The sequence below is a fragment of the Rutidosis leptorrhynchoides genome, chromosome 2 (assembly GCF_046630445.1).
Source record: "Rutidosis leptorrhynchoides isolate AG116_Rl617_1_P2 chromosome 2, CSIRO_AGI_Rlap_v1, whole genome shotgun sequence".
NCBI lineage: Eukaryota > Viridiplantae > Streptophyta > Magnoliopsida > Asterales > Asteraceae > Rutidosis > Rutidosis leptorrhynchoides.
In genome coordinates, this window is record NC_092334.1 from 414311008 (window position 1) to 414383096 (window position 72089).

Genomic DNA, 72089 nt, shown 5'->3' on the forward strand with positions numbered 1-72089 from the left:
AATTTCGCAACTCACAACGCAATTCCGATAAATCGGCTGAAGTTCGGAACTCCTCGAAGAATTCCTCCTTAAATTCGTCCCATGATAATGCCATAAACGTCTCACCACCGACAAGATCAATCTTGCCATCCAACCAATCCTTCGACCTACCCCGCAACAAACTAGTAGCGAGTCTCGTCTTTTTCTCGGGAGGGCATTCCATAGTACGAAAACACCCTTCGACATCCGAAACCCAAGTCGTACTCACCAAAGGATCCGGTTTCCCATCATACATCGGGGGTCTAGTCCTCATGAAGCTCTTAAGACAACGCTCCATTTCACCCCTATTTTGGAATTCGGAATACTTCCCATCCATTTCTTCTCGAAACGCTCTCATTTGCTCCGCAACGGCGGCCGCAACACTAGCGTTAAATTCCGTGTCATTCGTCTCGGTCTCGTTTCGGGTCGTCATTCTAAAGAATGCAAAACGATTAGTCCACGCACGTATAAAACGACACGCACAACACCACCCCATCTTGCTAAACACTCGTCGTACATCACTTGTTAGACACGATTTGCACCCGTAATAAGGTCTGCAAGTTCTTATTACGCACGCACGCCGCATCGACTCGTTAGTACAACGACCGCCTCGCTCGATGCTATAAACAAACACAAACAAAATTCTACGCGACATAAGCACACGCGAGATTTACACCACAACACAAATAATATATTAATGATATCCGCATTACTAATATAAACGTTAGTCGACCTATAAACAAGGCACTAACTACACCCGTTCCTGACCCGTAATCCTACAAGTCCCGCAATAAATTACGCGCACACAAAAGTCTAAGTCTAGGCACCTATCTCAAGTCACCTAAATCCCTTAGACCAGGCTCTGATACCACTTGTAACAACCCAAACCATACCGCGTATAAAACCCCGTTAAATTTCATGACAAAAAAAAAAAAATTTTGCTGACTGACCCATTTGCGCGGCGCGCCGACAGGTTGCGCGGCGCGCAGAACCTGTCTGGCAGCCCGCTGTCCCGTTTTACTTAAAATGCCAAAATGTTTGACCCGTTCCCGACGTTTTTAGCCAAAACGCTTTTAACCATGAATTCATACATATAAAACTAACACGTTTAATTAATAAAATTAAGTTTACGAAGCGGGTCCCACATCGACCCATTTTACCACCTTAAGTACCAAAATACAATTTTCGACTTTAAGACTTTAAAACAACACAAAGCCGAGCATGGCGATCGGGGATATGCTACCCAATCCTAAACGATCCAAAAGCAAGTCTCTAAAGCAAGCTATGAAAGTCTTCTAGTCCTCGCACTTACCCGAGCCACCGTCCGCATGAAATCTATAAAAATAATCAACAACGAGAGGGTAAGCTAGTGCTTAGTGAATGATAATATACTACATACATATATATGTATAAAATGAATACGCCACACAAAACAAATACCGCATACCGAAGCATCCAAGTATAAAGCGTCTACACTAAGCATACCGTACGATCTAAGCAACGAGCTAAAGATACAACACAAAAGATAGTCCACCAACGACAAAGTAAACATCGCCAAATAGCTACACCCGGAGGGTTAGCTACAACACAACAACACATTAATATATATATAACAATATAAACGAACAAGGTTAACCCCTTAACCTCAAACACACGAACATTGGCCGAACAACCCGAGCCTTGTGAATTCGCACAACCCGAAATTCACTTCTCAACCATAAGATGACCGAACAACCCGAGTCATCATGAATCCGCACTACCCGAGATTCATTACCTCCAATAAGGTGACCGAACAACCCGAGTCACCATGAATCCGCACTACCCGAGATTCATTTCACAATACTAAAACCCACGGTCACGGGATTATAAAATCCACCACACAACCATATCAACCCTTCGCCATTAGGGTTATAACAACCAAATCACAACCAAGTGTGATAACGTGCACACAAACGTGTACTTCGCCAAAGATGGTCAACCAAGACGCACAAACGTGCCAATTGGACTCATACACAAGTCCTTCAAATCCACCTATATGTGAAGTGAGCTCTATAACCGAGAATCACCTCACCCGACCCGCACCCATCCTACACATACATATGCATATAGGATATTATCACTCACCTTGAAGTCTTGATGAAAGCTTCCAAATAATCTGCAACTCGCCAATGGAAAATACCTATTCCATTATCATAATTACAACAATACACTTAGAATGGATTCACAAATCAACCCAAATTGACACTTAGTGCAAATTTGACCCAAATGCACTTCCAAGTACAAAACGCGCCCAAAATTAACCAATAATCACTAACACAAGTGAGAATGGTCATAATATGCCAATTAAACCCGAACTCAAGTGTTAAACACGTGTCATACCCATTTTGACACTTAAACCCTAATTTTGACCCATAAAGGCCAAAATCTCATCCTTTACAAGTTTTGACACCAAAACACATTTAACTCGGTTCTATACTTCAACTTAATCCATTTTAAGTTTATAAACCTCATTAAATCGCCAATCGGGTCATAGTCACCACCAAACCCTAATTTGACCCAAAGTCAAAGTTAGTCAACCAAACAACCTCCAATGGGTTCCAATACTTCCATAATCGCTAACTAAAGTGATTAAACTAAATTTCAAGTTCTAAACATGGCCAATTTGTTCACCAACCCAAAATCCACCAACAATTAACAATAAACCCGATTACTAGCATCACTAAACCCATTTCATCACCTAAAAGGGTATTACAACAAATTAACTCAAAACCCTAACTTGAATATCAAATTAAATAAATGAAATTCGGAGTTTGAGCTTACCAATACTATCACCGCGTAGCCGAGAACGAAAGGAACAACTTTAAAACCCGAGACTTTGATCGATTCGAGCTTCTTCTTCCCCAAAACCTCAAATCTCTCTCTAGACCTCTCTCTCTCTCTAAGAATGGATGAGGATGATGAATGGATGTGAAATGATCCAAAGTTGGATCTAAACCAACTGATAATGCCCACAAATCCGGCCCCATGTGAAATTACCCAAATACCCTTCATTAAAATAAATAAAACAAGATAGGTTCTGTCAGCGCGTTTGCGCGGCGCGCGGCCGCTTTGCGCGGCGCGCAGATTGACAGATTCAGCTCTTTTCCAATTTTAATATATATAAATATTCAACGAAGCCCGATCTCATATGCCTTTAATAAACAAGTATACAAAATAAATATTCGGGTCTTACACCGATTAATTCTCGAATAGCGAATTTTACAACCTATACATGTATACACGTACTCCGTATTAATTAAAAAAATCTATAAATGAAATTTTAAACTCGTACATGTGATTGAAGACCTTGTCTTTATTTACATATTAAATAAAAAATTTAATTAATAATAACATTTAAACCTAATAATCCTAATAATAACACTTAAACTTAATATTCATCAATAGATATAACGAGATTCGGATTGGTCCGCGCTTTACGACGGGGCCTTTCGGCTTGCATATTCATATTTAACATAGCGTTGTGTATTTATAGAAGCAAAAACGGCTCATGTGTTAAGTCTATGGGTGTTCATCGGTTCGGTTTTAGGTTTTTGGTTTATTCGGTTTGGTTTTTTCGGTTTTAAAACTTATAAAATTAATCCGAAAACCAAACTGAAACCATATTTAAATATCAAAACCAAAACCAAAACCAAAACCGAACTGAAAAATCGAATTTGATTTCGGTTTGGTTCAGTTAAACCGAAAATTACTATAAATAAAAATCTTAACCAGCATAATTACTTACATATATATTAGAAATAACGGTTGTGGAATTAATTTACGTATATAGGGTATATAACATGTTTATAGTTTGATAAAAATAAAATAATACATCAAATATTATATAAATATAAATATTATAAATATAAATATAAATATAAATATGTTATTAATTTGAATTCAGTTTAAATTCGGTTTTCGGTTAACCGAATTTAAAATTTTCAAAACCGAAAACCAAAACGAAAACCGAATTACGAATTTGGTTTCGGTTTCGATCGATTTGAAAACCGTTTAAAAAAATCGGTTTGGTTTTTTTGGTTTGGATTTGATTCGATATTCGGTTTATTCGGTTTGAAACTAAATAGTGCATACTCTTAGTTAAGCCTTGTATAAGAGTGCTCCCAATGGAGAAGTTCCTCCATCTAAGTCCTCGGTGCCACATCAGCGCCACATCAACACTTCCTTCCCACTTCCTTTCCAGGACTAAACTCACGACTAAACACTCCCAACCATGACACTCCTTCCTTCCCTTTTTATTTTATTTTTTATTATTTTTTTATTTTTTTGAAAATGAAATTATTTTAATCATATATATTATAAATTATAAATATTTAATAACATAAAACTAAATTTCATTGATAATTAAAAAAACATTACAAATAATTAAAATTAAAACATAGAGTGTAAAATAAAATTACATAAAAATTAAATAAGAGAGTATTTTTGGCCACAACAAATGTGGACCCACAATAATAATAATAAAAATTAAAAATATCTCATCTACATCTACATATACATATGCAGTCGACATTCTCTCTATCTCCATCTTCAATTCCATGGCTTTTAAGCTAAAAAAAAGGTTTATTCTACTGTCCGACTGTCCACAAATATTTCAAGAAAGCACGAAAATGGAGACGATACGCTGGACGGCTACGTGGGCGGCCCCCTGGGCGGCCCGCTACCATCGGCGCCCAGGTTGGCGGTGGCTTGGGCGGGCTCCTGGACGGGATGGATGGGAGCGCTCTTAGATGTCGGTGTGTTTAGCGTTTTTTAAAAAGGTGTCAATTTCGAACGTAACTAGTTTCGTCTTGTTCGTAAAATAATTTCGAGTTTATTGGTGATATTGGTGAAGAATAACTCGCGACGAATAGAAAGATAAGGCATGTTGAAGTTTTTGGTAAGGTTTGGTTTTTTTTTTTAATTAGGAAAATAATCTTACATTTTATACCTCTTAAATGTATGTTTTAAACGACCAGAATTGACGAGTCATTTAGTCTAATTATAATATAATATAATATAATATAATATAATATAATATAATATAATATAATAATAAATTCTCTTGTTGCTTTGAAAAAAATTAATAGAAATTAAAATAGAAATAATAATTAGATGTTAGGTTGGTTTCCGTTATTATCGTTTAGTATTTGATTGTGTTTGGTTAATTTATTTTTAAGGTTTCGGGTTGTTACGAGAGACTCGTCTGTCTGTCAATTGTTTTCGGTTAGATGGTTGTTCCCAAGTGCAAGTTTTTCCATTTTTTCCACAATTTTTTTTGTAGTTTCGATAAACCATCTTGTTTCTATATAAGTTATTTTATTAGTTTCGCAAAGAAAAAAAGGAAAAAAACAGCAAATTGAAAATTGAAAAAAGATGGTTCAGTGTAGAGTAAATTGAAATAGTCCGCACCTCACCAGATCAGATGACGTTTATTCACGCTACGTGCATCCATCACGCCACATCAATAATCAAATGCACATCAACTTCCAACTCCTAAAACCAGATCCCCACATTTCATCGAACACATGGCATACAAAAACCAAATCAAACACCATCACCACTAGGGTTTCTATAATCATACAATCATACATAAATGGATTCAGAACTCAATACCTTACCCCCTTCATATCCACCTCCACCACCACCTCCACCACATTTTCAATCCAATCACGAACACGGTCCCACTAACGACGATCTTCCCCTCCTCAAAACCACCACTCGTTCCACCACCACCGCCACCACCTCCGGCGATAGCGATGACAACACATCGGTATCCACCGCACCGGAACCAGACATCGAAGAACTCGAAAAGAAATACTCTGCATTTGTACGTAATGATATGTACGGTACAATGGGACGTGGCAAATTACCTTGGACACAGAAATTTTTACTCGGTATTGCGTTGATCACGCTGTTTCCGTTGCGTGTGGTGTCCGGTACGTTGCTTGTTGTGGTTTATTATTTGATTTGTAAGGGGTGTACTCTGTTTTTGGTTCCGAATAAAGAAGATGAACAGGAGGATTATGCACATATGGGGGGATGGAGAAGAAATGTTATGTATTGGGTTGGGAGAGTTCTTTCGAGAGCTATGCTTTTCGTTTTCGGGTTTTATTGGATTAAGGAGACTAATAGGAATCCCGATATCGATCGCAAATTCAACGATGATGAGGTATCTGTTGTTATATTAGTAGTGATTTTTTTTTTTTTTTTTTTTTTTTCTGACGTCAGTTGGGATCACTCAGGGACTAAACCACTCACGCATTGATCTCTCGTAGTTCCATAACCCGCCCCTAACTACTGCCCTGGAGGAAACCTGACTAATCCGAGGGCATGGCCGGTAAAAAACCCCCTCCCCGCTGCCCCCGCACTAAGCGAATGATTAGTTACCTATCATTGTTAGATTAGATTCTTAGATTAAATAAAGCAAGAACCTATTTGTTTTGCGAGAAAAAGCATTAAGCTTGAATGTTTTTTAATCAAACTAGTGTGAAAGTATCAGTTGCATAATTTGATATTTGTAATGAGAAGTGCAAAAGTTAATTGAATTAGAAAACATGTTACATATGGCTGTAATATTATATGTTGTCATGTTTGTAACACCAACAAGATTCGACAAGAATTAGCCTGTAATTCGAATTCTTGATATGATCAAGTTCAAATCTGAATAACACCAACTCAAACCTCAACGTCAAAATATAATTTTAAATCATAGTTATCCTAACCAAGGATATATCCTAAATTTGTATGATCATCCTTAACTCAACTCAAATAATGCATAGCTATCATAGTTAGATTAGATTTTGATTGCTAATGACTTTTAATATTCTTGTAGTCCAAGAAAATGATCCCTTAGAACATTAGATTTAATTTTACCCTCTTCAGTCTACCTAAAATCTGTCCCTCCATATTTCCATCAAACTTAAGTGTTAAGAATGATAGCTGAAATAGTGAAATCAATAGTTAGCATACATAAGCTGTAAGAGATGAAGTCCCTGAAAGTTGAAGAAACTACAATGTTTGGAGGACATTAACATGTTTTATTATCACTTATATATTGGTTTGCCATATAAGTAAACGTACGTTTATTCATGTGAATTTCAGTTATTTTTTGTCTCCCTGAGTACCTGACAAGCTCATGCTTTGCTTGTTGTGAACCTGTAAGTGTTTTGAGTATCTTATTTTTTTAATGGCCAGTTGGATGCTAATGATGATAGTAAGGAAAAGGAAAGGCCTGGAGTAATTATATCGAATCACGTTTCGCATTTGGATATTTTATACCATATGTCTTCCTCATTTCCTAGCTTCGTTGCCAAGGTTCGTTAACTATTTGAAGAAATTTTTTTTTTTTTTATTTTTTTTTTTTTTATTTTTTTTTTTAAATGTTATATGTATTGGGTGCTGTAACTGACATGTTATACTCTATGTTTTGATGTCATTGATGAAGAGATCAGTGGGCAAACTTCCTCTTGTTGGCCTTATCAGGTTGGCTTAAGTTACAATGCACTCTGATGCTTAAAAACGATTTATAAACACTTATTGTTGATGAGATTATCCCATTCATGTTTGTAGTTTGCACATTGCAATGATCTAACGGGTTATGTAACTACATCTACATTTTTTGTTTCAGCAAGTGCCTTGGGTGTGTATATGTTCAACGGGAGTCAAAATCATCTAATTTCAAGGGTGTTTCAGGTATTTATATGTGCACTTCGTATGATAAGTAAGGTTGATTGTATATGTTTATGAATACAATTCGGACCATTTTGTTGATGCATATGTGTTTACAGTCATTCTTATATTATTAATATTAGTAAGTAGTAACACAGCAAAAAAAATCTGAACTTTTTATGTATTTTGACTAATTTTGCTGGACATTTTCTTTCTTATATAGTTCATGAACAATAAATATATCACCTCCCTTCTTAGAAGACGTAATACACACTTGTTAAATACACATACATACACACATATAATGAACAAAATGCATGTTTCTTTAATGTTTGTATTTTGAATTTGTTGCTTGCAGGTGTTGTGAATGACAGAATTAATGAATCCCTCCGGAATAAGTCTGCACCTATGATGATGCTTTTCCCAGGTCACATTTCATCGTCTCTCAGGTCCTTGTAATATATTTAATCTTTTTACTGATTTATAAGTTGATTTATTATGTTTTATACAGAAGGAACAACTACAAATGGGGACTATATACTTCCATTTAAAACCGGTGCATTTTTGTCTAAAGCTCCTGTTCTACCCATTATCTTGAAATACCCGTATCAAAAATTTAGCCCAGCATGGGACACCATATCTGGGGTGAGTTTTAATTTATATGTTTTAGTGTTTTAATATGGTTTGTTTTAATATATGCATTTGCTTAATTTATGTTCCATTTGCAGAAACGTCATGTGATTTTGCTGTTATGTCAGTTTGTAAATTATATTACAGTACTGAGATTACCAATCTACTACCCTTCACAAGAAGAAAAAGATGATCCAAAACTATATGCAGAAAATGTTCGCAGATTGATAGCTCGTGAGGTATGCTTATATTTTGAATATATGCATTCTACTTGCCTTTCTTAGAGTTTTAGTATTAGAATATTTATCAGTAAGAGCAAATTGGTTCAGAGCTGCAATGTGTAAACCTAAATTGAGTAATTTGGTCCTAAATTAGCCTTGCATATTATTGTAATATTGCTATTTATTGCAGGATTATGTTAAATTTTGTGATGTGTGCAGGGGAACCTAAAAATGTCAGATATTGGGTTGCCAGAGAAGCGAGTATATCACGCAGCTATCCATGGTACGCCTTCTGTTTTGCATGAAATTTTTTATGTCCAGCGTGTCAAAAAGATATTTAGTTGTTTTTATGTTTTGTTTTTTTTAATCATGGAATACGCTAATGCAAGGCATTATCGTTGTCACCACCCTGGATCTGAAGCCTTCTCTTTTTGAGTTTATGCAGGTTTGTTTTCTTAAAGATAAATGGAGAGCGTTTACGTTTCATGTAGACCCAATTATTATTCTTTTGGCCAAAAGAAAGAAAAAACAAAGGGATAGTAACATGCTTTCAATTCTTTGAAAATGTATTGTATGGAAGCAGAGAACATGAGTTTTGAGGAACTGGTGCATTGTTGAACATGATGATCCCATTCCTGCTTCTTAATTTTGATTTGACGGCTACAAAAAGTAACTTAAAATTGGAAATAGTCTTTTAGGCATGAACAAAATTGTTCGGTAGCAGGTTATGGTGTTTCAGTTATTTGCTTATTTATAAATAATTATATTTTATTTTCTTCTAGAATTTTGATCTGTATTATTTTAGTGACAATGACAAATTCTAACAAGTTTCTGTTGATTCTGTCTTTTGTTTGCATACTTGCATGTATGTGTGGAAAGTGTAAGGTTTTATGGTTCAAGTAGATTACACTGCTAAAATATTAAATGATTTTTTTTTTTTTTTTTTTTTTTTTAATAATCAGATACAAACTTATAAATATCTACAAACGAATTTGAAAAGACAAATTTTCACGAAGAATTTATTGCCGAGTAGCTCCCAAAATCGGCTGCACAAAGATATCCCCTTAATGATCAAAAAATAGGTTATAGACATAATTTCCCGTCAGCTCCAATCTCGCGACCGCGAGGTATATTCTCGCGATCGCGAGGCCATAAATCCCAATCTCGCGACCAAGAGGTTATTTCTCGTGATCGCGAGGCCCTTAAATCTGGTTTTTCGCGTTCGTTTTTAGTGTATCTCGCGACTAGAAATCATGCTCGATCAATACCTCGCGAAAGGGAGCCAAAATCTCGCTAAAGCGAGGCTTAGAAAACTCGTTTTGGCTTGGAAAAAGTCTGAAACGCGTATTTCAATCCTCGACTCGTACCGGAACCAACCATGTCGATATTTAAGCTCCAAAGCACACATAAATCACCCACCTCAAGTAACCTCTCGATACAAAAAGCATAATCTTCAACAATTAATCATCAATAAATCTTCAAATAATGCGCAAAACTGATGAACACGAGACTATTGCGACTGAAAATGTATACTCTTTGAGCAATATCAATGTGCCTACAAAATATCAGCGAGCTGGTGTTTTTACAAAGGTTATACATACTGGCTTCTTTTGCTAAGCCGGTTGGGTTTGGTTTCCTGGAGTTTGGCTACCGTCTCTTTGAACATGCTAGCCAATCCCTAGCAACACTGCTTTAATACCATGTTAACAATTGAAATTGCATTACTAATGTTTTTATTGAACACTGAATTGATAAAACTGAATGGGTATAAACTCACTTGGTTACATTTTGAATTACTGTATTTGTTATTTGTTACAAGCTTTAAAGAGAATGAAAATAGTAGAGTTACATAACAGCTATATTCTATTTTAGGCATGAAGCCTTTGACAAACTGTGTAAACAATTTGAGAAAATGTAGAAAAGGAAACTGTATGTTTTTTAATGTACTCTAGCCTTTGTCTTCATTGCTTACCTCTTCTTTTTTGTTCTTTATTTCTAACAAGTATTAGCAATCAGAGCCTTCAGAAAATGGCTCCAACGCATCTTGCTTGCCATCAAAATAGAACTCCATGACTGCTTTCATTCTCGGCAATTTATCTGGATGGTAATTCATATGAACGATAACAGGCTTTAACTTTTTCAATTCGTCATCTTTTCTCACTTGTTTGAAAAGAGTCTTACTGTTCATAAACATATAATGATCCATCGTTCTCTTCGAAGCATGAAGACCGACGTAACCTGGATGAGAAGGAAAAAATAGCTCTTCGTTGAAAACAGCCTGATCCCAAACTCGTGGCGCGTTAGATAGCCTATCATTTACACGATCCAAAAGCTCAATTGCAGGTAAAGTAGGCCTTAAATAACAGAATCCGGAGTTATAAGCCCATATACGCATTGTATGAGCGTATCTAGCCCACCCCATAGAAGGATCGTCAGAAACATCATCATATCCGTAAGCTGTCATATTACTATACCCCTCAGACATAGATTCAACATCTGAATCCCGATATATATATATATGATCAAAAGGGCTTTGTATGTATACAATATCAACGTCTGATAGAATGACACTATAACCCAATTGTAAGAACTCTCTTAAGATTTTATATTTTAATCGTGAAACGGCATCACTACCACCTGTCTTAGCAATCGAATCAACATCCTCATCAGAATCTCTCATGTAAAATGGCACATCATTTTCTTTGCATAAATCAACGATTCCGTCATCTAATGCAACCAGCAACCACTAGATAATTCGTTATGCCTACATTTTTAATGCTGGTGAACCACACCTCTATAATTCGTTTTGTACGCAGGTTTATGTATGTTTGTTTGTATGTACGCTTGTTTTGATTTTCTGCTTGCCTATGATTGTATTTATGTATTTATGTATTTATGTACGTTTGTATGTTTATATGTATGTATTGTTATATGTTTGGTTGTATGTATATTCGTATGTTTGTATGTATATCCGTATGTTGGTATGTATATTCGTATGTTTGTATGTTTTATATCTATGTATGCGTATGTAGGTTTTCCCGTATGTATGCGTGTAGGTGGATATCTATGAATGTACGTTTGTATGTTTATGTAGGTTTGAGTAGATACGGTTTTATGTATGTTTGTATGTTTATTTTTATAGACTGGCTTGCTATGATGTGATTTTATTTGTTTGTGGACATATATGTTTATTTCTCATTTAGTGCAGCTTTACTTTATTCGTCATGTGCTCCGCAGTACACTCTAAGGTATGTTTTTTTTTTTTTTTTTTTTTTTTTTTTTTTTTTTATACGGCGCTGTTTTGGGAGCCATCAGCAAGCGTCTACTTATTGGCGACTTGACTGTCGCTTAGAGCCTAAATCGAATTCCAGGCAACATTTTAAAACCCATGGAAATTTGTCCCACCATTTTCATGGCGTTGGCATTTTTTATTTTTATTATTTTTTTTTTTTTGGCCGGAGGTCCGTTGCAAGCAATCTCTTTATCCGTCGAACATAGAGAGGAAGGACTTTCTCTACTCTTGTGAGTGTTTCACTCGGGGTGGTGAAATGACTTCTCTTTGTCCTAGGGTAGAGGAAGGATTGTCTACGTCTCACCTCCCCATACCCTACAAGTGTGGGATTGGGTTTTGTTGTTGTTGTTGTTGTATTAGAATTTGCGAATGCAACTATAAGCTCGTTGTTTACAGCAACCTTTTTTAATATCTTCGCGAGTCTTGGATTAACTGTTTCATCCACAAAGTCTGATTTCACCATTTTAACTAGCTCTGAGGATTCACTTGATGTTGATACAATCTGTAATGATAAATAACACAAATTTGATTCTGGGAAAAAGAAAAAGTCCTTCAAAGAACAAGCTAAGCACTAGAACATCTCGATATAGAGTTCAAGTAAACGATAAAGACTGGGCAACGAACAACCAATCATCATTTTTTCTGAAAAAAAAAGCATAATTTCTTTGTGATGTATGACTTTCACCACGAACTTTATTTAAATATGTTCGATTTAATGGCCGTTCTGATCAAACGGCCAACATGATTAACAATCTCATAATAGCTTAGTGTTTGAGGTAACCAGGAAAAGGATAAAAAATGGTCATGAGATAATTCGGTTATTCTGCGAACATTCAAATAAAAATTGTTTTCAAATTTATTACTCCGTATGATTATAAAGTCAAAGACTCAAAGTTACGAAAGTGTTTAGGCCAAGCTCGGTTATATATACATACATAAGTAGGAAAAAGACAACCACTAACAACCTTTTAACTAACTCTTAATTAGCCAAGTAAAATATAATTACAAGAGATAAGATGCTTGCTTCTTCTTATGTATTGACTAGATATGAGGTTAGCGTCTAAATATGGAAACCTTACCCGTTTATCGAAAAAGTCAAAACCATATTAATTTCTTTCTTTAATATTACCAAGGCACGGAAGTTAAGTTTCTTTTGTGAATTTGACACACAAATAACACCTTTTAGGGATAAAATTATAAGTATTCTAAAAGCACAATGTTTTCAGTGACAAAAGATCGAAGTAAGGTTGCAAAATTCACTATTGGGTTTGGAAGGAGTAATCCGTAATTCGGAGATGTATCGGGGATTAATCGGATTGTACTTTATACATTTAATATTACATTTCAAAAATTATATGTATAAATATAGAATAAAATCATAAAAATAAATAAACATAAGCTTTAACATAGTTGCTTAAAATCGTTCATTTTGTTCAAAAACTATAAGATGTGAGTTTAAATTCATATTAAAATATTGACCAATTTTGACTTTAACCGACTTTGATTACCAAATTCGTTTTTGACCGGTCAATTGACGTTGACCGATTAATTAAACGGATTTTGAAAAATTGAAACGAATTGCTCTTAAAAATGATTAATGCGGTATTAAAAGGGTCTTTTAACAACAGTGGGTCGAACACTTTGTGAGCATCAAGTAAACAAAGCAACAGCCACTTTCATTACTGACAACAGAAGTTAAACCCAAACAGACCATAACGAACATGAATGACATTGATAATAATCAGATTATAAATATACCTGGATAAATAATTTGGTGAGACGTCGATTTTGAAATTGAGAAGCATGATTCGAAGATAGAAAACCACGAGGATATAAAAATGCCCCCGAGTAAAATTCCGACTGCAATTGCGACGGCGATATGTGATCCACGTATTGATTGAGCTGCGTTTTTGTCTCTGCGACCAACAAGACCCGCCATTTGGATTTAGATTGATGATTAATTGCTTGATTGTGTCGCTATAATTTTATGGTTGTATACTCGGTATAATATAATAATACAAATACAAAACCAGACTGCAGCTTGTAGTAGGTGAAAAGCTTCTTAACCTTTGAGATGGTTTGACTTTTTACATTTTGGCTTTTTTAATTATTTTGAATATTATATTATATGAATATGAATATGAATACATAGATGTCATATTTGAAAGACAAAATTTCATAAATGGTACATGTGGTTTGTATAAAGAATTACTCGATGTACCTTAACTTTTTTCGTCGTTAGTGGTAACCTGGCTTGCAACTTGATCACAGGTGGTCCTTCACCTTGAATTGAAATTGAAAAACTCAAAAATGCTTAAATGATATGGTCGAAGAGAATATTTGAAAGGTAAGTTAACATATGTTGATATGATTAACCCAGGCCGGCCCAATGGGTGTTCAAGTTGTACACTTGCACAGGGCCAGGAATACCATTGTAGTGGGTTATGATTTAAAAGTTGTTACCTATTTTCTGATCCATTCTATAAATATTATTTGACAAATTCCAAATACTTCGATGTGGGACTAGGAATGTAATTAGTAATAATAAACTCTACAAAAGCTTCTACATTCTTGATTATATAAATTCCATCTATTCATCTGGGATTCTTTGTTCTTACGAAACTATACAAGTAGACCAAGTTACTAGAAATATAGCAAAGGAGAGGAACTAAAAGTGCTAATTATGAATGTTGTCCAGATTCCCTATCATTCATTTTTTTTTCATCAGCCATTGAGGTTTTTGGTCTTCATGGATGGTTTCAAAGGTTGTTAATTTATATAATGGGTAATAAATAAATATTTATAATATTTAATTGCATAAGCAGTGTAGATATGTGAGTAAATATTCTCGATAAGTATTACTGTACAAATAAGTATGGCAAGTGATCATGTCGTATGTGCACATGAGGTTGAATATAGTTTATGTTTATTGATATGACGTTAATTGTCGTTTCTTTGAATAGTTTATATTAATTATTCGTTAGGGCCTTTTTTTTTTGCTTCGCTCAGGGCACTCAAATTCTCGGGACCGGCCCTGTGATTAACATTGACAAGTTTCCCATAAACGAGCTAAATGATATGGTCGAAGATTTGGGGTATGATGGAAGAAGTCCAATGTTTTATCATTTCCTAAGACCTGGTACCATTTTGGATTATGGTTTAGAAGCTTTGGCTAGTGACTTAGATGTTATCAACTTTATCTAGTATGTGAAACATAAGGAATTATGTGTTTACACTTAGCATCAAAATGTAGACATTTTTACAATCATTTATGAGTCCTAGGCAAAATAAGGTAGTTATACAAAAAATCATTGAGGATGTTCCAGCACAAAGTCAAGTAAAATCCAAGAAACTTGTGTTTGAACCAGTTGAACACAGTGTACGAGTAGTTGTACCAAATTCGCCAAATGTGACTCATGCAATTGATGGTGAAAATAAATGAACCAGTTGTCACTCAAAATGACTCGGTTGTGATTCAAGATGAACCTGTTGTGACTCAAGATGAAGCAGTTATGACTAAAGATGAAAAATGTGAGGGTGAACATGAAGATAATGATTACTTGGTTGATGAAGATATTATTATTGAAGATGTAGATGTGGATATATATGAAGGACTTCAACTTGACGTATATAAAGATGAGGAATTCATGGGTACTTCTAAAAACAATACTACAAGTGAGAAGGATCAAGTGATAGTAGATTTAGATGTATTAAATAATGATGAATTTGACATTGATGGTATTTATGAAGATGGTATTGAAGAGGATAGAAACAAAAGAATAAGAGTCAAGGCAATAATCTAAGGAAAGTGCGGTTATAGAAAAAACTTTCTAGGCAACAGTTTGCAAGTTCAGATGAAGTTAAGGATACAATTATTATGCATGTAATTGAGACTAGGAGAAAGTTTATTATTATAAAAAAAAAAAAAAAAAAAATGATAAGAAGAGGGTGAGGACATGCTATCAAGGTGTAATACCCGTGTTTAAGAGAGAAATTTAAGGGAGCAGTTCTATAATTGAAAGTAAGAAATATGTAGGTAAGAAAATAATGGTAATAAATCTTTGGAAGAAGAGTGAATTACATATCAAGTGTCATTGGGTAATCTAAGTGTCTAAAGATGTTAAATAGGAAACTATGATAGGACCGGCATGCGATGGGTGCGGATCCTTGATCCCCGCGATTCACCCGTAAAGATTTTTTTTTATCTGTTGGATACCCGTTTACCCGTGGCAGGGATGACTATGATTAACCCAAAGGTGGCCGCAACTTAGGTGGCGCATACAGAACCAACATGATTCAAGCCCCTACCGCCGTCACAACAAGAATCACAACGATCGAAGGAACTCTCGAGGGCACCATGGAAGCAATCACCATCATCAGCATAAAAATAATGATAACAGCGTCCGCGACGACAATCATGCACTTATCAAAAGTTTGACAAAAAGTCTCAAGTAAATTCTCGTAACAGAACCAATATCGGAAATGTTTGAACGACCAGCGTTCATGTCTGATTACGAGCGTGGAGACAAGTGAAAGTTCTGCGATTTTCATGACGACTATGGTCATGAGATGAACAGATGCAAAACGTTAGTAGAAAAAGTTGTCGCTTGCTTGAAGCGCGGAGAATTGCAACATCTGAAGGTGAAGGTGCAGAAGGAAGCACAGAAGGAAAACAAGAAAGATAACGAGCCCAAAGGGTCAAAAAAGGTCATTCACGTTTTTTCCCAGAGGGGGAGAATGGCGTCATTAGAGCCTGAGCCGCTTCAGCCGTGGGAGAAAGTGCAGATTGTGTTCCCATCAGTTGAAGTGCGCAATACGAAGAATGAACCAATCACCGCGGAAGGATACCTACCCAAATGTGGGTACACGATGAAACAACTCTGTCTGGACAATGGGAGTTGCGCACACGTCATGTTTGAACATTGCTACGATGAGTTGTCATTGAGGGTTAGGGAAAAATTGAAGGCGTTCAAGGAGAAGTTCTGGGGACTCTCGGGTAAACCCACCTGGTCCCTAGGCACCCTACATGTCAACTTGAACTTTACAACGATCGGGACAGAGGCAAGGCTCGAGCTGAAAAAGTAGAATTCTGCGTGATACGTGCCTCTTCCGATTACGACGCCCAGTTGGGAAACGACAAGATCTCCACCATAATAACGAAATCCAGCTTCTTGATCTGCAGCAGAAAAAGGAGTCTGTCTGTCCCTTTCCGGTGCCCTTTGCTGTGCCAAAGCTGCATGTGTTGAGCTGTCGCCCAGGGCTCCAAACAGCTCGTACTGCATGAACCACAATAGCCATGATATCATTGTTGTAAAAGTTATCAAACAGACCATCCGTGCCTGCTATTATCACATCTCCTGGAGCAACAGCAATTGAAAATAAATAAAGTGAGCATCCTTCTCAGGATGGGGCAGATAGCATGATCCTGAAAACAGTTTCAGTAGTCTGTCTGATATCGTCTTTCTACAGTCACTTGATGAGTCAGTGAGTACACAAACCTTAATAACTTGATTCATCGATGATCTCAGTGAACCATTTTTTTAAAACAAAGTGTTAGTAAAACTCCCCGACTGTTGCTGCAACTGTGGACACATCTAGTACCATAAAAAAGATTAGAATTATATCTGGTCCGAGTCGAAGGTCCACTAAACACATAATCAGAATCGAAATCTTTATCCGGATATCTCATAGCAGAAGAACTAGCTTCGTTTTAAAACAATTGATCCTATCGCACTGACACATTCACAGTTCGAGTAACTATCTTCATTTAATCAACAAACTAAAATTGAATTAGATTGAATTGAACAGTCTGTTATGAGCTGTGGATTTAGCGGGCTGTGATTGTAATACTGAACGAATTTTTGAAAATGTTTCGTAGAGTGGAAGGTACACTAACACTCAACACTCACATATAGTGTTTTTATCCAATTGATTGATGTTCATATCTAAGATTTTTGTCAGTTTCTTTCGCGTCATTTTCACTAAAATTCTTCAGGGGACCAGATACATAACTAAATATACAAATGCGAAAAAAGATAAAAATTTATTTAGTTCTTTAACCAACTAAATATACGAATAACATTGGAACAAGCAGGAATGTGGTACAAGATAAAAAAAAGTACTCTATAACTTATAAGATAAGATGATCAAACTGTAAACGATAAACAAAATTACATTCCTACAAACAAAACCAGTACCCGGGTAGAGTTGGCGTTACCAATCAGAGCCATCAGGAAACGGTTCCAACGCATCTTGCTTGCCATCGAAATAAAACTCCATAACAGCTTTCATTCTCGGTAATTTGTCCGGATGATAATTCACATGAACGATAACAGGCTTTAACTTCTTCAAATCACCATTTTTTCTCACTTCTTTGAAAAGAAACTTGCTGTTCATAAACATATGACGATCCATTGTTCTCTTTGAAGCATGAAGACCGACGTAACCTGGATGAGAAGGAAAAAATAGCTCTTCGTTGAAAACCGCCTGATCCCAAGCGGGTGGTGGGTGAGACAGCCTGTCTGCTACACGATCCAAAAGCTCGATTGCAGGTAACGTAGGCCTTAAATAGAAAAACCCAGAATTATAAACCCATATACGCATTGTATGAGCGTATCTAGCCCACCCCATAGAAGGATCATCAGAAACATCATTATATCCGTAAGCAGTCATGTTACTATGCCCATCAGACATAGATTCAACGTCTGAATCCCTATATATATGATCAAAAGGGTTCTGTATGTATACAATATCAACGTCTGACAAAAGAACACTATAACCCAATTGTAAAAACTCCCTCAAGATTCGGAATTTTAGTCCAGAAACAGCATGATTGCTTCCTGTTTTAGCAACCGAATCAACATCCTCGTCGGGATCTCTCATGTAAAATGGTACATCGTTTTCTTTGCAAAAATTAACGATCTCGTCATCTAATGCCACCACTAGATAATTGGGTATGCCTACTTTTTTAATGCTTGTGAACCACGCCTCTAACATTTCTTTCACATTAGAATTTGCAAGTGCAACTATAAGCTCGTTTTTTACAGCAACCTTTTTTAAGATCTTTGCGAGTCTTGGATTAACTGTTTCGTCAGGAAGGACTACATGGTTAGTTCTTATACCCTTGACAGTACCAAAAGGCCCGGCTTTTTGTGGCTCACTTACCACCAAAACTTGCTGCTGCTCATCCTTTCCGTTTTTCTGTTCGGCAGCCATTAACTTTTGAGTTAACTCTTTAACTTGTTTCTTCAATTCATCATTGGTGGTAGATAAATCTGCAAGGTCTGATTTCAACATATTAACTCGCTCTGAGGATTCACATGAAGCTGATCCAATCTGTAAAAACAGAACCTTTCACATTATAAGTAATAAATATCAAATTCTGGGAAAAAGAATAACTAGACGATCCAGATTTTGAGTTCAAGGAAACGAGAAACATCGAGTAACGAACAACCAATCATTATTCACACAAAAAAAGCATGATTTCTTTTTGGTGTTTGAATTTCACACGAACTTTACATAAATATATATGATTTGATGGCTATCCAGACCAAACAGCTAATATGATTGATAAAAATGCAAACCACAATCATAAATAAAAATGGGGATATCAGAAGCCAAAAAAAAAAGTCAAAAACCAAATGAATTTCTTTCTTTAATATTTTTGACAACACAAAACCTAAGTTCCTTCTATAAGTTTGACATACAAATAACATCTAATAGGGATATCATCACAGTCTAAAAGTACAATGTTTCAGTGACAAAAGGTCGAACACTTTGTGAGCACAAAGCTACCTCCCCTTTCATTTAAGCAGTGACAACATAAGTGAAACCCTAATAGACCATAATGAAAATGAACAATAATAATAATAATTAAATTTCGAATTAACCTGGAGAAATGATTTGGTGAGACGTCGACCTTGAAATTGAGAAGCATGATTTAAAGATAGAAAACCATGAGGATATAAAAATGCAAAAATGCCACCGAGTATAATTCCGATTGCAATTGCGACGGCGATTCGTGATCCACGTATTGATTGAGCTGAGTTTTTGTCTCTACGACCTATAAGACCCGCCATTTGGATCTACAGAGATTGATGATTTTATGGTTGAATTTGTCTCTATAATTTTATTAATGGTTGTATTTTCAGTATAAAATACAAATACATACAAAACCAGACTGCTGCTACCTGCTAGTAGTTGGTGGCATGCTTGTTGAACTTTGAGATGGTTGACTCTTTAATTTTGACTTTTTCAACGCATTAGAGGTTGCTAGGATGCAAATGATAACGATCTTAAATGAATATAAATACGGATATAGATATGGATGAAATATTTAATTCATGAATATATCCAATTACATCTGAAATGCATATACGAATACTATAATATAGATATTTGCATATATAATAACTATTACAAATGTATTTATCATTATACATACATTTTTTTGCAACCATATAATGAATACATTATGAGGGATCACAATAAAACATGTAAACCTAACTTAAAAACATAAATATTAGACATATAATTTGTCATAATCAATGTTTGATGGTAAATTTAACAAATTGTATTGAATCTCTGACAAAAATTACAAATTCTGGTGGAACGATTTCAATTTTATGTTATGTTAAATTTATTTTTGTTATATTACGTTTTTATTTTCACTACATATTAGAAAATATTACTCCGTATAACATTTCTTAAATATTCAATGAATATCCAATAACTCGCTTAATCCACTGGATATGGATATGGATATGGATGGATGAACTGAATGTCAATGGATATGGATATGAATTAACAAAAACTAAATGGATATGGATGTAGATATGACGTCACCCGATCCATATCTAATCTATTGTCATGCCTAACGGTTGCATCATGTATGCTTAGAATTTTATCAACATGAAAAAATTACAAGGATAGTCCTTGTTATTTGTCGAATATTTCGTGGATAGTCCGAATTTTTTTACCTGAGTAGTTCATTACTTTGCATTTTTTTCCACGAATTGTCCAGTCATCTAACGACCGTTGATTTTTTTCATTAACTCAAATCATGTGCCAGACATGTGAGGTAGCGCTTGATTCGAGTATTTGAAATCTCAGGATTTTAAATCCCATGAAATTTAAACTATCAAGGGATTTGAAATACCAAGGGACTTGAAGTCCTAGAATTTGAAATTTGATCATGTGTTTGGTTCAGCGATTTGAGATTTCAAGATTTGTAAAACATAAAATGTAATAAGTAAACTTAAACATACTTAAACGTAAAAACATAAAGTGAAAAAACAAAGCGTAAAAAGTAAACGTAATACGTAAATTGGAAAGCGTATTGCATAAACACAAAACGTAAAACATAAAATAAAACGTAAAACATGTAATAACATGTATCCCTAAAACGTATACATAACACGTAACCGTAAAATTAACATGTAAAGCGTAAAACGTGTTGTTAATTTAGTGTAATTGAGGGATATTGTTTAACACTTGAAAATGGATTAGGAGATACGGAGTGTACATCCATTAAGTAAAAGATTTCCCTGACCCAAAAATCATTTTGGTTGTCTATATAATTGAGTTGTACGTATGTGTTTATATGCACTTATGTATTATAGTTATTAATTTGATGTGCTCATATGATTTAGTATCTAATTAATGTTATGAGTATATAATATATATACATGTGTGTGTGAATATTGGAATTGATGTAATAATTCAATTGATCGTCATATACTCATATGAATATATAATATATGATGCTAGTGATATGTGACTATATGTTTTGATGTAAAATTGCTAGTATAAATGATTAATTGATTATAATAAGAAAAGTTGACAACCTAACTTAACACTAGCTAAACATAAATAGAACATGGGAGACAACTTGAAAAGCAACTAGTCATTTTGTATACTTTTATATATGAGTACATGAATGGATGACTCATAATACACTGATTGCCATTTTAATATATGTATATGTTAATGATTACAATTCTTTGATTGAATGGATATAATTATTAAAATGGTTGGTGAGTCATGATAACTATATTAATATATATTAAAAGAAAGCATTTGTATGATTATGGCATTGAATTATATGATTATATACTTCTAACTTCTCCATGTTAAGATACGGAAGTTTTGAGGAGATAAATGCAAGGCTTGTTATGTACAACTCAATTGATATTCATGAGAAAATAATACACAACAAATAAATACTCTTTTGCAAAGGGTTCTTGGTTTTTGTCAAAACAAGAACTAAATCTCTGTCTTATCCCAAAGTGATATTCGTGTAACCCAGACAATAAGGGTCAAATAATTACTTTCGAAAAGTGATACACGATTCAGTGATATATCCTGTCATTGATTATTTTACCCTTGTTACAACATTAATATTTTCCAACAATCGAAAGTAATTATTTGTTATAATCGATGGCGGCTACGATGAAACACATGACGGCGAATTTCTCCAAACTTGATAAGTTTGAGGGAATTGATTTTAGGAGATGGCAAAAGAAGATGCACTTCTTTCTGAGCAGCATGAGTGTGGTGTACGTACTCAGCACACCAATTCCTGAAGATCATGGTGATGATGCCACTGTTGAACAAATTCAAAAAAGGTGCAAGTGGGAGAACGATGACTACATCGCTAGAGGTTTAATCCTCAATGGTATGGCTGATTCCCTTTTTGATATTTACCAAAATGTTGAATCTGCTAAAGAACTATGGGACTGTTTAGAAACCAAGTATATATCTGAGGATGCTTCTAGTAAAAAGTTCCTTGTGAGTAATTTTAATAATTACAAGAAGGTCGATTCTAGACCGGTCTTGGAACAATACAATGAGCTCATTCGTATACTTGGTCAATTCACACAACATAAAATGAATATGGATGAGTCTATTAAAGTCTCAAGCATAATTGATAAACTACCTCCATCTTGGAAAGAATTTAAACATTCTTTGAAACATAAGAAGGAGAAGTTAACTCTTGTTGCGTTGGGTAGTCATCTGCGTATTGAGGAATCCCTCAGGTTACATGAAACAACCCAACCCGTATTCCATACGATTTTTTTTTTATATAATACACATTTACGCGCCAATTAAATATGTAAACCATTCCACAAGTTCCATTTAAACGTACATCAATTTAAATGTTTACAAAAGGCACGAATGCCATTAATTAAGTTTAATACAAGTTGACCCACCACAATGATAGTTTATAATCCAAACGACACTCGAGCACGGTTTGGGGCTAAACTACCCAAACGTTAGGCCAACTTCAAAAAGCTAACACCAAGAGCACCCCCTGTCAACATAAACGGGAGACAACTAATCCAACCGTATGCCCTTACCCTTGTCCAAGCCAGAACCTATAAAATGATAAACAACAAGAGGGTAAGCAATGCTTAGTGAGTGCAACAATTATACATACATATATATAACCCATCCATTTGCAATCACAATACCAAATACCTCATACGAACGTGTAACTCAATTAGCATGTCAACATACCCGTAACCCTAACAAGTCGTACATTATCACACCATTTCATTATAATATACTCAACTCAATATATATTATATGCTAAACAAAACAACAATCTCAATATGGTTAACCAATAATGCTATGGTGCTACCGGCTCGTGGTGCACACCATACGCTTTTGAGTCATACTCGTTTATAGTGCTACCGGCTCGTGGTTCACACTCGATGCTACCGGCTCGTGGTTCACATCTTAGTTTATAGTGCTACCGGCTCGTGGTTCACACTCGATGCTACCGGCTCATGGTTCACATCCTATCCCACACATGTTATGGCACTACCGGCACGTGGTTCATACCATAACATTCACAAATAAACACGCCATATACATGAACACATAATTATTCCACTCACCTTGTCACAAGGATGATGATTTAGCACTTCCGAGCTTCAACGCAATGTACCTAAATCATTAAGTCCACATTCAATTTCACAACTAGTGGGATTAGCCACAATACTCCCACTTGAGCATTTAATGACCCAATTTACATTAAATGACTCAACTACTCACAACCGCCCATAAATGGCCAAGACTCGACTTTAATCACTAAGACAAGTGAATTAAAGTCTATTAACTTCAATTAACACAAAACTTAGGGTAATCCATACCTATTTCATCTAATTAGGTCAACTAGTACATTTTGACCCATTTTATATTACCTAGACTCACAATCAAGTCAAACTTACCCATTAACACTTCTTTCATAAATCTTAAAGTGCATTAGTGACTAACAACACCAATTGACACTTACAACCTCAAATCACAAGGCCAAAACCCTAGATTGTGGCTATTAGGGTTTCATTACAACAACATAACCCAAACTCACCCATTTTACCCTCAAATGGGTCATACAAATCTCTAGTAACGAAAACCCTAGCCATTAACCAATTAAAACTTAAATCATAATGTAATGACCCGAAAATTTGCGACTAAATTTAAACTTAATCTTTAAAGGATTAATGATTTCGACACGATAAACAAAGTCTGTAAAACTGAATCTCAAAATTTTTGAACTATTCAAGTACCCTTCGATTTTCTCAACGATTCGCGAACAATTATATGTAAATAGATACATATATATACTATAACTTGAAAACGTAACAAAGTTTTCATTGCATAATACCGTACATTAAACTTATTGGTTTATATATCTAATTGAATATATATGATTTCAAGTTATTTAGTAAACGGTAGTAACATTCGATTATTGATTTGATTGATATTTAGATAAGTTAACTAAAACGTTTAAGATGAACCAGTAAAACACTAATTTGATAAAGTATTTTCAAATTGCTACAGTACCCAAAATGCTACAGTATTTTCGAAAATCACTATTTGCTACAGTAAAATTGACTTTGCTACAGTGAATTGCTACAGTAAAAATTGACTTTGCTACAATAACTTTGCTACAGTAAACCACTATTTTAAAAATGTATTTTAACAAATAGTGAGACGATGATTTATAGAAGTAAATGACCAAAATACTCGAAAGTTTAAGATATACTTTGAGTGGTATAGTTTAGGAATAATTTAAGGCTATATTTTAACAAAGGTACGAGTCACGAAATGTAAAATGCAAGTTTTCTCAGCGTACGAAAGGACATTCGAGAAACCGGAACCGGGACATAAGTCAAGTAACAACGTACGACTTATCGGAACAAAAGTTACAAGTTAACTATGCACGTAAATATAATATAATATATAAATAATTATATAAATTAAATATAATATATATTATATTTAAATATGTCAACAAACTAAAATACAAAACAATGTGAGCTGTCCCTGGTCCTCATGCGAGTCGCATGGCCAGAAGGCCATTTCCATGCGAGTCGCATGACTCCAGATTTCAGGCCAGGTTCTATAAATTGCAGTTTTTGGCTCGAGATAATCACACACATACACAAATATAGATATACTCCGTAATATTATTTATTATTATTATTATTATTATTATTATTATTATTATTATTATTATTATTATTATTATTAATAAGATTATTATTAATCTTATTATTTTTATTATTAATGTTATTATTTTTGCGATACAAAAATAATAATGTACATAAAATATTACGACGGAGTGCTGTCCAAGTAATTTTCAAAACGTGTTTCCAAGCGAGCTAGAGCTAAGGAAAATATGGGTTATTGCCAAGGAAATTATGGGTAATGTTCGAGGGTATTTTTGTGAATCAAACCTCGTGTTTATCATCTCCGATGCGTCTACGTGCTTTTCTACAATATTGTATATCAATATTAAATAGTGAGTTCATTTGATTCCCTTTTACTCTTTATATTTTTGGGACTGAGAATACATGCGCTATTTTTACAACTGCTTTATTAAATGCTTTTGAAATATATTTTTAACTGCGAATACATGCAAATGCTTTATTAACCGATATACAATATTTATATGCGTGAGTTTCATTGATCCCTTTTTATACATATTTTTGGACTGAGAATACATGCGCTGTTTTATGAAATGAATACAAAAACTAAAATTGATTTGAGTGAGTTTCATTTGCTCCCTTTTTAATTGCTTTTGCAATCTATATTTTTGGGCTGAGAATACATGCACTTTATTTTAAACGCAATGGATACAAGTACATACTAAATTCTACACTGAGTTTGAACCGAAAATCCCTTAGCTTTGGTAACTAGTAACTGCCAGTTATAAGAACTGGTGGGCGCAGGTAGTAGTATATGGATCCATAGGGCTTGACATCCCCGTCCGAGCTAGAGCGCTAGCCTTTTAACGGACGTATGCTATTTGAGAAGCGTACACGTTGGTTTGCGTGTATTATTAAGATGATTATACAAAGGGTACAAATTATATAAGCGTTAAAGTTTAGTTACCAGGGTGCTCTGTTATGTAGAATCTATTGATAAACGTTTCTGGATTAAACAACTGAAATCTTGTGATCCACCTTTATATACAGATTATGAGCAACATTAAAACTATGAACTCACCAACCTTTGTGTTGACACTTGTTAGCATGTTTATTCTCAGGTTTCCTAGAAGTCTTCCGCTGTTTGCTTAGATGTTAAACAAGCTATGTGCATGGAGTCTTGCATGACATATTTTTCAAGGAGACGTTGCATTTACCAAATCATCACCATGTATCTTATTTTGACTGCATTGTCAACAGAAATGATGTTGTAAACTATTATTTATGGTGATTGTCTATATGTAGAAATCATCAGATGTCGAAAACCTTTGATTTAAATATTCATTTATGGTGTGCCTTTTCAAAAGAATGCAATGTTTACAAAACGTATCATATAGAGGTCAAATACCTCGCAATGAAATCAATGAATGACGTGTTCGTCCATATGGATTTGGAGCGATCGTCACAGTTGGTATCAGAGCGTTGGTCCTAGCGAACCAGGTCTTGCATGAATGTGTCTAACTGATAGTTGTTAAGATGCATTAGTAAGTCTGGACTTCGACTGTGTCTGCATGTTAAAAGTTTTGCTTATCATTTTTTGTCGAAAATTACATGCTTATCATTCTTAAGTCTAGACACGTTTTACTGCATTGATTGCATAAATAGTGTATAGACAAAAATTCATATCTTAGCGTATCTGTTACTGTAAACTTTTCCTGACATCTTCCGAAAATTTCTCCGTGATTTATGGAATTTGGTATTATATATACATATGTAAATTATGTATTGAAGAATACCAAACTAAATTCTATAATCTATTTCATATCAAAAATCATCTATCTAATTATACAAGATGGATCCCGTATCTAGTTCAAATTCCTTAAATTCCGACAGCTATTCCGATATGGATATTCTCCTGAACTCTGAAGAAAGTGTAACTGGAATGGATCAACCAATTAGCCATCATCTATTCTGGATGAATTGGGGATGGGTTCGTAGCCTACTTAATTATTGGAGACAAGAAGAAGGCGATCCCTTCCATCCACCACATTGCCCTCTTGGCGAAGAACCTGAAGCACTTACCGGCGAACCTGTTCGTAATACCATTTTCTCTCTCATTTCCAGAGTATCTAGTCATGATTATATACTATCTCACATTCTAAATCTTATTCGTCCGCTCGTCCAAATCGACAATCATCCCGGTGTAGTAGAAGAAGTCAACGAGCTTCGCGCTCGGGTAGTGGCTTTGGAGAATATGGTGCAAAGGTTACAAGCACCAGCAGCATCACCGACATCAACAGTACCACCGACAACAACACCAACAGTACCATTACCACCACCAACAACATCCGCATCGCAAACCTCAACTTCACAATCTGTTCCACGAGCATCAACGTCATACGCACCGTAGTTACCAAGAAATACCAGCAACAATAACCGATGAAGTATTAACTCATTTCCCCTGAAGAAATTTTATGTATATTTAATATATATGAATTTTGAAATCAAAATAAATATTTTCGTACTAAGCTATTACGTGTGAATCTTAACTGGTAGGTACTACTCGGTTAGTTCATATTACTAATATGCAATGATGTACATCCTTCATTAACGGCTTAATCATCGATAACTACAATCTCTGTTTCAATTCAATGAATTTCATTTCATAATAAACCAAGTGTATTATTCAATAACATGGTTGATTTTACACTTTCATCTTCGATGCACTCGAAACTTTCTAGAAAACATCATTTGCACCTTGCGAAGTTTGCAAGAATTCCACGAATATCAACACCCTTCACCAAGGAATATCAATAAGAATAAATAATGAAGTATTGATTTTATTAGTGAAATACTCCGTAAAGATTATTAAATCTTTAATGTTTTAGAGATTATTCATTTCTAATTCAAGTCAAAAATCAAATGAGCTTAATATGATATTAACTCATTAAATCTGTATTACATCTGAAGAAATATACATACATATATTTTCATAAAGACTGTAATGAAAATTCTTTTGTACAAAATATTAATTGTGAAATCTTTAACGAGTAGGTAATACTCGGGAATATATAAGTTCACAATTAATATGTTACACTGTACATTCTTTAACTTTGATTCAAAAATTATTAATTATGCTCACAGCGATATACAATCATTTTCATACAAATTCAATTACATATTCTGATATTGACGGATCAGAATCCAAGTCAAGATTTAACGGGTGACATCATTCTTAGATCTCTACATCTTTCAAAGCTATACTTTGACTTCAAAAATGTGAAAGATCCTTTAGCATTGTTATTACTGAAAATAACCTTGCAATTCCTTTCCAAAAGTATCCAGTATTATCAACCGTTCAACCAGTCAACGACGACCTTTCAGACTTGTAACTTTGGCATATACGTTTTTGTTACTGGGGAACCTTTCATGTTCCACCACATTAGCAGTAAATTTACCAACAACTTCATTGATCTTTGACCTTCCGAAAAATCCTTATACTCATTGAAACCGTATCATGTACTCATCCACATCTTGTAACGGCAATTACCATACCAACTATCAGGAATTAGCAATCAGTATTTTGAAATCTTGTAGCACGTCTACGCCAACAGTTATATGTGTACATATAACATCTACCTCTTGGACTTACATACTTTGAATGTGAAGTTTCCGAAAAACACCCCAAACTACGAAACTAGTTCTCCGAATTTTGGAAAAATGTTGATGAAGCAGCAAAAACTGTAAACGACCTTAACAGTCAAACGTTTGATGATAAAGAATAGTATGGTGGTAAAGGTGAGAAAAAGAGAAAGTTTGGAACTGGAAAACGGATTGAGCAAAATATGAAAGAGGCTGTGGATAAATCACAAGGACGAAACCTGTCTTCAAAGAATCCAAATGATTCAGTATCTGTTGAAGCCATTAACGAATACCTTGCTTCCGAATCTAAACCCTTGCGGACAATATTCTTCATCATCCTCTGATACTAGAAATTCTAAGATATCATCGTATCTTTCATTATAAATATCCTCCATATTTTTGGAGATAATTTCATAATCATTCTTATCGAAAATCAATTTTCTCTTTACGATATCTGTGTTACACCATAAAAGAAACTATTTTAGTTTCTAAATTCTGAAACTTTCAAGTTTAAAATATAAATGTTTTGAAGTAATGTTGGGAACTGAAGCATGAATTAGTATAATATAATGACACTTGATCAACGTGATTATATTACAGTAAGTCATGTTGAGTTTCTAATGGAACGTGACAAAGGTTCACAGATCACACCCTCATCATAAACCATGTTACATAACTCTTTCATTCTATATAATCTCCAAATATATCAAGAAAATATATTTCTTGATGATTCGGTCTTTTTCGGATATTCTGGTAATTTGACAAGTCAGATTGTGCCATTACCGTTTCTTTCTTAGAACATTAATTATGTTTATTCTGAAATTCATACCTACGAATTCTGGACCATTATTCGCTTAACTTGAGGTCGGGAAGAGAAAACAAAAACCTGGAACTTCGGAATATGAACAGGAGTATACATCACAGCAAACAAGAAAGATCATAAACCATGTATGTCTATGCGAATAGCAAGATAAAGACACGGGAGAATGATAAATACAACAATCCCTAGAGCATAATAGAAATAAACAGATTCTTCTGGTGGGAGCTGGAAAAGAAGGATGATTGTGGCAAACGTCAATATTAGGTCAAGAACCAGAACTGGATTGAGCATTTTCACAATCTTTTGAATGTATTAATTGGGGAAGAAAGTAGGGATGGTGAAAATAATGAGACGGAAGAGGTCAATTTAAAGCGAAATATCAGACATAGCAATCGAGGCAGATTACACATTTAATCAAAGAAAATCCTAATTTCCGCAAATTCCGAAGAATGAAATCTTATTTAGATTATGAAGATTTTCTATTCCCTAAATTCCGGAAATCAACTCTGACTACGTCAAACGATAATACGAAGCTTTAATTACCTCATTTTACTATTTTGTGATAATTTCACTCATACTATCCGTGTAATCGAATTGTTTTATCCATATTTACACATAGGTGAAAAACTTGTTATTTATTTAACTCACGCTATTCATAAACGAAACTCGACTAATTTAAGGTATACAAAACATTTCATTCTATTATATCCTTTTGATGAGGATTTTATGAACAAACGAATTCATGATGAGAATTCAAACTATATCATATTCTTTGATACAAGAATATCCTGATCTACGTTATTAAACTTTCCTTCACCAAATTTCGGGACGAAATTTCTTTAACGGGTAGGTACTGTAATGACCCGAAAATTTGCGACTAAATTTAAACTTAATCTTTAAAGGATTAATGATTTCGACACGATAAACAAAGTCTGTAAAACTGAATCTCAAAATTTTTGAACTATTCAAGTACCCTTCGATTTTCTCAACGATTCGCGAACAATTATATGTAAATAGATACATATATATACTATAACTTGAAAACGTAACAAAGTTTTCATTGCATAATACCGTACATTAAACTTATTGGTTTATATATCTAATTGAATATATATGATTTCAAGTTATTTAGTAAACGATAGTAACATTCGATTATTGATTTGATTGATATTTAGATAAGTTAACTAAAACGTTTAAGATGAACCAGTAAAACACTAATTTGATAAAGTATTTTCAAATTGCTACAGTACCCAAAATGCAACAGTATTTTCGAAAATCACTATTTGCTACAGTAAAATTGACTTTGCTACAGTGAATTGCTACAGTAAAAATTGACTTTGCTACAATAACTTTGCTACAGTAAACCACTATTTTAAAAATGTATTTTAACAAATAGTGAGACGATGATTTATAGAAGTAAATGACCAAAATACTCGAAAGTTTAAGATATACTTTGAGTGGTATAGTTTAGGAATAATTTAAGGCTATATTTTAACAAAGGTACGAGTCACGAAATGTAAAATGCAAGTTTTCTCAGCGTACGAAAGGACATTCGAGAAACCGGAACCGGGACATAAGTCAAGTAACAACGTACGACTTATCGGAACAAAAGTTACAAGTTAACTATGCACGTAAATATAATATAATATATAAATAATTATATAAATTAAATATAATATATATTATATTTAAATATGTCGACAAACTAAAATACAAAACAATGTGATCTGTCCCTGGTCCTCATGCGAGTCGCATGGCCAGAAGGCCATTTCCATGCGAGTCGCATGACTCCAGATTTCAGGCCAGGTTCTATAAATTGCAGTTTTTGGCTCGAGATAATCACACACATACACAAATATAGATATACTCCGTAATATTATTTATTATTATTATTATTATTATTATTATTATTATTATTATTATTAATAAGATTATTATTAATCTTATTATTTTTATTATTAATGTTATTATTTTTGCGATACAAAAATAATAATGTACATAAAATATTACGACGGAGTGCTGTCCAAGTAATTTTCAAAACGTGTTTCCAAGCGAGCTAGAGCTAAGGAAAATATGGGTTATTGCCAAGGAAATTATGGGTAATGTTCGAGGGTATTTTTGTGAATCAAACCTCGTGTTTATCATCTCCGATGCGTCTACGTGCTTTTCTACAATATTGTATATCAATATTAAATAGTGAGTTCATTTGATTCCCTTTTACTCTTTATATTTTTGGGACTGAGAATACATGCGCTATTTTTACAACTGCTTTATTAAATGCTTTTGAAATATATTTTTAACTGCGAATACATGCAAATGCTTTATTAACCGATATACAATATTTATATGCGTGAGTTTCATTGATCCCTTTTTATACATATTTTTGGACTGAGAATACATGCGCTGTTTTATGAAATGAATACAAAAACTAAAATTGATTTGAGTGAGTTTCATTTGCTCCCTTTTTAATTGCTTTTGCAATCTATATTTTTGGGCTGAGAATACATGCACTTTATTTTAAACGCAATGGATACAAGTACATACTAAATTCTACACTGAGTTTGAACCGAAAATCCCTTAGTTTTGGTAACTAGTAACTGCCAGTTATAAGAACTGGTGGGCGCAGGTAGTAGTATATGGATCCATAGGGCTTGACATCCCCGTCCGAGCTAGAGCGCTAGCCTTTTAACGGACGTATGCTATTTGAGAAGCGTACACGTTGGTTTGCGTGTATTATTAAGATGATTATACAAAGGGTACAAATTATATAAGCGTTAAAGTTTAGTTACCAGGGTGCTCTGTTATGTAGAATCTATTGATAAACGTTTCTGGATTAAACAACTGAAATCTTGTGATCCACCTTTATATACAGATTATGAGCAACATTAAAACTATGAACTCACCAACCTTTGTGTTGACACTTGTTAGCATGTTTATTCTCAGGTTTCCTAGAAGTCTTCCGCTGTTTGCTTAGATGTTAAACAAGCTATGTGCATGGAGTCTTGCATGACATATTTTTCAAGGAGACGTTGCATTTACCAAATCATCACCATGTATCTTATTTTGACTGCATTGTCAACAGAAATGATGTTGTAAACTATTATTTATGGTGATTGTCTATATGTAGAAATCATCAGATGTCGAAAACCTTTGATTTAAATATTCATTTATGGTGTGCCTTTTCAAAAGAATGCAATGTTTACAAAACGTATCATATAGAGGTCAAATACCTCGCAATGAAATCAATGAATGACGTGTTCGTCCATATGGATTTGGAGTGATCGTCACACATAAGGTTAGAACTTACCAAGACTATCTTCTTGTAGCTAACAACAAGGAGAACAACTTTAATTCTTGCTCCTAGGTTTGATTCACAAATCTTCACCTTCAAATCTCAAGATTAAACTAAGTGGATTTTGTGTTTTGGGAGAGAAAATGGAAAGAAAAGATAAAACGAAAATGAATTAAATGGATATGTGGTGGAGATTTAATGCTCCCATCAGATCCACATGTCAATTTACCATTTTGCCCCTTAAAATCCCTTAAATTGAGTAGAAATCGGAGTCTGATCTGCAGGGATGCCGCGGCGCGGCGCGACGTTACGAAGGAAAAACAACCTCTCTTAACCCACATTCTGATCTGAATTTGCTTTATAGGTCGCGGCGCGACCCATTTCCTCGCGGCGCGGCGTAAGCCTACACCTGAACACTTCGACAAGTTAGCATAAAATGATGGTTTATACCACTAATGAAATGTCCCGTTCTTATTGATTAAAAACGTTCCATATTAATTGATTTCGTTGCGAGGTTTTGACCTCTATATGAGACGTTTTTCAAAGACTGCATTCATTTTTAAAACAAACCATAACCTTTATTTCATAAATAAAGGTTTAAAAAGCTTTACGTAGATTATCAAATAATGATAATCTAAAATATCCTGTTTACACACGACCATTACATAATGGTTTACAATACAAATATGTTACATCGAAATCAGTTTCTTGAATGCAGTTTTTACACAGTATCATACAAACATGGACTCCAAATCTTGTCCTTATTTTAGTATGCAACAGCGGAAGCTCTTAGTATTCACCTGAGAATAAACATGCTTTAAACGTCAACAAAAATGTTGGTGAGTTATAGGTTTAACCTATATATATCAAATTGTAACAATAGACCACAAGATTTCATATTTCAATACACATCCCATACATAGAGATAAAAATCATTCATATGGTGAACACCTGGTAACCGACATTAACAAGATGCATATATAAGAATATCCCCATCATTCCGGGACACCCTTCGGATATGATATAAATTTCGAAGTACTAAAGCATCCGGTACTTTGGATGGGGTTTGTTAAGCCCAATAGATCTATCTTTAGGATTCGCGTCAATTAGGGTGTCTGTTCCCTAATTCTTAGATTACCAGACTTTATAAAAAGGGGCATATTCGATTTCGATAATTCAACCATAGAATATAGTTTCACGTACTTGTGTCTATTTTGTAAATCATTTATAAAACCTGCATGTATTCTCATCCCAAAAATATTAGATTTTAAAAGTGGGACTATAACTCACTTTCACAGATTTTTACTTCGTCGAGAAGTAATACTTGGCCACTGGTTGATTCACGAACCTATAACAATATATACATATATATCAAAGTATGTTCAAAATATATTTACAACACTTTTAATATATTTTGATGTTTTAAGTTTATTAAGTCAGTTGTCCTCGTTAGTAACCTAGAACTAGTTGTCCACAGTTAGATGTACAGAAATAAATCGATAAATATTATCTTGAATCAATCCACGACCCAGTGTATACGTATCTCAGTATTGATCACAACTCAAACTATATATATTTTGGAATCAACCTCAACCCTGTATAGCTAACTCCAACATTCACATATAGAGTGTCTATGGTTGTTCCGAAATATATATAGATGTGTCGACATGATAGGTCGAAACATTGTATACGTGTCTATGGTATCTCAAGATTACATAATATACAATACAAGTTGATTAAGTTATGGTTGGAATAGATTTGTTACCAATTTTCACGTAGCTAAAATGAGAAAAATTATCCAATCTTGTTTTACCCATAACTTCTTCATTTTAAATCCGTTTTGAGTGAATAAAATTGCTATGGTTTCATATTGAACTCTATTTTATGAATCTAAACATAAAAAGTATAGGTTTATAGTCGGAAAAATAAGTTACAAGTCGTTTTTGTAAAGGTAGTCATTTCAGTCGAAAGAACGACATCTAGATGACCATTTTAGAAAACATACTTCCACTTTGAGTTTAACCATGATTTTTGGATATAGTTTCATGTTCATAAGAAAAATAATTTTCCCAGAAGAACAACTTTTAAATCAAAGTTTATCATAGTTTTTAATTAACTAACCCAAAACAGCCCGCGGTGTTACTACGACGGCGTAAATCCGGTTTTACGGTATTTTTCGTGTTTCCAGGCTTTAAATCATTAAGTTAGCATATAATATAGATATAGAACATGTGTTTAGTTGATTTTAAAAGTCAAGTTAGAAGGATTAACTTTTATTTGCGAACAAGTTTAGAATTAACTAAACTATATTCTAGTGATTACAAGTTTAAACCTTCGAATAAGATAGCTTTATATGTATGAATCGAATGATGTTATGAACATCATTACTACCTCAAGTTCCTTCGATAAACCTACTGGAAATGAGAAAAATAGATCTAGCTTCAAAGGATCCTTGGATGGCTTGAAAGTTCTTGAAGCAGAATCATGACACGAAAACAATTTCAAGTAAGATCATCACTTGAAATAAGATTGTTATGGTTATAGAAATTGAACCAAAGTTTGAATATGATTATTACCTTGTATTAGAATGATAACCTACTATAAGAAACAAATATTTCTTGAGGTTGGATGATCACCTTACAAGATTGGAAGTGAGTTAGCAAACTTGAAAGTATTCTTGATTTTATGTAACTAGAACTTGTAGAATTTATGAAGAACACTTAGAACTTGAAGATAGAACTTGAGAGAGATCAATTAGATGAAGAAAATTGAAGAATAAAAGTGTTTGTAGGTATTTTTGGTCGTTGGTGTATGGATTAGATATAAAGGATATGTAATTTTGTTTTCATGTAAATAAGTCATGAATGATTACTCATATTTTTGTAATTTTATGAGATATTTCATGCTAGTTGCCAAATGATGGTTCCCACATGTGTTAGGTGACTCACATGGGCTGCTAAGAGCTGATCATTGGAGTGTATATACCAATAGTACATACATCTAAAAGCTGTGTATTGTACGAGTACGAATACGGATGCATACGAGTAGAATTGTTGATGAAACTGAACGAGGATGTAATTGTAAGCATTTTTGTTAAGTAGAAGTATTTTGATAAGTGTCTCGAAGTCTTTCAAAAGTGTATGAATACATATTAAAACACTACATGTATATACATTTTAACTGAGTCGTTAAGTCATCGTTAGTCGTTACATGTAAGTGTTGTTTTGAAACCTTTAGGTTAACGATCTTGTTAAGTGTTGTTAACCCAATGTTTATAATATCAAATGAGATTTTAAATTATTATATTATCATGATATTATGATGTATAAATATCTCTTAATATGATATATATACATTAAATGTCGTTACAACGATAATCGTTACATATATGTCTCGTTTCGAAATCATTAAGTTAGTAGTCTTATTTTTACATATGTATTTCATTGTTAATACACTTAATAATATATTTACTTATCATTTAACATAATTAACCAAGTGTATCAATATCTTAATATGATTCAAATGTACCTAGTAAGACGTTGTTATAACGATAATCGTTATATATATCGTTTTCGAGTTTCTTAAATTAATAGTCTCATTTTTATGTATATAACTCATTGTTAAAATACCTAATGAGATACATACTTATAATAAAATCATGTTAACTATATATATAACCATATATATGTCATCGTATAGTTTTTACAAGTTTTAACGTTCGTGAATCACCGGTCAACTTGGGTGGTCAATTGTCTATATGAAACCTATTTCAATTAATCAAGTCTTAAAAAGTTTGATTGCATAATATGTTGGAAACACTTAATCATGTAAATAACAATTTCATTTAATATATATATAAACATGGAGAAGTTCGGGTCACTACAGTACCTACCCGTTAAATAAATTTCGTCCCGAAATTTTAAGCAGTTGGAGGTGTTGACGTATCTTCTGGAAATAAATGCGGGTATTTCTTCTTCATCTGATCTTCTCGTTCCCAGGTGAACTCGGGTCCTCTACGAGCATTCCATCAAACCTTAACAATTGGTATCTTGTTTTGCTTAAGTCTTTTAACCTCACGATCCATTATTTCGACGGGTTCTTCGATGAATTGAAGTTTTTCGTTGATTTGGATTTCATCTAACGGAATAGTGAGATCTTCTTTAGCAAAACATTTCTTCAAATTCGAGACGTGGAAAGTGTTATGTACAGCCGCGAGTTGTTGAGGTAACTCAAGTCGGTAAGATACTGGTCCGACACGATCAATAATCTTGAATGGTCCAATATACCTTGGATTTAATTTCCCTCGTTTACCAAATCGAACAACGCCTTTTCAAGGTGCAACTTTAAGCATGACCATCTCTCCAATTTCAAATTCTATATCTTTTCTTTTAATGTCAGCGTAGCTCTTTTGTCGACTTTGGGCGGTTTTCAACCGTTGTTGAATTTGGATGATCTTCTCGGTAGTTTCTTGTATAATCTCCGGACCCGTAATCTGTCTATCCCCCACTTCACTCCAAAAAATCGGAGACCTGCACTTTCTACCATAAAGTGCTTCAAACGGCGCCATCTCAATGCTTGAGTGGTAGCTGTTGTTGTAGGAAAATTCTGCTAACGGTAGATGTCGATCCCAACTGTTTCCGAAATCAATAACACATGCCCGTAGCATGTCTTCAAGCGTTTGTATCGTCCTTTCGCTCTGTCCATCAGTTTGTGGATGATAGGCAGTACTCATGTCTAGACGAGTTCCTAATGCTTGCTGTAATGTCTGCCAGAATCTTGAAATAAATCTGTCATCCCTATCAGAGATAATAGAGATTGGTATTCCATGTCTGGAGATGACTTCCTTCAAATACAGTCGTGGTAACTTTTCCATCTTGTCATCTTCTCTTATTGGCAGGAAGTGTGCTGATTTGGTGAGACGATCAACTATTACCCAAATAGTATCAAAACCACTTGCAGTCCTTGGCAATTTAGTGATGAAATCCATGGTAATGTTTTCCCATTTCCATTCCGGGATTTCGGGTTGTTGAAGTAGACCTGATGGTTTCTGATGCTCAGCTTTGACCTTAGAACACGTCAAACATTCTCCTACGTATTTAGCAACATCGGCTTTCATACCCGGTCACCAAAAATGTTTCTTGAGATCCTTGTACATCTTCCCCGTTCCAGGATGTATTGAGTATCTGGTTTTATGAGCTTCTCTAAGTACCATTTCTCTCATATCTCCAAATTTTGGTACCCAAATCCTTTCAGCCCTATACCGGGTTCCATCTTCCCGAATATTAAGATGCTTCTCCGATCCCTTGGGTATTTCATCCTTTAAATTTCCCTCTTTTAAAACTCCTTGTTGCGCCTCCTTTATTTGAGTAGTAAGGTTATTATGAATCATTATATTCATAGATTTTACTCGAATGGGTTCTCTGTCCTTCCTGCTCAAGGCATCGGCTACCACATTTGCCTTTCCCGGGTGGTAACGAATCTCAAAGTCGTAATCATTCAACAATTCAATCCACCTACGCTGCCTCATATTCAGTTGTTTCTGATTAAATATGTGTTGAAGACTTTTGTGGTCGGTATATATAATACTTTTGACCCCATATAAGTAGTGCCTCCAAGTCTTTAATGCAAAAACAACCGCGCCTAATTCCAAATCATGCGTCGTATAATTTTGTTCGTGAATCTTCAATTGTCTAGACGCATAAGCAATCACCTTCGTTCGTTGCATTAATACACAACCGAGACCTTGCTTTGATGCGTCACAATAAATCACAAAATCATCATTCCCTTAAGGCAATGACAATATAGGTGCCGTAGTTAGCTTTTTCTTCAATAACTGAAACGCTTTCTCTTGTTCATCATTCCATTCAAATTTCTTCCCTTTATGCGTTAATGTAGTCAAGGGTTTTGCTATTCTGGAAAAGTCTTGGATGAACCTTCTGTAGTAACCAGCTAGTCCTAAAAATTGGCGTATGTGTTTCGGAGTTTTCGGGGTTTCCCACTTTTCAACAGTTTCTATCTTTGCCGGATCCACCTTAATACCTTCTTTGTTCACTATGTGACCGAGGAATTGAACTTCTTCCAACCAAAATGCACACTTTGAAAACTTAGCGTACAATTCTTCCTTCCTCAATACTTCTAACACCTTTCTCAAATGTTCACCATGTTCTTGGTCATTCTTTGAGTAAATAAGTATGTCATCAATGAAAAAAATGACAAACTTGTCAAGGTATGGTCCACACACTCGGTTCATAAGGTCCATGAACACAGCTGGTGCATTAGTTAAACCAAACGGCATGACCATAAACTCGTAATGACCGTAACGTGTTCTGAAAGTAGTCTTTGGAATATCATCTTCTTTCACCCGCATTTGATGATACCCGGAACGTAAGTCAATCTTTGAATAAACAGACGAGCCTTGTAGTTGATCAAATAACTCGTCGATTCTCGGTAGTGGGTAGCGGTTCTTGATGGTAAGTTTGTTCAACTCTCGGTAGTCGATACACAACCTGAATGTACCATCTTTCTTCTTGACAAACAAAACAGGAGCTCCCCACGGTGATGTGCTTGGTCGAATGAAACCACGCTCTAAAAGTTCTTGTAATTGGCTTTGTAGTTCTTTCATCTCGCTGGGTGCGAGTCTGTAAGGAGCACGAGCTATTGGTGCAGCTCCTGGTACAAGATCTATTTGAAATTCAACGGATCGATGTGGGGGTAATCCCGGTAATTCTTTCGGAAATACATCGGGAAATTCTTTTGCAATGGGAACATCATTGATGCTCTTTTCTTCAGTTTGTACTTTCTCGACGTGTGCTAGAACAGCATAGCAACCTTTTCTTATTAGTTTTTGTGCCTTCAAATTACTAATAAGATGTAGCTTCGTGTTGCCCTTTTCTCCGTACACCATTAAGGGTTTTCCTTTTTCTCGTATAATGCGAATTGCATTTTTGTAACAAACGATCTCTGCTTTCACTTCTTTCAACCAGTCCATACCGATTATCACATCAAAACTCCCTAACTCTACTGGTATCAAATCAATCTTAAATGTTTCGCTAACCAGTTTAATTTCTCGATTCCGACATATATTATCTGCTGAAATTAATTTACCATTTGCTAATTCGAGTAAAAATTTACTATCCAAAGGCGTCAATGGACAACTTAATTTAGCACAAAAATCTCTACTCATATAGCTTCTATCCGCACCCGAATCAAATAAAACGTAAGCAGATTTATTGTCAATAAGAAACGTACCCGTAACAAGCTCCGGGTCTTCCTGTGCCTCTGCCGCATTAATATTGAAAACTCTTTCGCGGCCTTGTCCATTCGTGTTCTCCTGGTTCGGGCAATTTCTAATAATGTGGCCCGGTTTTCCACATTTATAACAAACTACATTGGCATAACTTGCTCCGACACTACTTGCTCCGCCATTACTCGTTCTGACACCATTTGTTCCTTTCGTTCTATTAACCCCTGGTCCGTAGACCTCACACTTCGCCGCGCTATGACCATTTCTTTTACACTTGTTGCAAAATTTGGTGCAGAACCCCGAGTGATACTTTTCACACTGTTGGCATAGCTGCTTCTGATTGTTGTTGTTGTTGCGGTTATTATTGTTGTTGGGATGATTGTTGTAGTTGCTGTTGTTGTTGTTGTTGTTGTTGTTGTTGGGCCGTTTGTTGTAGTTGCGATTGATGTTGCGATTGTTGGGATAATTGTTGCGATTATTGTTGTAATTGCTGTTGTTGTTGTATTGGTGATTCTTATCACTGTTTTCCTCCCACTTTCTTTTGACTTGCTTCACATTGGCCTCTTCAGCAGTCTGTTCTTTAATTCTTTCTTCAATCTGGTTCACTAGTTTGTGAGCCATTCTACATGCCTGTTGTATGGAGGCGGGCTCGTGTGAACTTATATCTTCTTGGATTCTTTCCGGTAATCCTTTCACAAACGCGTCGATCTTCTCTTCCTCATCTTCGAATGCTCCCGGACACAATAGGCACAATTCTGTGAATCGTCTTTCGTACGTGGTAATATCAAATCCTTGGGTTCGTAACCCTCTAAGTTCTGTCTTGAGCTTATTGACCTCGGTTCTGGAACGGTACTTCTCGTTCATCAAGTGCTTGAATGCTGACCACGGTAGTGCGTAAGCATCATCTTGTCCCACTTGCTCTAGATAGGTATTCCACCATGTTAACGCAGAACCTGTGAAGGTATGCATAGCGTACTTCACTTTGTCCTCCTCAGTACACTTACTTATGGCAAACACCGATTCGACCTTCTCGGTCCACCGTTTCAATCCGATCGGTCCTTCGGTTTCATCAAATTCCAAAGGTTTGCAGGCAGTGAATTCTTTGTAGGTGCATCCTACACGATTTCCTGTACTGCTAGATCCAAGGTTATTGTTGGTATGTAGCGCAGCCTGTACTGCGGCTATGTTTGAAGCTATAAAAGTACGGAATTCCTCTTCATTCATATTCACGGTGTGTCGAGTAGTCGGTGCCATTTCCTTCAAAATAGTCAAATGGAACAAGTTAATCATACAGAATATAAAGAGTAGTTAATAGTATTTCGTAGCATAATATGAACTCATTTATAAAAGCTTTTTCTTCATATTAGCGTTTTATAAGTTTAAATTCGGGTAGTACCTACCCGTTAAGTTCATACTTAGTAGCTAATATACAATTCAACTACTACAATTCTATATGAAAAACTGATTATAATAATATTTCGCGTTCAAACTTTTATACAATATTTTACAAACTTACAATACCGCTTATTTTACATAAAGCATGAAATATAGCACACAATAACTTTGATACAAGATAGTTGTGAAGATAATTCTAGCTAGTACACAAGTCGTTCAGCAAAGGCAATAAAGACACGTAATTCATACGTCCAGAAACAAGTCATGCATTCTGGTTTTACTAGGACTACTTCCCATCCTTGGTCTTGTGGAACATAATCGTTATGGCCGTTGATAAGACATCGTGTTGTAGCGTCGTCAAAGGGACGAGGGTTACGTAATGTCCAACAGTCCCGTAACAATCTAAAAACCTCATTTCTTACCCCAATTACCGACTCCGTCACTTGTGGGAACGTTTTGTTTAATAGTTGTAGGCCGATGTTCTTGTTCTCACTTTGGTGAGAAGCGAACATTACTAATCCGTAAGCATAACATGCTTCTTTATGTTGCATGTTAGCCGCTTTTTCTAAATCACGAAGTCCAATATTCAGATATATTGAGTCAAAATAATTTCTTAACCCATTGCGTAAAATAGCATTTGGGTTCCCCGCAATATATGCGTCAAAGTAAACACATCGTAACTTATGGATTTCCCAATGTGATATCCCCCATCTTTCGAACGAAAGCCTTTTATAAACCAAGGCATTCTTGGAAGGTTCTTCGAATGTCTTACAAACTGATCTCGCCTTAAATAGTTGTGCCGAAGAATTCTGACCGACTCTAGACAAGATTTCATCAATCATGTCTCCGGGTAGGTCTCTTAAAATATTGGGTTGTCTATCCATTTTGTGTTTTTATACTGTAAAATAGACAAGAGTTAGATTCATAAAAAAAAATACTTATTAATACAAGCAATTTTTACATATATCATAAAGCATAAGCATACTATATTACTTATATTACACCACACGAATACAACTATCTTATTCCGACTCGCTTGTTTCTTCTTCTTCGGTTTTGGTTCGTTTTGCCAAGTTTCTAGGGATATATGATGTTCCCCTAATACGAGCCGTCGTTATCCACATTGGTTTAGAAAAACCTGGTGGTTTAGAGGTTCCCGGGTCATTGTTACAACTTAAGGACTTCGGGGGTTGACGATACATATAAAGTTCATCGGGGTTGGAATTAGATTTCTCTATTTTTATGCCCTTTCACTTATTATTTTCTTTTGCCTTTTTAAATTCAGTTGGGGTAATTTCTATAACATCATCGGAATTCTCGTCGGAATCCGATTCATCGGAGAATTGGTAATCCTCCCAATATTTTGCTTCCTTGGCGGAAACACCATTGACCATAATTAACCTTGGTCGGTTGGTTGAGGATTTTCTTTTACTTAACCGTTTTATTATTTCCCCCACCGGTTCTATTTCTTCATCCGGTTCCGATTCTTCTTCCAGTTCCGATTCTTCTTCCGGTTCCGACTCTTCTTCCGGTTCCTCTTCGGGAACTTGTGAATCAGTCCACGAATCATTCCAATTTACATTTGACTCTTCATTATTATTAGGTGAGTCAATGGGACTTGTTCTAGAGGTAGACATCTATCACATAATATCAAACGCGTTAAGAGATTAATATATCACATAATATTCACATGTTAAAAATATATAGTTTCCAACAAAATTTGTTAAGCAATCATTTTTCAAGTAAACACGGTCGAAGTCCAGACTCACTAATGCATCCTAACAAACTAGATAAGACACACTAATGCAAAATTCTGGTTCTCTAAGACCAACGCTCGGATACCAACTGAAATGTCCCGTTCTTATTGATTAAAAACGTTCCATATTAATTGATTTCGTTGCGAGGTTTTGACCTCTATATGAGACGTTTTTCAAAGACTGCATTCATTTTTAAAACAAACCATAACCTTTATTTCATAAATAAAGGTTTAAAAAGCTTTACGTAGATTATCAAATAATGATAATCTAAAATATCCTGTTTACACACGACCATTACATAATGGTTTACAATACAAATATGTTACATCGAAATCAGTTTCTTGAATGCAGTTTTTACACAGTATCATACAAACATGGACTCCAAATCTTGTCCTTATTTTAGTATGCAACAGCGGAAGCTCTTAGTATTCACCTGAAAATAAACATGCTTTAAACGTCAACAAAAATGTTGGTGAGTTATAGGTTTAACCTATATATATCAAATTGTAACAATAGACCACAAGATTTCATATTTCAATACACATCCCATACATAGAGATAAAAATCATTCATATGGTGAACACCTGGTAACCGACATTAACAAGATGCATATATAAGAATATCCCCATCATTCCGGGACACCCTTCGGATATGATATAAATTTCGAAGTACTAAAGCATCCGGTACTTTGGATGGGGTTTGTTAAGCCCAATAGATCTATCTTTAGGATTCGCGTCAATTAGGGTGTCTGTTCCCTAATTCTTAGATTACCAGACTTTATAAAAAGGGGCATATTCGATTTCGATAATTCAACCATAGAATGTAGTTTCACGTACTTGTGTCTATTTTGTAAATCATTTATAAAACCTGCATGTATTCTCATCCCAAAAATATTAGATTTTAAAAGTGGGACTATAACTCACTTTCACAGATTTTTACTTCGTCGAGAAGTAAGACTTGGCCACTAGTTGATTCACGAACCTATAACAATATATACAAATATATCAAAGTATGTTCAAAATATATTTACAACACTTTTAATATATTTTGATGTTTTAAGTTTATTAAGTCAGTTGTCCTCGTTAGTAACCTAGAACTAGTTGTCCACAGTTAGATGTACAGAAATAAATCGATAAATATTATCTTGAATCAATCCACGACCCAGTGTATACGTATCTCAGTATTGATCACAACTCAAACTATATATATTTTGGAATCAACCTCAACCCTGTATAGCTAACTCCAACATTCACATATAGAGTGTCTATGGTTGTTCCGAAATATATATAGATGTGTCGACATGATAGGTCGAAACATTGTATACGTGTCTATGGTATCTCAAGATTACATAATATACAATACAAGTTGATTAAGTTATGGTTGGAATAGATTTGTTACCAATTTTCACGTAGCTAAAATGAGAAAAATTATCCAATCTTGTTTTACTCATAACTTCTTCATTTTAAATCCATTTTGAGTGAATCAAATTGCTATGGTTTCATATTGAACTCTATTTTATGAATCTAAACATAAAAAGTATAGGTTTATAGTCGGAAAAATAAGTTACAAGTCGTTTTTGTAAAGGTAGTCATTTCAGTCGAAAGAACGACGTCTAGATGACCATTTTAGAAAACATACTTCCACTTTGAGTTTAACCATGATTTTTGGATATAGTTTCATGTTCATAAGAAAAATAATTTTCCCAGAAGAACAACTTTTAAATCAAAGTTTATCATAGTTTTTAATTAACTAACCCAAAACAGCCCGCGGTGTTACTACGACGGCGTAAATCCGGTTTTACGGTGTTTTTCGTGTTTCCAGGTTTTAAATCATTAAGTTAGCATATCATATAGATATAGAACATGTGTTTAGTTGATTTTAAAAGTCAAGTTAGAAGGATTAACTTTTATTTGCGAACAAGTTTAGAATTAACTAAACTATATTCTAGTGATTACAAGTTTAAACCTTCGAATAAGATAGCTTTATATGTATGAATCGAATGATGTTATGAACATCATTACTACCTCAAGTTCCTTGGATAAACCTACTGGAAATGAAAAAAATAGATCTAGCTTCAAAGGATCCTTGGATGGCTTGAAAGTTCTTGAAGCAGAATCATGACACGAAAACAATTTCGAGTAAGATCATCACTTGAAATAAGATTGTTATGGTTATAGAAATTGAACCAAAGTTTGAATATGATTATTACCTTGTATTAGAATGATAAACTACTATAAGAAACAAATATTTCTTGAGGTTGGATGATCACCTTACAAGATTGGAAGTGAGTTAGCAAACTTGAAAGTATTCTTGATTTTATGTAACTAGAACTTGTAGAATTTATGAAGAACACTTAGAACTTGAAGATAGAATTTGAGAGAGATCAATTAGATGAAGAAAATTGAAGAATGAAAGTGTTCGTAGGTATTTTTGGTCGTTGGTGTATGGATTAGATATAAAGGATATGTAATTTTGTTTTCATGTAAATAAGTCATGAATGATTACTCATATTTTTGTAATTTTATGAGATATTTCATGCTAGTTGCCAAATGATGGTTCCCACATGTGTTAGGTGACTCACATGGGCTGCTAAGAGCTGATCATTGGAGTGTATATACCAATAGTACATACATCTAAAAGCTGTGTATTGTACGAGTACGAATACGGGTGCATACGAGTATAATTGTTGATGAAACTGAACGAGGATGTAATTGTAAGCATTTTTGTTAAGTAGAAGTATTTTGATAAGTGTATTTAAGTCTTTAAAAATTGTATAAATACATATTAAAACACTACATGTATATACATTTTAACTGAGTCGTTAAGTCATCGTTAGTCGTTACATGTAAGTGTTGTTTTGAAACCTTTAGGTTAACGATCTTGTTAAGTGTTGTTAACCCAATATTTATAATATCAAATGAGATTTTAAATTATTATATTATCATGATATTATGATGTATAAATATCTCTTAATATGATATATATACATTAAATGTCGTTACAACGATAATCGTTACATATATGTCTCGTTTCGAAATCATTAAGTTTTTTTTTTTTTTAGTCTTATTTTTACATATGTATTTCATTGTTAATACACTTAATAATATATTTACTTATCATTTAACATAATTAACCAAGTGTATCAATATCTTAATATGATTCAAATGTACCTAGTAAGACGTTGTTATAACGATAATCGTTATATATATCGTTTTCGAGTTTCTTAAATTAATAGTCTCATTTTTATGTATATAACTCATTGTTAAAATACCTAATGAGATACATACTTATAATAAAATCATGTTAACTATATATATAACCATATATATGTCATCGTATAGTTTTTACAAGTTTTAACGTTCGTGAATCACCGGTCAACTTGGGTGGTCAATTGTCTATATGAAACCTATTTCAATTAATCAAGTCTTAACAAGTTTGATTGCATAATATGTTGGAAACACTTAATCATGTAAATAACAATTTCATTTAATATATATATATATAAACATGGAGAAGTTCGGGTCACTACAACTAACACACCTCGTTCACTCTTCCTATGCACGTCTAAGCTTCGACCTTAAGCCTCACACGACTCAACACCAATGCGACACACATACATATGTATATGTGTGTGTGTGTATATATATATATATATATATATATATATATATATATATACACTCATAAACTAACACTTGGCTCATTTAATCACATAAACGAACAAGTTACAAACGTGCTAATAATTAAGTTTGTACCTTTAGACGTGCACGGGAAAACAGGGTGTTACATTACAGGATAATGACAAGCCAAAGAGCAACGAAGTTGCTGGTACGTCTGTTGTCAATATGGTGGAACATAAAAAGTTCACTGGTAATAATGACAAAAAAGGCAAACATAAACATCAAGGTTATAACAAGGCTAATCCGAATAAGAAGTCTAAATTGACTTGTTGGAAGTGTGGTAAAACTTGACACATGAAAAGGGATTGCAAGGTTATTTTTGGTAATAATAATGCCAAATGATCTAGCACAAGCGGTTCGGGAAATGGTTTAAACAACCACAACTCAAAAGGTCAGAATATATTTAATAATTTAAATAAGAATTATTATGTTTCATATATATCTGAGGCTTATTTTGTCCAGGATGATGATGTCGCGTGGTGGGTTGACTCGGGAGCTACCACCCATGTATGCAAGGATAGATTTTGGTTCAAGACTTACGAGTCCGTGACTGATGGATCAATTCTTCATATGGAAAATGAGTCAACAACCTCTGTTCAAGGATGTGGAAGTGTGGATTTGTGTTTTAGTTCTGGAAAAACTGTTTGTTTGTTTGATGTTTTGCATGTACCACAAATAAGGAAAAATTTGGTTTCCAGTAGTGTGTTAAATTGTTGTGGTTATAAATAAGTGATTGAATATGATAAGTTTGTTTTGTCAAAACATGGTATGTTTGTTGGTTTTGGTTATTTATGTAATAGAATGTTTAGACTTAACATTAATCACTTGAATGTTAATTTTGCTTTTATTTCAACTTCTGGCATAAATAATTCTACACTTTGGCATGCTAGACTAGGACATGTACACTTTAAAAGAATGCAAGATATGTCTAAAGATGGTTTAATACCGGCCTTTGATATGAACAATGAAAAGTGTAAAACGTGTATGTTGACAAAGATCACTAAGAAACCTTTTCAAAATATACATCGTGATACTGAGATTTTGGAATTAATACATAGTGATTTATGTGATTTACATGCAACTCCTACTTTAGGGAACAAGAAATATTTTGTGACTTTTATTGATGATGCTTTTAGGTTTTGCTATGTTTATTTGTTACATACTAAGGATGAAGCATTAGATAAATTTAAAATATTTAAAACTGAAGTAGAATTACAACAAAAGGCTTTGATTAAAAGACTTAGAACGGATAGGGGAGGTGAATACATTGACCAATTGTATTTCCAATCCGTTGGTATTATTCATGAGACCACAGCTCCTTATACTCCACAACAAAATGGTATATCTGAAAGGAAGAATAGGGTCCTTAAGGAAATGGTTAATTCCATGTTATCCTATTCGGGTTTAAGTGAAGGATTTTGGGGAGAAGCTATGTTAACAACTTGTTATTTGCTTAATAGAGTTTCTAACAAAAGAAACAAGATTACACCTTATGAACTTTGGAATAAAAGGAAACCTAACTTGAATTATCTTCGGGTATGGGGTTGTAGGGCGGTCGTAAGACTGCCTGATCCCAAGAAGAAAAGTTTAGGTGAAAGAGGTATAGATTGCATATTTGTTGGATATGTTGAACATTCCAAGGCATATAGGTTCTATGTAATAGAGCCTAATGAATTTGTCTCAATCAATTCCGTGATTGATTCAAGGGATGCAATCTTTGATGAAAATCGATTTTCATCTATACCTAGACCAAAGGATATGATTCCAAGTAACAATGGAATCAATAAGGATCAGTGTTGTAAAAAAACGGAAAAAATGGGGGTGTAGACGGGGGTGTAGACGGATTTTGGAGTGCCCCGTCCCGTTTATACATAAAATGTTTGAAAAAACGGAAATCGGCCAAAAAACGGTCAAACACGGTCCGAGACGGGAAAAAACGGGTTTTTCTGATTTTTTTCAAGTTTTTTTTTTTTTTAATATTAAACGTTGTGCTATTACTTGGGGTTTCTTTTTTATGTTTGAAATGTTGAAGTATTTAATGTACAATATATATATAATATATAACATTTTTATTTAAAAGTCAACGTTAGTCAACATCCGTCTAGACCTCCGTCTCGACCCCGTCTCGACCGTCTCGACCCTTTTAGGACCCGACCGTCTCGACCCCGTCTCGCGTCTTTTGCAACCTTGATAAGGATTGTAATGATGAAGTCTCTGAAAAGGCTGTTGATCAGTCACTTGAGCTTCGGAAAAGCAAAAGAGAAAGGAAACCTAAATCATTTGGACCAGATTTTCAGCTATACTTAGTTGAAGGTTCCAGGGATGATGTTTCTACCCAATATTCGTATTGTTTCAATGTTGATGATGATCCTAAAACATATGATGAAGCAATGACGTCTCAGGATGTTGCTTTCTGGAAAGAAACAATTAATGATGAGATAGATTCCATCATGGGCAATAACACTTGGGTATTAGCTGATCTACCTCCTGGTTGCAAACCTTTGGGTTGCAAATGGATCTTCAAAAGGAAGATGAAGGTGGATGGAACTATTGAAAAGTTCAAGGCAAGGTTAGTCATTCAAGGCTTTAGACAAAAGTCTGGAATGACTATTTTGATACTTATGCTCCTGGGGCACGTATCACTACCATTAGACTGCTGATTGCTTTGGCTACAATTCACAATCTGGTTATTCACCAGATGGATGTGAAGACAGCATTCTTGAATGGTGAATTAGATGAGGAGGTTTATATGAACCAACCTCAGGGCTTTGTCATGCCAGGAAATGAAGGCAAGGTGTGCAAACTTGTGAAGTCCTTATATGGTTTAAAACAAGCACCTAAGCAATGGCATCAGAAGTTTGATGAAGTGGTTTTATCTAGTGGATTTAAATTAAACCAAGCAGATAAATGTGTATATAGCAAATTTGATGATTCTGGTAAAGGAGTTATAATTTGTCTATATGTTGATGACATGTTAATCTTTGGGACTGACCAAAGTCAAGTTGATTTAACAAAAGAATTTTTGTCATCAAAGTTCTCCATGAAAGATATGGGGGAGGCTGACGTTATCCTTGGTATTAGGATCAAACGTGAAAGCAAAGGAATTTCAATTTCTCAATCTCATTATTGAGAAGGTGTTGAGAAAGTTCAATTGCTTTGATTGTACTCCTGTGAGTACACCTGTTGATCTAAGTGAGAAGCTTATGCCTAACCATGGTAAAGTTGTATCACAACTTGAGTATTCTCAGGTGATTGGCTGTTTGATGTATGCCATGACATGTACAAGGCCGGATATTGTTTTTGCCGTGGGAAAACTGAGTAGATATACTAGTAATCCTAGTACTCATCACTGGCAAGCAACTAGACGGGTATTGAAGTATTTAAAGAAAACTATGGACTATAGTTTATCTTACAATGGATTTCCTTCTGTAATAGAAGGATATTCTGATGCGAGTTGGATAACCAATATTGAAGATCATTCTTCAACAAGTGGTTGGAAGTTCTTGCTTGGGGGAGGTGCCATTTCATGGGCTTCCAAGAAGTAGATATGTATTACCAACTCAACAATGAAATCTGAGTTTGTTGCTTTAGCTGCTGCTGGTAAAGAGGTAGAATGGCTTAGAAACTTGATCCATGAGATACCATTGTGGCCTAAACCTATAGCACCTATGTCTATCCACTGTGATAGTACTGCTACATTAGCAAAGGCTTATAGTCAGATGTATAATGGAAAGTCTAGACACTTGGGTGTCAGACATAGCATGATTCGTGAACTCATCATGAATGGGGTGATTTCTATAGAGTTTGTGAGGTCACAACAGAACTTAGCTGATCACTTGACGAAGGGATTAGCTAGAGACTTGGTTAATAAGTCTGCTAAAGGGATGGGATTAAAGTCCACTTAAATTTCTGATTATAAGATACCCAATTCCCTTCTGATATGAATCAGAAGCTGAATTCAATGTGAAAAGCTTATACTTAGAAATTGGAGCACATGATTTTACATATCATCTCAAGGTATGTACCTCAGACCTGCTGATGGTTAGGTTGAAGTATAGCTTCTTAATAGTACCTTTGAAAAAGTGCAGGAGTAGGTGCATGAATAAAGGGAACTACCTATGTGAATGTGAAGTTTTGCCGCTTCAAGAAAGCTTTGGACTTTTAGCTTTGGATACATTCATGAATGGATATGGACACATGGCTTGTAACGTGTCAGGATAGCTTAAGAGTATTTAAAAACTTGTGTGTATATTATCTTCAGTTATTCAAATGGGTTAAAGGGTTCAATTCTTAGAACACCCCGATTCTCGAATATTTGGAATGTGTGATATACTAAGGTGAAAATTCAATCTTCAAGATATTTTCATTTATGCATGAGTTTTTTGTTTTGATTATTTTCTCATGAAAGGAATTGCACTAATTTGGGGAGGATTGTTGTTAATTTAGTGTAATTGAGGGATATTGTTTAACACTTGAAAATGGATTAGGAGGTACGGAGTGTACATCCATTAAGTAAAAGATTTCCCTGACCCAAAAATCATTTTGGTTGTCTATATAATTGAGTTGTACGTATGTATTTATATGCACTTATGTATTATAGTTATTAATTTGATGTGCTCATATGATTTAGTATCTACTCCCTCCGTCTCATAATAAGTGTCATGTATTGACTTTTTAAAGTCATTTTTTTTCAAATATGACCTCGAATATCTTTATTTGTCTTATATAATAGTTGGTGATACTCATACCAATAAAAAGTACACTTAAAACTCAATTCATTCATATAATTTTTATCACATATTATATTATACAAGTATATTTATTTAAAGTCAAAGTTGCGAAATATGACTTTGAAAAGTTAAAACAGGACACTTATTATGGGACAGAGGAAGTAATTAATGTTATGAGTATATAATATATATACATGTGTGTGTGAATATTGGAATTGATGTAATAATTCAATTGATCGTCATATACTCATATGAATATATAATATATGATGCTAGTTATATGTGACTATATGTTTTGATGTAAAATTGCTAGTATAAATGATTAATTGATTATAATAAGAAAAGTTGACAACCTAACTTAACACTAGCTAAATATAAATAGAACATGGGAGACAACTTGAAAAGCAACTAGTTATTTTGTATACTTTTATATATGAGTACATGAATGGATGACTCATAATACACTGATTGCCATTTTAATATATATATATATATATATATATGTTAATGATTATAATTCTTTGATTGAATGGATATAATTATTAAAATGGTTGGTGAGTCACGATGGCTATATTAATATATATTAAAAGAAAGCATTTGTATGATTATGGCATTGAATTATATGCTTATATACTTCTAACTTCTCCATGTTAAGATACGGAAGTTTTGAGGAGATAAGTGCAAGGCTTGTTATGTACAACTCAATTGATATTCATGAGAAAATAATACACAACAAATAAATACTCTTTTGCAAAGGGTTCTTGGTTTTTGTCAAAACAAGAACTAAATCTCTGTCTTATCCCAAAATGATATTCGTGTAACCCAGACAATAATGGTCGAATAATTACTTTCGAAAAGTGATACACGATTCAGTGATATATCCGATCATTGATTATTTTACCCTTGTTACAACATTAATATTTTCCAACAAAACGTAAACATAAAATGTAAAATGTAAACGTAAACGTCAACCATGATACTTAAACGTAAACCGTAAACGTCAATCGTAAACTTAAATGTAAAACACCAATCGTAAACATAAAACGTAAATTGTAAACGTAAAACCTAAAATGTAAACGAAAATTGTAGAAATAAAGTATTTGAAACATAGGATTTTAAAATCCCACTTACATAAAGGACATATCAATTGAATTTTCAAATCCCAAGTAAATTAAAATACTTCAGCCAAACATAAATTTTGGTGAATTTTAAAATGCAAATTTCATCAAATTTCACGAATCAAAAGTCCCCCAAATATTTTTATATTTTTTAATTTTACTTTAATTACTCATTAAACTTCATCTTTCTCTATCCTCAAGAAATCATCTACTACTAGGGATGGTAAAAAGACCCGTACCCGATGGGAAAACTCAAAATCCGACATTTTTGAGCCTCGTCCCGGCCGATTCGCGGGTCCGCTGACCGGGTATGGGGATGGTTTTAAAATTTTATCCGGGTTCGGGTTTAAGGACGGTTTTAATCCCAAACCCGATTACCTGGCCCGTATACCCGATAAAAACACCCGAATCCATATACCCGAACCATTTAAATTTCAATAATTATATATTAATGTATTATGAAATATAAATTGACTTGTTACTCATTATTCATTGCCACTAGCCTACTACAATCTATCATTTTTACTTGACAAAACAATTTTGTAACTATAATTGTAACTACTAAGTAGTAATGTGTTGATCATCTATCATTTTTACTTGACAAAATTAATTTTGTAACTATAATTGTAACTAGTAAGTAGTAATGTGTTGATCAGTGGTCATAGAAAAGTCTTTGTATGAAGTCGTGGTAATATTTTATTTATACTATACCTGTAATTATACTATGTGTAACAATTTCCTTTTATATGTATGACTTTATTTGTTTAAATACTAGTTAGTAACAGTCTGGACAAGCAGTTTAGAAATACAAATGGATCCAATACTTCAAATATATCTATGTTTATAATAAATGGAGACTCGAATACTCGTGAGGAAATCCGTTTACTCGATAGTAAGTAAATGAAGACTCGAATAACTTTAGAGAAATTCGAAACTCGATGGTTAGTAAATAAATAGAGACTCGCTGAATATGGGACCGGTTGAGACTATGTTTTTTAATCGGATTTGGAACTAAGATTACCTAAATCCGGCCCAAACCGGCCCGATAAAATCCCTATCTACTAACTCACCTAAAATTCCTACCAACTCCCAAAAATTAAAACCTATAAACACCTCATTTAATCCACCCTATATGTAAACACAGTTAACCATAAACAAAACTCATACACATCGATTGTTCGCTAATTTAATTCAAAATCAAGTTATGTCTCAGAACCAACCAACTTATATTCACATCTAAGGTATTATTCTACACCACAAATAGTTACTCCGTAATAATTAGTAATTAAATTAATAATTCACAAATTATGTTCCTCAATCTTTTAATAATTAAATGACAACTAAAATTCTAACAACCAGAAACACACTGCAAAAGGAAAAAGAAAAAACATTTATGAAGTTTATTTTTTTATGAGCTTTGATAATGTGTTGTTCGTAGCACACAATAAAATGTATTTAATAAACTAAATATTTTAATATATTAAAATTGAGAAATATTTATTTGTATCCTTAATTTTGTTTGAGATCTAGGAAATAAATATCAGCCCTTGGATCAATATAAACAATGGCTAGGATTAAAAACGCGAGACAATGTGATTGTCATGACAATTTTTATGTGATTGTAAGATTTAATCACATGTGATTGTACAGATCTCAAGCAAAATTAAATATTCAAATGAATATTTCTCAGTTAAAATTATATCTCTTACTCGTTAAGTCAATGTAGTGTTTACCTTTTTATGCATATCATGAATACAAACGTATATCTAAAAAATATGTAGGATCATTTGATGCATCTTTTTTTTTTTTTTTTTTTTAATCAAGAACACACATTTAAATGTTCTAATTTACACATTGTAGTAGTTCTCTTAGCGAGGAGTGTGATAAACAATTTCTCTCTTAGTTTCGAATCTATTGTCCATTATTTTTCTTATGGATTTTTATTCATTACAGAGAGATAATCAACGTCACCTCAAAATTTCCTCTCCATCACAAAACAAACTTATAACAGATTAATATCATTCATGACACACCTCGTCAAACAAATTGAATCCACCATATTAATTAAATAATATAATGTATAAGTATTATTGCAAATGATGTATGATACAAGAAATAAAATTAAGCCATCCAATCCAATACACTATTACATGACACCCACAATCACGGATCATCGATAACTAACCAATGGCAAGCGAATGTCATTGGTGTTAGATGCCGGATGGCAATGACTAAGGGATAGCTAAAAGATGCCTAATGGATTGAAATGGCCTAACAAGCATATCGAATTTACAAACACTTGATCTTCAATTAACGTGTTCATAAGTACAAGTAATCATTGTTTAACATATAACTTGAATTTTAAACGCCTTTGATTAGGAAAAAAAAAAAAAAAAATCCGTCTTAGGAATTTATCTACAAACTAAGCGTATGTATATTGGTAAAAAAAAACGCATTCAAAGTACGTGGATTTTCAGAGGGTCTTGCACTTTTGCAAGGACTTCTATAAAGATGTTTCAAGCCACTCCCATCCGCTCGTGGATGTCCACCAAAGCTCCACCAACTATTTATAGCCATTTTAGAACGAATTCACCCGCTTGGTGCTGCTGATCAAGATTTCAGCCGGTTCCTAGTCTCCGATACAGATACTAGACCCTTTCGGAGTCCTAACTAGACATGCTAGACACAGATAAATGCATTCGTCCCACAGTTTAATACAACGCATTAAAGACCCAATGAACTCCTATAACAAAATTGAAATCAAAGGGCCCAGGAGGAGGAAACACTAAATCGAATTAATTTCAACAAAACAACTTCCACTTGGTCAGTCCTTAATTTAAGAACGCAACATACAAAATATAATCACTAACCACTTCTGTTATGTACAACTGTTACTATTCCCACTCTATTGTATCAACCCCTAATAACAAAGCATTTCAGGTTCAGGGCAAAATACTAAGAAGACCCTACAAACAGCAAACGACTGAAACTGTACCACACACCATGCTACTGAACCTATTACTTGCTTGCATCACCTTAAGAGGAAGTCGACGATGAAGATTTATCCTATCAACAAGTACAATCAGTTGTTCAAGTGTTTGAATAATTAAATATAATTATTATGAAGAGAATAAAGGAGAATAAAAATGGGCTTACATCATTGGATGAGGTGATATAGGAGACAACGACAGTAATATCATCAAGCTTTCCACCATAATAACGAAATCCAGCTTCTTGAGCTGCAGCAGAAAAAGGAGTCTGTCTGTCCCGTTCCAGTGCCCTTTGTCGAGCCAAAGCCGCAATCTTTTGAGCCGTCACCTGCGGCTCCAAACCGGCTCGCACCGCATGAACCACAATTGCAGTAATATCATTGTTGTACAAGTTATCAAACAGTCCATCTGTGCCTGCTATTATCACATCTCCTGGAGCAACAGAAATTGAAAATACCTGCATCAATAGTCAATATTATCTTATATACATATTTCTCTAGTCAAAGTGTCAAACCATAAAACTATTGCTGACAATGCAAATAATATTAAACATGGCAAAGTTTTTACTAGAATGGATGGTTCGAACGAACCTGACCAGAGCTTGGTAAATCACTATGACTTGCGTTTTCCAGTTGATATGTGAAATTAAAATCGTGCTGCTGTGCAGGGGACCGAAAAATAGTACATCCATGTCTAACTATCATGAAACCACTATCACCTAAATTAATGGCATTTAGACCCTGCAAAACGACAAAATTTAATTAGAACAGAATTCGCATATCGACGATTGGTAAAAAGCTTTTATTAAAGAAAAAATGAAAGTATAATTATAGACGGCGCTAAAGGTTATAGAAAAAGTTGAAACAAATTTCATTTAAAAAATTGACAGAAAAAAAGCTTTTTAAAGACGCACATTTTCAAATATTATAACACCGGTTTCTTAGATTAATTGATATCACAGGTCTCATATGTCAATAAGTTAGCAATATTTTTAAAAAAATATAGCTCAAAAGAAAACGACATTAATAGAACGTACGAACACCAATACCTACTTAAACTAATATATACCCATATGTTGCAAACAAATAGTCCATTGATATTGATATAAAGAATACAAAGAAACAGTAAATAATTTAAAAAATAATTAAAAAAAAAAAACTTGTATAAAACATGAAAAGAAGAAAAAAAATATATGAAAAAACAATAGGTGGACATGCCTAAATTAGAAAGGTTGAATTTTGTTATTAGAAAAGAAAAATGGATTCGGGTCAGGCAAACGCGGTGAACAGTTCACGACCAAACAGGATTCTAGAGGTGGCAAGATGGGTGGGTCTTGAAACTCAAAACGGGTAGAACTTCAATATCTCAAATCAAGCTACTTCAAATTCAAATGATTACACTTTCGAAAACTTTCAACCGTTTTACTTTTTTGATCTGTTATAGCTGAAACATTCCCCAAACGACCCATTTATAAGTGATTGGGTCTAAATTGCCACCTCTACAGGATTCAGGAAGCTTGATTCTTGGCAAGCTTTAGTATATATAAGTAATATTGTAAAGGCAAAAGACAGACGTTGACAAGCACTATACTTTAATTATTCTACCCGCTTTACCTGATTGGAGAGTGCGATAATGCAAGCAGTGGAGGATCCTTGGGCTTTAGTCTTTGTATAAGCTTTCTCCAATACCCTGGCGGGATCAACAGAACCCTTGGGTTCATCTTGGACTGCACTTACAGAGTTATTCATAAGCTCCCGTGCATATTTTCCAGCATCAATACCAAGATCAGCCCACCCACCTACACCATCCGCTACCCCAATCGCTTGCTCGTCACGACAAATGAAGTGAGCGTCCTCACCACCTGTTTCCTCCTTCTCGGGATGGGGCAGATAACATGATCCTGAAACCAACTTCAGTGGTCTGTCTGATATGGTCTTCCTATAGTCAACACCAATAATTATGCCTTGATGAGTTAGTGAGTGGACAAAGTTTACTAAGAGTGTGTTTGATAAAAAACTAAATGATTGAATGTTTGATAAAACTAAATGATTGATTGAAACTTAGATAAAACCAAATGTTTGAATGATGTTAGTTCTAAATGACAATAACCTGCTTGATGATCATTTTGAATGAACGTGAATGATGTAAAATTACCTTATTAACTTTTTGTAATAACAAATAAGACAATATAGTAGTTTGATAAATGTTTTTGATATACGTTAAAGAGGATATTACACAAAATTTAGGTGTTTAATGGTTGAGAGAGTATATCAACTCTATATGGTTCAACACTAAATGTTGAACCATTCAGCGCCATATGTCATTCACAAGTCAAAAACAAAAGGGCTAAATGTTGAATGGTTCAACATTCAGCGCTGAACCATTCAATTAAATGACAAATCAAACGCACCCTAACTTTTAGATTCTTTAATAATGTCAATCAACCATTTTAAAACAAAGTATTACCTAACAGAAGAATTTGCAGACTTTGTATGCTGATCATCACACACTGAGTCATCCGAGAATACATCAGAGGCTGATCCACCGGTTAAAAACTCTGGCACCGAAACATGAAAGCTTTTGCACTGAAACCCTAATAACGGGTTGCAGTTACCACTTGTTCTTGCAACATGGTAAATAAAGTATCCATATATAGAAAAACTCCCCGACTGTTCTTTATTTCTTGAATTCATACAAATCTTGCTACAACTGTGAAAACCTCTAGTACCATAAGATATATTAGAATTACCAATTGAGCCGGTAAGGTTTTCACGTGTTTTCGTTGAATAATTTAACGAGCCGCTTCCTAGTAAAGCTCTAGACCCGGAAAGAGCAATAGGCATCTTACGATTGTCAATAGCAGGCGAAAACTGACTAGGACCAGAGAGAAGATTATCAACGTGATACTCACAAACTTGAAACGAAGGTCCGAACACAGATGGGGTGGAAAACGTGCGTGAAACAGCTCCAATAACCGAAAGATTCTTTTTTTTATTAGCGGGTTGTAAATTCAATTGAGCAGCACACGGGGTGAAACGTTGAAGTAGGATATTCAAGTCACCAGATGCTACAAATGGTCCAGAGTAGAACCGAGGCTTCCCGAATAAGAGTTGACCATGGTCAAGTAGAACTTCAACCGAGTCGTGAAAGTTAGCTTCTAAAGATATATTTGTTCTGCGAATCCCGTGCGTAAACGGACCTCTCAGTTTTGAGAAATATTTATATGGCATCTTGCTTTTGCACCAGCAATATCACATACAAGGTATAATCTCATAACTCTAAGCACATCTATATGCAGATCAAATCCAAACTACATATACGTCAAACCTGGTTTGTCAAAAAAAAAATTCCACAATTATGCAAGCAGGTGTCGATAGAAGAAAGCAATAACACTATGACACGGATGAAACAATTATCGTCTGTTATTCGTAGCATTTTATTGTGTGGTTCAGATTTTATGAGTCACCGAATAAAGTAAAGTAATATATTTGTTAGTGTTCCTTTTAGGCTTGACTTGGCTCAACGAAAGCAAAGTATTCAAGAGATTGACGAAAAATATAATACATACCAAAGCAGTGAATAGATGTCAACTCATGAAGCCGTCGGTATTTTGAACACCCAAATAAATCTGAAGTCATTTGTGCATGCTCGATAACAATGTCAACCAACTAAGCCATCGGTATCTTCTATTTATACGAGTTATTTTTCGAATATACTAAGTAACTGTTATTGAGTACATTTTATTTACTAAATGTTTCGTTGATAAGACATATGTAACAAGAGGCGGAGACAGGGGATGATGCATGTGGATGCTTTGCCACCCCAACTCTTCAAATATGCCTATTATAGTATTAAAAATTGTAAATTAATGGCCAATATCCCCTAACTACAAATTCTAACATCCCCTAATTTTTATATTGATATTTACTTGTCGAAAAATGTCACCCTTACCCTACATCTTGGCTTCGCCTCTATATGTAACTAGCTAGAATAACTATTATATGACGATCCTGTTAAATTCTATTGCTATATTCAACTACTTTGATTTGTTTATAAATAAATTTGTATAACTATCATATCCATTTGCAATAATTCAGATTTTTTTAATTTCCCCCTAGTTTGATCTGTTAGAAAAGTTAGTATACTGTAAGAGCCTTTATATACTGATGAAGTTCCTAATATTCATATTATTATGTAGTTTCTAACTTGATTATGGCTGTGATGTTTAAGTCTCGTGTCATCTACCCTAACTTATTAACCCTAAAAATGAAGGCAAAAACACGACCTATAAAATATCAGTTCCGTACTAATTATTCACGCTTAAACATATAAAAATGCTTTATCTGCTAGATAAAAAACAGTATAAAATGATAAATCGATTCACGTTCATCCGATTCATTTACTGACATGATTTCAACGTTGATAAGCTATAACCAAAAATACAAAAACTTATATGAGAAATAAAGTATACCTTGTTAGTGTATGAAGTGGTGACGTGTATGATCTGGCGGCCGTTCACGGCGGATTAGAACGATTGATGCGGATGTCGACGGCGGCTCCGGGCTTATCGGGATGTAATTAGAGCCCTAACCTTAAACGTTGAAAAAGACCTTGATCAGTGCATTGACGGAAGGATATATTCCGTATCCTAAACCTAGAGGGTATTTTCGTAATTTGCACAATTATTTTTGATAATCATTTATAATAAAACTAGTTAAAGACCCGCGAATTTTCGGGATTTTTTAAAGAAATTATATTAAAGTAGAAGCGTAGTTTTTTTAACTTGGTTTTCGATTGTTATAGCAAAGACTCAAATGATTTTTTGTAAAATTCTTCGGGGGCTATAAACAAATTAGCAAAGTAATATAAAGCATAAACAACTATGAATAACAATCTTAAATAATAATAAAAACATTTTACATAACATAAATCAATCAAATTACGAAATTAAGTTTCGTGTAGCATCAATATAACATTTGAAATACTGATAAACAGAGTTCATAGATCATAACACAGTTTAAATGTGCACTACAAAATAGAATAATAGAGTTTAAAGAAAGCCCTTAAAGATGGTTTTAATTAAAAAATAAATGAACATAACACTAACGTTATACAAAATTGCTAATATCTACACCATATGATGTACTCTACCACATTGTGTCCATAATGCCAACAACGGTTTCTGAAAACTCGCAACGCTCTTTGTATGAAAGCCACTCAATTTTTTCAGTTTTTAACCCCATATACATCTGCACCTTGAGTACCTATTTAAGGAATGACTCAACTAACAAAAAGAAATTATCGTTATACCCTTCTGGTAGCAAACTTAAAGTCTGGCTCTGTATATTTTCAGAAATGGCAAGTTTCTTATTATTAAATATCCAATGAAGATATGTACAACCACACAATAGCTACACATTGTTTGTACAAACTCATGAATATACATCATAAAGTATTTACATTATCTTTCTACATTCAGAAGATAGCAATTTGAAACTCAAATTGGCAGACCCAAATTAAAACCTACTCAGAAGATGAAATCCCATCTACTTGAACAGAATAGTACTCAAGTTTAGCAAACTTACGAATACTTTTTACCAGATGACAATCATTAAATAGTGACACACATGCGATATATTTACATAAGAGAAAAAAAATCAATATAAATTGTGGTATGTAATGGATGACATATATAGTCACGACTCACAAGTCTAAATATGTAAATCTAAACCCAAAACCCAAAACCCAAAACCTAAACTGTAAACCCTAAAATATAAACCCTAAACCCTAAATCTAAACTCTAAACCCTAAACCATAAACATAAACTCTAAACCCTAAACCCTAAATCTAAACCCTAACCCCTAACCTAAACCCAAAATCTAAACCCAAAACCCTATGCCCTAAACCTAAACTTGAATCCCTCTAATTTAAACCCTAAATCTAAACCCAAAATCCTAAACCTAAACTCTAAACCCTTAAATCTAAACCCTAAACCCTAAATTTAAACCCTAAACCCCAAATCTAAACCCTAAACTCAAAACCCTAAACCTAAATTCAAAACCCTAAAATCTAAACCCTAAACCCTAAACCCACAATCTAAACCCTAAATCAAAAACCTTAAACCTAAACTCTAAACGCTAAAATCGAAACCCTAAACCCTAACCTAAACCCTAAATCTAAACCCAAAACCCTAAACCTAAACTCTAAAGCCTATAATCTAAACCCTAAACCATAAACCCTAAACCTAAACTCTAAACCCCAATATCTAAACCCTAAACCCTAAATCTAAACCTTAACCTAAACCCTAAATGTAAACCCAAAACCCTAAACTCTAAACCCTAAAATCTAAACCCTAAATCTAAACCTTAAACTCTAAATCTACACCGAAAAACCTAAACCTAAACTCTAAACCCTAAACCCTAACATAAACCCTAAATCTAAACCCTAAACCTAACATGTAAACCCTATAATCTAAACCCTAAACCCTAAATCTAAACCCTAAACCCTAAATCTAAACCCTAAACCCTAACCTAAACTCTAAATCTAAACCTTAAACCCTAAACACTAAACCTAAACTCTACACCTAAACCCTAAACCCTGAACCCTAACCTAAACCCTAAACCATAAATCTAAACCACAACCCTAAATCTAAACCCTAAACCCTAAACCCAAACCCCAAATCCTAAATCTAAACCCAAAACCCTAACCTAAACCCAAAAACCCTAAACCCTAACCTAAACCCTAAACCCTAAATCTAAACCAAAACCCTAAACTCAGAATCCTAAACACTAAACCTAAACTCTAAACCTTACGTTGACATATAAACTAAAAAAAAGTTAAGAACGTTAAGAAAAAAAATTAAAGACAAAACTACCTATAATGTACATCACAATGAATAGCATATTTGAATACAAATCATGAACCAAATAACAATAGCAACAACTACATTATACAAAAATAAGCAATCTATAAATTAACAAAAAAATACAACCATGTTATAAAACATGTAAACATTTAAAAATTTAACTATCCTATGAAATAAAATCATGGAATTGATATTAATTAAAAATGTGATGAAATACCCTTCGCTGTTAAGATTTGTAGAGACTACAGACTGTACGAAATGACACCAAGTATGACAACTTATTATCTGACCCAACAACAAAAGGCTTATACAACACATAAATAAACCAACAATGTACCTTCAACATAAAAAATTAATTGAGACCAAACCGATGAAGGTTGATTTTTCACGTTGTAACTTGTTCTGAGTAGAAGGCCCATTACAGATACAATAGAAGATACACATACAATTGTAGATGCAACCACAAAACCAAATGAATTGATGTGAAAATATGCCCAAAGTTCACATAACGCTACCCTATAAAAGATGTTAACCAAAGATACCTAAATAAGATTCATGTCCTAAAGAAACATCACCAACAGAACAACCCGGGAAGATACAATAGGTACAACATTCAAAGTAGGAACTAACATATCCCGAGTAATGTCAGATGAACGATTCAAGCGATTCGGATGTTGTAAAACACTCGTTGATGCAGCTTGTTCAGAAGAAACCAAAGTCCGCGAAAACCAAAATAATCATCAACGGGAACCGCAGAAGGGCCAGACTCATTACAAACAGATTTCATTCATCTCTCGTTGCTTGACATTATGCAATTTTAAACTAATTGACAACCAATAAATATAAACAGTGTTATTACTAATTACCAAGCTCACAAAATACAATTACAAATCAAGACCATTGTAAAAGCCTAATTAACCAACATATATAACTTCATGTGATAAAGAGAAGAGTCATACCTTCATGTGCCACCTAAAAACGAAATATAATCAAAATATTTACATGAGTCGAGGTATACTGAAAGATATGTGTAGAAAGAATAGGTAAATTAGGTTAAAAATCACCCAAATAGTAGTTTGAGTGTATAAAACCTACGTATTCATTTAACTCGGAAACTAATAATTTTTTAACGTATCATAACTTGTGTGTTGATACGTGAAAAATCAACTTTAAAAGTTAGTACTACAAATATGGACGATTTAGAGTTTTGGTTCAACCCATATTTTGACCCGTTACTCAACATCCATTTAACGTAAACATTTTTTTAGCATAATCCGAAATAGTAGAAAACCGTGAGTAATAAATCATCTTTAGCACTAAATATTACTATCACTACAGTCAGAGTTACGCTATAGCAATGTGTTCATAGTTGAGCTTTCCTCTGTTCTAGAGAGTGCCAAACAGAAAGGTGCAATATGGAGTCATTCCATTATGCATGTATAGAAGATAAATTATTAATATATGTTTATAAGTTTAGACTACATGACCTGATGCAGATTAGTAGACAAATATGGTTGGTTCTCATCGGGTAAAAGCGGTCAATGCTTTGTTTGATTTTTCTAACCTTCATGATAAACCAAAACAATAGTTGATACCTAAAGTTATTTCAAAATTATGATTCTAGTGTCAAATTTTTACCATTACTATCGGAAGTAAAGGACCGAATATCTCCTCGATCATAATCAAGGAGTCTTATGGTACATCAAGAAAAATGGTAGGAGAAATCTTTCTGAAACAGATTAGTTGCAGGTCTCGTCAACACTTTTTCGCCATTTCTTTAACTACATAATTAACAAATGTATTGAATTAATAATATGACTTTTTTATGAAAGTGAGAGGAGGTATTAAGCATTTGATATAACTATTTAAGTGATTTCCGGCCCATTTCATTTACTCATCTTTCTAAACTTTTGCAAGTTGTTCAGATAAAAAAATACAGAAATGGGTCGAACTTGCCACCTCTGTCCTAATTAGCTTAATTCACAACTACCAAACAAGTTGTTAAGCATGAAAATAAACTCACAAGCTGCTTTTGTCAGTTTGACCTCCATAAATTATCTTTCCAGATACTCGTTTCTGATGAGAGTGACACTAAACAATGTTAGCATCTGATGCCACTACACTTATATTAATAACCGAGTCAATACGGGTTGTGTTTCGTCCGAAAGAAGTCAAACATAAAATGTACTTAAAAATAAATATGTGAGATGGGTTAATAGTCACCCAAATTATATTTTTGCATACAACCTTCAATATATCAGATTCATAGTAACAAATGAGATTAGCTAATGATCATTATAGAACATAACAGAGATTAGCTAATGATCAACATCCTTAGTAGTTAAAGAACTATATAGATCTTGTAAGAGTAATTGTTATCATTGTTAAGAAGGAAATTTTTTTAATTTGTGTTCCAAAGTAATTATGACGTGTTTTATAAACTAAAGAGTAACATGAGGATTATTTTAAGTGCAAATATTTAAGAACGTAATGTACTCACACGTATGTTGAAATTACAGTCAACACTTTTGCGACTATTAAACCCATAAGTCAATCGTGGTACTTACACAAAATCAATGATATTTGACACGCAGAAAAAGATGGTTTCGAGATTGTCATGATCTTGACCTTTTGGATATGGAGCACATTTTGTATAGCACTACAATGGGGGCAAAACGTCCCGTTGACTTCTCAAATCTTGATTTGGCATCAAAGCGAACGATAGTTGATGCGACATGGCCATTCACTAAAGACATAGTAACGCTCAACCGCTCAGACGGCTGACCATGATTATTCACACACTTATGAATCATAATCTTAGCCACTTCAACTGCATTAATAATCAATCCTCATATGTGACCACCACTTGCACAAAAACCTACATAAAATAATCATTTTAACAATGTCTCTTATTTTTTAACTTCAGTTTTATACATATATGTATAAAATGAAAGGTAAATGCAATCTATCTATAAAATACAACAGAAAAAGGTAAAAAGGGATTGAGTCAGATATGTGAAAAATGAGTCAAACGAATAAAAAACAACTTATTGCATTCGAGTAAGCACATGATCTTAGTGTTTCTATCAGAAAAAGGACATTGTAACAATTGTGTTTTTTGCAAATATATTAAAACAGATCAATTATTTATTTATATAACTAAAAAAGTTCACCAATGTAATTGCACCTTTTAACATGTAGTAAAAGTTACCCTTTTAATTACACAAACCCATCTCAGTATTCCATTTTATATGAACAATTTATGTTGAGAAAATTTCTGTGTGAAGCAATTCTAGGTCATAGATCAGATAAAAATGAACAATAAAATTCAAGTAATTAAAGTATTTAGGAGAATATGAATATATACACTATAATTGAAGATCCGTATATTCTTCAAGGTGACTCGGTATGAGTCATACTCTATATGTGAATAGCCTTCTATTAATATAGAGATATAACTGTTAAATATTCTATTTCTATGGCTTCAAGATAATCCTGAAAATATTATTCACATATAAATAAATTGAGAAGGGAGGGCAAAAACTTACAATTTGAGGTCACTACTTTGACTACTATATGAGAAGGTACTTTGTTGTCTTCTCAATGTTTATTTTAAAAAACTGTTGCTGCTCTGCATGAAGCTTAGGGATAACTGGTATAATGGACATTAATTACTTAATAATGGGTCATGGTGAAGTTCTTATTTGGGCAATTTTGGTTTCAAAGTAAAGCCTCATCTCAAACTAATTTTAACCCAAAAACACTTTTTATTCCCTTGTTAATTGTACACAAAATTGTATTCACAACCATCATTTATATATGATCATAAAACTATTTGTATAAAATAAAATTAATAATCGAAACTTATTAACCTCATATGTTAGCTTCACCAATTGACCCGTTAAAAATAAAGCATACCCTTTTTCAAAATGCTTGTTATCACGTATAAAATTCAACACATTATCTAATTATGAGTATTTTGATAGGTTAATTCATATTACCTTGTCAGGAGTACTAACTCCACACACCAATCTTCAATTTCGACCCACTTATTTTAAGAAGTCGCCTGCATAATAACATAAAGCCTTTATCAAATATATTCCCATGACTTACAATATTCCTCTACATTACCCAGTTGACAGGTAATATGCATATCGCTCTCTCGTCAAACCATTTGAATCAAAATAAAAACCACACAATAGTTCTAAGCTTAAGAATCAAAGCCATGAATCCATTTAATGTTAGTTGTTATGAAAAGTAACCTAAGCAACAAAAATGCCAGCAATTAAACTTTTACCAAAGTAAAACAGGTTTAGATGACCTCTGTCCATCTTGGTTTCCCCACTTGTCATTAATAACCGACCTAATAATATTACCATCTGCACTGTATGGACTACTCACCGTGCAATGTCCAGAACCACTTTTTGTTCCGTGATCACCCATTTGATTTATCAGTTGATGAGAAATCGATGTTGATGCTATAACCTTGTAGTCTTCGTGGTTTTTAGTCCTTTTGCTCTGACCAATATCCTCGTTAATCAGATCGACTAAATGGGTTCGACCCATAATATTAACTGGTTGTGAGTTTCCCTCACCCATTTGATTTCTCTGATGAGAAATATATGGTGACGCTTTAACCTTGTAGTCTTTATGGGTGTTAGTACTCATGGCTATTGTATCGCTCTGACCAATGTCCTCGCTAGTCAGATCGATCAAATTGGGTCGACCCATAACATCTACTGGTCGTGAGTTTCCATCACCAATAACCGGTTGCGAGTCTTGTACCCTGATTACTGAAGTCTCTGCTACTCCAGACATGTGCCTTAACCTCTTATGACATATAGCAGGAATATTCAAATTTAACTGCAACATTATTTTTAGCAAACCTTAGTAATTAAGAACAACTAAACAAAGTCGGTCAACGTTGGTTCAACTATCAAAACCAGTTAATAAATACACTATATTTATAAAAAACATTATAAAAAACATATATATTATTTAAACTAATATCACATCATCTTATTTGTAATTCATTTATGTTTCTTTTTTTTCTCTTTTTAAAGGCGATTCACTTATGTTTAAAATGTTTATGTTTCAAATATTAATATTTAATATTTAATATATTTATTTATTTAAAAGTCATCGCTGGTCAACGTACGTCTCAATCGACTTTTCATAGTCCTAGTGTATACGTCCTAACCAAGGTCAACCCATATCAACCTATTTTGGTTCTTCACCTAACTCGCCTATTTTGTAAACTGTATCATTTTTTTTTTAAAAAAAAAAAGGTTAAAGAACTCACAATTTCACCACTTCCAAAGACAACATCACGAACACTCTGATGCAACTTAGGACATTTTGGTCTCTCATCAAGGTGACCAAGGCATACTCTAGGTGTTTTTTCGCAGTCTCGTAGGTTTTTAAATCGGAGATTTTTAAAACCCATTCTAAAAGGTATTGGAAATGTATACAAAGCATTATGAATCTATACAAAACATTAGCAAAGTAGCTATTAAATTCAATGGAGTAGTCTATAAATCAAAGGGTTTCGTTTCACTTCTTAAACTTCACGTGTTGACAGCATCATCAAAAAATACAATTGGAAGCCACTTCACCCAGTAATGGGAACTTTACATTTTTGAAGATGTGCAATCTTTAAACTATGAATAAAATTACACTTGTATATAATGGAATTTTAAAAACCCGATCTTTCCATATTTAGGTACATTAGTAGAAAAAGACAATTGAGATGATGAAGCATCTTACCATTGTTCACATTATAACTCTTACCAGCCTGCATCTGCATCAGTTTAATTTGTAGTTAAATTTTTATTTATAACATTCTAATTGACATTTGTATGCATGTAAACAGACATATAGAACATTAGAAACTGAATTTAGAATGTGTAAAACTAAAGTCCCTTGTGGAATGCGTACTTTTCCTTAAACGTATCAACAAAACTTGAGTCACTTGTAGCATCTTTAACCGTGTACACGGGATATCCTCTTTTACGTATTCATACGGTTTAGTATCAACATAAAAAATGCAAACTAAGAACTCGCAAGGCAAACACATAACTTCTGAGGAAAATAATGGCATTTCTGATCACATTCATCTTTCTTATCAACTCCATATTGTTCTTTACAAACTCCATCGTCATTAAAGAAGTTGCAAGAAGCTTTAACCGGCAATGATAATGATGATTTCTTAATTTGACTATTCAACTTAAGAACTCAAATGTGTCTAGCTATGCCTTTCTTTATCGTTGTGTAACCCACTACCAAAGATTCATTTATGTATGTGGTACTAATTTTTCAATTAGAAGCCACCAACATAAAGGTGGCCATCTCGGCCCAACGTATATACTTTGATGCAGTAAAGTATCCTATTTTTGTCACTAATTTCCTCAACCTTACTAAGTTATTCTAATGCTTTCCACAGTAAAGTGATATTGGCGGGATTATATGATTACCCTTTGTACAGTCGTATGGGGTGTGTCAACAAATATCCACTTTACGTTTCAGTCGTTATAAATCTAAATAGTACTCCATTTATTCTTGGATTGTCTCTTTGATGCACCAACCAGGTGTAAGACAACATGTTGATTTCGACCAAAAGTACAACCACATGCACTTCTAACAAAATCTTAGGTGATAATATAAATATATGATTTTGTCAAAAATAATGCATCTCCATCAGGCAGGTGCATACATATCTATCCTAAAGAGAGCCTAACCGAATCATGAAATATTTAGCTACCCCAATTTTTTAGTAGAGAGTCAGCAACACGGGGGTGGCAATTTTAGCCCATTCGTAGGCAAATGGATTGATTCAAGTTATGTTTACTTACTATCTAACGAATCCAATGTGTTAAGCTAAAGGACTTTAGTAGAAACATAATTGATCAAATGTGTCTTAATTCATTGCTAATGTATTACAACGAATGGAATCTTATATTAGGAAAGTTTTGATTATCATTGTGATTAATATATTTTTGTAACCAAATTTGACCTGACCCATTCCCGCCCCTGTTCCTCCTAGATAACTGGAATGTCTTTGCTCGCAATGATTTTTCATTTATTTGTTATAAGAAAAGAAGCCAACTATACATAAATGTGATACGATTCCATTTACATAATTAATAGACAAATAGTGCCAATGAACATTGAACACACCAGTAAAATGTACTATAATCTAAGAGTTGACATACCTCTGTTTTTTATATTGTCCAGTCAAATGCCGCGTTCTTGAATTATAAGCACTCGTGATGCCTTTAGACAAGATAGATGCCTGCATTTGTTAACTTTAAATCACTTTTGACTTCAAAATGAAACTAACTTAATATAGGACCTCCAGAAATTACAAGTTAAGAATTATGCTTATTTAAACAAACCGTATAAAGATGCTGAATACACAATCGATAATCTTCGATCCATTCAACCTATTTGATCTATATCCCTCTCGTTAATATATCCATTAAAGATTAAACATAATCCTAATCAGGCAATTTATGAACTGCATAAAATGAACAAAACATTAATCAGATCCATCGTCATCATCATCGATCACCTTCATCAATATCAGTGTTTCATTTAGTCACAACTACAAACACGTTTTTAAGCTGAGCTGGGACAAACATATAGTAGAACCCATTCAAGTATAACTTATAAACAATGAATGGTTTTAAATGTGTAAGGACATGATTCAACTATATGAATATAAGTTAAACATACCTGTAACAAATATCGCTTATGGAAATCGATATTAACAAAAGAAATCACTTTTCGAAACGTACATATCGAATTCATCCATTTTGCTTAATGAGATAAAATTCTTCAAATACCAAACCATATCAGATCATCTTCAGGCTTCAACAATCTGTTTCACAATCAAAAGGAATGAATTAAGAGACACATATCAGCTTCTGTCTGATAAAAGATTCAGCAAACTGGATGAAAGATATTGAAAGTGTGATATCTAAAATATTCAATCGATTAAACACATATCAGATTGAATGATCAATATAAATAAAAAGTAAAAAAATCTGTATAAAAATTAAATTAAAAATACCTAATTAAAACATAATGAAATTGAATAACAACATAACCTTTATCGATATATCAAACTTCTCGGAATTGATTTTAACCACACGGACATCAAGGATTGTCAAAGTTGGCGATCACGAAGAACCCTAAATTGAATTTGATACGGGAACGCAGCTTCTTGGTTTTTTCTGATTTTAATTATCAGAAACAAAGATGAATCAGGCAATAGAAACATGTCACAAACTGCAACAAACGAAAAGAACTAATAAATTTCACCACCGCTTACACAAAAATAGGGTTTGTAGCGGACGCGATGAATGAGAGCGAGAATGGATAGACGTATGCACGTGAATCACCCACATGACTCGTTCAGGAGCAGATCAATGAGCACAACATCAATTTTGAGATGAGAAGAGGAAGCGAACGAAATCTAGGTAGGGTTTGGTGAGTGTTCCGTGTTTTTTTTTTATTTATTAATAAGGGTATTTTAGGGAGAAGTTTATCTAAAATTGATTTATTAGCTAATATTTGTAGTGGATGGTTAATGATCGTTGGATTAAGGGGTATTGTAACGTAATTTTCTAATCTAACGGTGATTAAGGGGATTTTGAAAACAATTATTAGCTAATCGAGACTCTCTTTTAATGTATATAGTGATAATTAAATTTTATAAGAGATTTAAATGTTTATCTGCTTTGTAGATCAATTGATTACGAAGACCATGCAAGATGAATCGAAAAAAACTGACTCAAAACGAAGAAAATGAAACGAAAACATTGAAATCAAACTTATGATCCCGGTGACCAAGCCATGGTTTGGCCATCGGCAAAACATCCAAAGAAAACGGCTCATATGATGTGTAAAATCAGGTGTATAAGTTATGTATGAGAAAGTACCAGTTAAAAAACAAATACACACCTAGGAAAGTGTACCTAATTATATAATATTATAGAATTTTGACAAATCCAAGAATCGTCCACAGGACAATAATTTGCAAATCAAAATTATAACTAAAATGTAATTAAACTACTAAACAAATAGAACTAACACAAGTAACAAATTTGGGGGTCGTCGTTTGACGATCGGCGAATCAAAGGGTGATATAAATTGAAAGACGATATTTTTTGTGTTTTATGTTTATAAAAATAAAGCAAATGAAAGCACTTAAGATAGGTTTGAATCAAATTTAAACAAGAATGTTCATCAA

At 33.9% G+C, this 72089-nt stretch overlaps 4 protein-coding genes and 1 pseudogene across 10 annotated transcripts; 1 reads left to right on the forward strand and 4 right to left on the reverse strand.

Moving 5' to 3' along the window:
- Nucleotides 1-5572: 5572 nt before the first annotated feature.
- On the forward strand, nt 5573-9408 carry LOC139892319 (lysophospholipid acyltransferase LPEAT1-like). 2 transcript variants are annotated; one of them, XM_071875377.1, is made up of 9 exons: nt 5573-6226; nt 7252-7371; nt 7502-7539; nt 7685-7749; nt 8084-8152; nt 8237-8370; nt 8454-8594; nt 8796-8859; nt 9022-9408. In XM_071875377.1, the coding sequence occupies exons 1-9, from the start codon at nt 5651-5653 to the stop codon at nt 9033-9035; spliced, it is 1221 nt and encodes a 406-aa protein (XP_071731478.1). In that variant the 5' UTR covers nt 5573-5650; the 3' UTR covers nt 9036-9408. The 2 variants fall into 2 exon arrangements, with proteins under 2 accessions (XP_071731478.1, XP_071731479.1); XM_071875378.1 differs by having other exon boundaries at nt 8484-8594.
- Nucleotides 9409-10581: 1173 nt separating this feature from the next.
- LOC139889158 (arabinosyltransferase RRA3-like) lies at nt 10582-14347 on the reverse strand (annotated as a pseudogene).
- Nucleotides 14348-17859: 3512 nt separating this feature from the next.
- Nucleotides 17860-20155, reverse strand: LOC139892320 (arabinosyltransferase RRA3-like). Of its 2 annotated transcripts, XM_071875380.1 has the most exons (3): nt 20058-20155; nt 19758-19952; nt 17860-19203 (listed from the first exon to the last, which is right to left on the reverse strand). In XM_071875380.1, the coding sequence occupies exons 2-3, from the start codon at nt 19944-19946 to the stop codon at nt 18082-18084; spliced, it is 1311 nt and encodes a 436-aa protein (XP_071731481.1). In that variant the 5' UTR covers nt 19947-19952; nt 20058-20155; the 3' UTR covers nt 17860-18081. The 2 variants fall into 2 exon arrangements, with proteins under 2 accessions (XP_071731481.1, XP_071731480.1); XM_071875379.1 differs by having other exon boundaries at nt 19758-20141.
- Nucleotides 20156-55760: 35605 nt separating this feature from the next.
- Nucleotides 55761-60568, reverse strand: LOC139892321 (probable protein phosphatase 2C 55). The gene is made up of 6 exons (XM_071875381.1): nt 60443-60568; nt 58438-59298; nt 57585-57909; nt 56562-56711; nt 56138-56428; nt 55761-56047 (listed from the first exon to the last, which is right to left on the reverse strand). Exons 2-6 carry the CDS (start codon nt 59199-59201, stop codon nt 56018-56020), a joined length of 1560 nt encoding a protein of 519 aa, XP_071731482.1. The 5' UTR covers nt 59202-59298; nt 60443-60568; the 3' UTR covers nt 55761-56017.
- Nucleotides 60569-65311: 4743 nt separating this feature from the next.
- Nucleotides 65312-71294, reverse strand: LOC139892322 (uncharacterized). Of its 5 annotated transcripts, XM_071875383.1 has the most exons (10): nt 71169-71294; nt 70945-71070; nt 70571-70715; nt 70231-70352; nt 70048-70127; nt 68603-68636; nt 68139-68321; nt 67238-67699; nt 66838-66902; nt 65312-65714 (listed from the first exon to the last, which is right to left on the reverse strand). In XM_071875383.1, the coding sequence occupies exons 6-9, from the start codon at nt 68603-68605 to the stop codon at nt 66891-66893; spliced, it is 660 nt and encodes a 219-aa protein (XP_071731484.1). In that variant the 5' UTR covers nt 68606-68636; nt 70048-70127; nt 70231-70352; nt 70571-70715; nt 70945-71070; nt 71169-71294; the 3' UTR covers nt 65312-65714; nt 66838-66890. The 5 variants fall into 5 exon arrangements, with proteins under 5 accessions (XP_071731484.1, XP_071731487.1, XP_071731483.1 ...); XM_071875386.1 differs by having other exon boundaries at nt 68139-68283; nt 70945-71282; XM_071875382.1 differs by having other exon boundaries at nt 70945-71282.
- Nucleotides 71295-72089: the final 795 nt, after the last annotated feature.

Excerpts from the sequence above, each read along its gene's own strand:
- LOC139892319 (XM_071875377.1), top strand. The coding sequence starts at position 5,651 with ATGGATTCAGAACTCAATACCTTACCCCCTTCATATCCACCTCCACCA. Across the intron at positions 7,750-8,083 it reads TAATTTCAAGGGTGTTTCAG|GTGTTGTGAATGACAGAATT; the intron begins GTATTTATATGT and ends TGTTGCTTGCAG. Across the intron at positions 8,595-8,795 it reads GCAGATTGATAGCTCGTGAG|GGGAACCTAAAAATGTCAGA; the intron begins GTATGCTTATAT and ends TGATGTGTGCAG.
- LOC139892322 (XM_071875383.1), bottom strand. Across the intron at positions 67,700-68,138 it reads TCTTTGGAAGTGGTGAAATT|TTAAATTTGAATATTCCTGC; the intron begins GTGAGTTCTTTA and ends ATAATGTTGCAG.
- LOC139892320 (XM_071875380.1), bottom strand. The coding sequence starts at position 19,946 with ATGGCGGGTCTTATAGGTCGTAGAGACAAAAACTCAGCTCAATCAATA. Across the intron at positions 19,204-19,757 it reads TCACCAAATCATTTCTCCAG|ATTGGATCAGCTTCATGTGA; the intron begins GTTAATTCGAAA and ends CTGTTTTTACAG.
- LOC139892321 (XM_071875381.1), bottom strand. The coding sequence starts at position 59,201 with ATGCCATATAAATATTTCTCAAAACTGAGAGGTCCGTTTACGCACGGG. Across the intron at positions 56,429-56,561 it reads ATTTACCAAGCTCTGGTCAG|GTATTTTCAATTTCTGTTGC; the intron begins GTTCGTTCGAAC and ends CTATTGATGCAG. Across the intron at positions 56,048-56,137 it reads ATATCACCTCATCCAATGAT|GATAAATCTTCATCGTCGAC; the intron begins GTAAGCCCATTT and ends ACTTGTTGATAG.